The following is a 63,911-nucleotide window of genomic DNA, read 5'->3' on the forward strand; positions in this document are numbered from 1 at the left end:
ATTTTAGGAAATGTTTTTCCAGCATCTGTTGAGATTATCATGTGATTTTTTTTTTCCCATTTCATCTGCCTTTTTTTTTTTTTAAAGCACAGTAATAGATTTCCTAATGTATTGAGTTACATTAATAGATTATGCTCTGGTTGAACCCCACTTTGTCATGACACATACTCTCTTGGATTTAATTTGCTAATGTTTTTTCAATGGTTACATTTGCTCCTAAGTGAGATGGGTCTATAGTTACCTTTGATGGGCAACATTATGGAATAAGGGTTCTGCTAGCCTCAAAGACCAAATTGAGAGGTATTTCAGATTTCTGTATAATATGGAAGAGCTTAAAAAAAAATAGGAATTCTTCCTTAAATTTTCCTAAATTATTGTTTCATTTTAAATGTAAGCATTACAAGGACCTTGTCGTCTTTTATATCTGATTAGATTGTATTAACCAACTGCTATCCACTCATTAATTTCAAACTTACTGCATTGTGATAACAGGAAGGACCTTGCACGTAATGTCCTTATGGCCTGCTTCTGGTCATTTTTCATGGTATTTGAAAAGCAATACTCTGTAATTCTTAAAGTCTTTTAATTACATGGCTCAAAACCAGTGTCCTCAATTTTGAACTCTTCAGCCAGTAATTTCTGAAAGGGCTGTGTTCAAATACTTAGCTCTGATTGCAAATTTGCCAGTTTCTCATCAAGTTTTTCATTATAATTTGATACCATGCTGTTGTGCATAGTTTTGTGACAGTTAATTTCTGAACTCATGTTCTTGATATTCTAAAATGTCTCTATTGTGCCCTCTTTCTTAAAGCAACAGTTTAACTCAAGATCGAATTTTAAATTCAAAATAATTTTCCCAAGCAACTTTAAAAATAACAGGATCTTCTAGCATCCCAACGTACAGATGACAAATCTGAGACCAATGTGATTCTTTCCCCTTATAGGTAAATTGTTTCTCTTTAGAAATTTTGAGATTGTTTTCATTATCCTGGGATTACAGAAATTTTGTGAGGATATATTTTAAGTGCTTGTCTCCTTTTTCATTATTTTTCCTCAGGACTTCGGACTTTTAGTATGTGGTCAGTCTTTCATCAGAAGAAATTTTTTCCTATTATTTCTTTTCTATACCTTTTCTGTTCTCAACTTCTGTACCTCCTATGCAATATATACATATATTCATTGATTCAAAAATATTTACTGCGCATTTACAACGCACCCAGCACTGCGATAGATGTAGCAGTTCCAATGCTAAATTCTCTATACATATGGCTCCTAATCTCATGAAGTTTCATTTTATTTTATTTTTTTTTTAAGATTTTATTTATTTATTTGACAGAGAGATCACAAGCAGGCAGAGAGGCAGGCAGAGAGAGAGGAGGAAGCAGGCTCCCCGCTGAGCAGAGAGCCCGATGCGGGGCTCGATCCCAGGACTCCGAGATCATGACCCGAGCCGAAGGCAGCGGCCCAACCCACTGAACCACCCAGGCGCCCCATGAAGTTTCATTTTAAATGGATGGTGTTTACCTGGATCTTCTGTCTCAACTTTTCTCATAATTTCTATCTTCTGACCTTTTCTTATATGATTCTATAAGTACCCCTCAGTTTACAATTCTAGTTCAATAATTAAATTTTCAGCCATGTTTTATTCAACTACTTAGCCTAAAATATATTTTTATTTTAGCAACTATTTTTTTTAATTAATTAATTTATTTATTTGACAGAGAGAGATCACAAGTAGGCAGAGAGGCAGGCAGAGAGAGAGAGGGAAGCAGACTCCCTGCAGAGCAGAGAGCCCGATGCAGGGCTCGATCCCAGGACCCCGGGACCCAACCCAAGCCGAAGGCAGAGGCCCCAATCCACTGAGCCACCCAGGTGCCCCAGCAACTATTTTTTTTATTTCCAAGATATTTCTTATTTCAGTTTGCACTTTTTTAAATTAGTGCAATAACCTCTAAAATTCTTTGGAGATTATAATGATACACTATATCTAAGGATACATATAAGAATAGTATAATTATTGCTAATTATTATTACATAAAATACTAAACTTACTTTAGTATTTACTAAAATATTTTAAAGTTTAAGGGTTTTTGGTTTGTTTTGTTTTTTTTTTACCTGCATTATATCCCCAGGGTTATTTCTGCTTGTTAAGTTTACTGTTTATCTTTCATGTTGCTCTCTTCCTTAAATATTTGTTGCTTCTGAATTGAGTATTATCGGAAAATAAGAACCAAACTTAGGGGTCAGCAAACTTTTCCTGTAAAGGGGCGGTTAATGAGTATTGTAGGCTTTGGAAGCCACATTAGGTAGCTGTCACAGTTTCTTTGTTTTCCACAACCCTTTAAAAATTTAAAATCCAGGGGGCGCCTGGGTGGCTCAGTGGTTAAAGCCTCTGCCTTCCGCTCAGGTCATGATCTCAGGGTCCTGGGATCGAGTCCCGCATCGGGCTCTCTGCTCAGCAGGGAGCCTGCCTCCTCCTCCTGTCTCTCTCTGCCTGCCTCTCTGCCTACTTGTGATCTGTCAAATAAATAAAAAAAAATCTTAAAAAAAAATAAAATAAAAAATAAAATAAAATAAAAATTTAAAATCCATATGAAAACAGGCAGTGAGTGGGAGGCTTGCAGATGGTGGTTTGTAAAACTACTGGATTTTTGCCAAAAAGTATTATTACCTATAGTTTATTTTCTCAATTTAAGTGAAATTCCCTGGCAGATTTTGATTACAAAGAACCTGACATTTTAATTGTGTGAAAGAGGAAGGGGGTGGACTCAGTTGGAAAAATGGAAAATGGACAGCCACCAGGTTTTTCTGATTGCCTATTTTGTAAGTATAAGGACTCAAAGCCCCTTGTGGTATCCACGAAACACCTAAGGTATGACCACACTTCGATGGCTGCTATACATATATGCTCTGGGAGTCTACTACATTAGAAGTTTCACTCTAACTGGCAAACAGCAGGCTGTGTTATGGCTTTAAATTGGAGGAATATCATGGACCAAGATTCCTAAGCCAGGGACTAGTGTACTATTCAGTCCTTCAGTGACATGGCTTACCATACCAAAGCCACCCACTCTGACAGCCACCTCTAAAAATGGAGGTGTGAGGGGCGCCTTGGTGGCTCAGTGAGTTAAGCCTCTGCCTTCTGCTCAGGTTGTGATCTCAGGGTCCTGGAATTGAGCCTCGCATTGGGCTCTCTGCTCGGCGGGGAGCCTGCTTCCCCCTCTCTCTCTGCCTGCCTCTCTGCCTATTTGTGATCACTGTCAAGTAAATAAATAAAATCTTTAAAAAAATAATAAATTAATTAAAATAAAAATGGAGGTGCGGGCACTGGGTGGCTCATTTGTTTAAGCGTCCAAGTCTTGATTTAGCCTCTGGTCATGGTCTCAGGGTTTTAAGATCCCGGCCCCGAGTCAGGCTCCATGCCCAAGTTCCCTCTCTCCCTCTCCCTTTGCTCTCCCCCACTCTGGTCTCGCTCTCAAATAAATACATAAATAAATAAATAAAAAGAAAATGGAGGCACTTCCTTAATTTTCTCTCTATGTGGACTGTGCCTCTCTGTTTCACCAAGATCTGGTTCTCTGTTTTCTGTCTTCTAGCAATGCTTCAAAGCAACCAGTGTAGTTATGAATTTATTTTTATTACTGAAACTGTTTATCATTGTATAGTTTCTGTAACTTTAATAGAACTTCATAAGATGTCTTTAATACAGTATGTCATCTTGATCTCGACCTCTGCCAGATTCATAATGTCTATTCATCTAATAACTAAGCTGCTTATAGTTGTTCCCTTCTACATTCTCGGTCTCCAAGAAGGCCATCTCTTATAACCCCTACCTCAAACATAGTCTTTAAAAATTTTTTTAAACACAAACTAGGAAATCAGGAGAAGGGGAAGGGAAATGCAGGAAGAAACTAGCATAACTGCTTCCAAGGAGGCCAAATTGGTGGCAGCAGGGACTGAATTCACCACATCCAAGGGTCTACCCCTAAGCTTGCAAGCTCCCTGATTTTGTCTGCATTAACAGAGAACCAGCCAGCTTGGTAGGAAATATCAAATAAAGTCACACTGCTAATTTAAAATTCGTACTGTAACTGTCACATAGACTAAAACACTTCTGCCTGCATGACTACTCCATTTTCTGTCCATCAGCAGAACACCATGGATTCCAAATTGTAATCAAAAGTTTGTCATCAATGCTTCTGAAATGTATGCTCAAAATGGTAAAAGTGGTAAATTTTATGCTATGTGTATTTTACATATACATAAAGTTTGTATTCACAGCAAGGACAACTTGGTAGTCAAAGCAAATGTCAAATAATGTAAGTCTGATAATAAGATAATCTGATACCAACTACTTCTAAGTAAGAACAATCTTGCCAATAAAAGAATTCTCAAACACATTTTAGCATGCATTACCAACATTTGCTCTTATAGTTCTTTCTACATGTTCATGACTTTTGGTATACAAACTGCTGCAAATATTGCTATTTTCACCTCATTCTTAGAAAGGATTAATGGTTTTTTAGATGTTACATAATACGATACCATTATAAAATATTATATTATAAAATATATTTTAGTATATTTTAGTATAGTAATTTGGTATATTTAGTATAGTAATATAAAATATAATATCTAGATTTTGTAATATTGATTATAGTTAAATCTTGGCAACTCTAGGAACCATTCTGCCTCCTGAAGCATGTCATTTATTCAAATGTTTACAGGTACAGGCAGTTAATATAAATTGTTAAAGACTGATATACAAAGCTGGAGAAGCAGGCAAGGAACAGAACATACAGAACCACAGAGGCCGTATCACAAGAATCTGAATGTTTCACTAACATGTATAAAAAGCCAATAAAGGATTTAAAGTAGGGGAATAATATGAGAGCTTGTTTTATGGGAAAACTGTTAGATCTATTATTAGAACTTCAATTTGTAAGAATTACATAACCTAATGGGAGAAAAAACAAAAACAAGAACAAGGTCCAGTTTTCTGACTCCCAGAAATTTGTAACAAGTCATTCCGATGCTTTGTTAAAACATTATGAAAATTCCCCAAACCTGTGCCTGTTGACTGAAGAGCAGAAGCTCCTGCTTTGATACAGGACTTGCAGGCACTAGAAATCTGAGGCTGCTATAAGTGTTCTTGAAATGTAGTCACTGACCATTACCATCAGAATCACTTGGTATCTATTAAAATACATCATTTCCAAAGAATATGGTCTAGTAAATCTGGGGTACGGGTACCCCAAATCCTTACTTTTACAAAATTTTAAGAAATACTGTCCTCATGTTTCCTTAGAAAAGCCTCGTCTTAACATTTAAGGTGACCTAAAGGAGAAAGACTCCAAAAAAACTGAGAGGAATAGATTACAGAAAGTACAAAGGTCTGGATATAGGGAAGAGCTTCATTTAAAAACTAACAGAAGGCGGGGCGCCTGGGTGGCTCAGTGGGTTGGGCGCCTGGGTGGCTCAGTGGGTTGGGCCGCTGCCTTCGGCTCAGGTCATGATCTCAGGGCCCTGGGATCGAGTCCCGAGTCGGGCTCTCTGCTCAGCGGGGAGCCTGCTTTCCTCTCTCTCTCTCTCTGCCTGCCTCTCTGCCTACTTGTGATCTCTGTCTGTCAAATAAATAAATAAAATCTTTAAAAAAAAAAAAAAAACTAACAGAAGGCCATCATAGCCGGTGAGAACAGCATGATATAAAGCAGGAATGCTAGGCCAGGCCTGATTACCTTGAGTAAGTGTACAGATACAAAAAGAAGCAGGTAACTAGTATTATCTTAATTATATTTTTAGAAGATTATACTTTTGTGTGGAAAACTGAATCTAGCAGGGCAAAACTAGAAACAAGATTAGTCAATAAACTACTTTAAGAGTCCAGGAAAGAGCTGATGGGGACATGAACTGGGATTGGTAGCAACAGATGTGGAAGAGGGACAGATAAATTTTGGAAGTAGAAAACACAGACTTGGGCACCTGTGTGGCTCAGTGGGTTAAAGCCTCTGCCTTCAGCACAGGTCATGATCCCAGAGTCCTGGGATCCAGCCCCGAGTTGGGCTCTCTGCTTAGCAGGGAGCCTGCTTCCTCCTCTCTCTCTCTCTGCCTGCCTCTCTGCCTACTTGTGATCTCTGTCAAATAAATAAATAAATAAATAAAATCTTTAAAAAAAAAAAAAAGAAAACACAGATTTTCTGAAAGACTGGAGGTGGGAGGTGATAAAAAGGGAAGAATATAGGATGGTCGCTAGGCCATCAGCCTTAAATAACTGTGCTAGTTGTAAATAAATTTCTTTGGTTATTATAACTACACATTTAGATATATTTTTTTAAGGTTTTATTTATTTATTTATTTGTCGGGGGGGGGGGGCGGGTAGAGAGAGTGAGCGAGCACGCTCACAAGCAGGCAGAGTGGCAGGCAGAGGCTGAGAGAGAAGCAGGCTCCTTGCAAAGCAAGGAGCCCGATGTGGAACTTGATCCCAGGACCCTGGGATCATGACCTGAGCCAAAGGCTCAACCAACTGAACCACCCGGCGTCCCCACGTTTAGATTTTTAATAAACAATATTTGGATAACAAAAGTTGAAAGGTTATTAAAGATATCATATAAATTCTTATCATGAAAGTACTTTAAATATAAACTCTAAGGACCACAAAAATTAATCTGCCTGCAAATTAAACTGCCTATCTATAAATTACCTAATAGGATAATATAAATTTGAATTTCTAAAGTATAATAACAAAATACACTTTATTAATAATACCTTGCAAATGAGCTAATCTGAATGAAGGTTTTTACATGTTTCACACAAAAATTACTACTTAGATGTTCTTTATCTCTTACTCTAAAACATTTATGGGGCACATCGCTGGCCTACTCAGTGAAGCGTGAGACTCTTGATTTGGCAATTTTGAGTTCGAGCCCCATGCTAGGTATAGAGATTACTTAAAATCTTTCTAAAAATTAAATAAATAAAGTGTTTACTTAGAAATTTTGTTATACAGATTTTTGTTACAGGATTCATTCCAAAAGTTTCAAATTTCAAATTACTAAGGATATTTTTTTAAAAAAAAACACCCTACTTAGTACCAAAAGAACCCACTAATTATAATCCAAAGGGTTCTGTTCTCCTTTTACCTTACACTTACACAAATATTTTTAAATAATGGAGAAACTAAATAACTAAGAAACAAGACCATCGATCAAGTCCTATTATCCTTAAAATTTTAACTCCTGAGCACAAAGGCTTTCTAAATCCTATTTAAGTAAATACAGACTCTTAGCTAGGATCCAAATTTCTCCAGTCTTCAACTAACTTTCTCTTATTTGGCTCTAAATTCCTATAAGTGAATACAAAGGATTTAAAGCTTAAAGATAAGCAAATCTAGCCCACAACATGAACCCATATTGGCCCCCCAAAATGTATTTTTTTTTTAAAGATTTTATTTATTCATTTGACAGACAGAGATCACAAGTAGGCAGAGAGGCAGGCAGAGACAGAGAGGAGGAAGCAGGTTCCCTGCTGAGCAGAGAGCCCGATGAGGGGCTTGATCCCAGGACCCTGAGATCATGACCAGAGCCGAAGGCAGAGGCTTTAACCCACTGAGCCACCCAGGCGCCCCCCAAAATGTATTTTTAAAAGCTTTGTTGTATGCAAAAAGAGAAATTACCTGTGAAATTCTACAAATGCCTATACATTCATGAACTTAATGCTTTAGAATTACTTAATATTCCCATATACTCATCCATTCAATGCTTCAAAATTTGGAGGAACTAATTTATTTCACTGAGAGTCCCCCTCTCAAAAGAGGCCGAAGTGAAGAGTCAAAGAAATAAGAGCATTACTTTTCAGTGACATAGATGGTCATGCTTCATTGAAAATAGACTGTCAATCTCATCTTCTCTTTTTCAGTATGTAAGCCTACAAATTACAAAAAGTTAAAAAAAAAAAATTCAAGAGAGAAATACTTCTTTTTTAGAAAAGTGATATGGTTTGCTTCTTGGTTCTTCAGCTAAAAACGGACATGACAAAAGAACTAACACAATTATAAAAAATTATTTGTATCCAAATGTATTTTCAAGATTTCAAGATCTGACATAGGCACAAAGAAAAGGAAGGAATTGAAAAAAGTATAAACAAGTCAGTTATAGACTGACCTCAACTTGAAATAGGTTAAAAAATATTTTAGTAGTACTTTTAAAAAATGCTTGAAGTAAATATTTAATTCAACTCTTCTCAGTCATCTTGATGTATCTATGAGCTAAATGCCTACATTAAGGCAAAAACCTCATTTTAAATACTCATTTAATTGATGAATTGTTTCATTTAAAATTGCTAATCCAGGGAAAGTGTTTTTGTAAAAATCGTTTTATTGCTACAAAGGGAAACATGGTCACAAAAAGCCTTTAAGCGTATATTAACGCAAATTACTATTCAATGTCCAATGCCGTAAAAAAATACACAGAGCACAAAATACTTGCCCAATTTATCTCTTCTAGGGTAAGTATTCAAAACATTAATGCACACTTGAATATATATTCCCAACAGCAGCATTTAAGTTCAAATGATTAGAGTAGATATACTAACAATACACATCTGTTATCCTTAACACCAATAAAGTAATAAAAATTAAGCTTAAAAATTATACAAACAATTTATCTAATCTAAGTTTGATAGCTATAAAAACTAAACTAAAATAGTCTTACCTTCATCTTATTAAACAAATGCCAAACATTTAGAAATTATATAAAACAAATCTGAATGTGTGGAATGCATGCAACATGGGTGTTAATTCTCATATTTTAAACTATTAAAATTCTTACCCTTTTCCATATTAGGAGAGAAATTTAAAGCTTCTTTTAGATTTGACTAATACCTTATATTTAATTTTCTTCAGGTTGGTCAACAGGGAAGTCAACAGGCTCTTCCTTTGTTTCTTCCCCCACTGCCTCTCCTTCCCCCACTGCCTCTCCTTCCCCCACTGCCTCTCTCTCCCCCACTGCCTCTCCCTCCCCCACACCCTCTATTTCCCCTGCTTCCTCTGTGTCTCCCACTCCCTCTACTCCTCCTCCTTCTCCCACTTCCTCTGCTTCCTCCGCTTCTTCTACTTCCTCTGCTTCCCCCACTTCCTCCTCTTCTTCCTCCTCTTCCTCCTCTTCTTCAATAGGTTCATCAATCTTTTCTTCCTCTTCCTCATCTCCTTCTATTTGTTGATCTTGAGAATGATCTTGAATTTCAAAAGGATTCTCACCCTAAAAAGCATGAGGAAATAGCTTTTAAAATCAGTATATTCATTTTTGTTATCAGCGAAATTTTTATTTGCTGTAACATTAAAAATAAATATAATTTGAAGCTTTTTATTTTAACTCATGACAAATCCACTAGATATTTTGTTCAGTACCTACTTCATACCAATGTGGGTATATAAATTACTAAAGTCACTACTTTACATTCCATAAACTGGAATGCTTAAAGGCCACATTTTCCTAACTGAATTTCTAAAATCATATATCTATATATGATTACATATATGTAAAACCATATATATACAATCTAAATCTAAATATATATATTATATATATATATAAAATCTAAATCTAAGATCATATATATATGATTTTAGAACTTCAGTTAGGAATACACACACACACACACACACACACACACATACATATGGCAAAAGCAAATACGTGGGTTTTGGTAGAAATAAAGTATATAAAGCGAAGATATGTTCTACTAAATTACACCAGGATTCAATGTACTATGGTGGTAGGATCTCTTCAAAACACTCAAATGAAAATCAAGTCTTTTTAAAAATTCAAATGAATGAAAACCAGGTACCTACTAGATATACCTTACTTTTACGTTAAAAAAGTAGATAAATCTAATTTACTATGGGTTCAGTCAGTTAAGTGTTTGCCTTCGGCTCAGGTCATGATCTCCACATCGTGGGATTGAGCCCCACAATGGGCACCCTGCTCAGTGGAGAGTCTGCTTCTCCCACTCCCTCTGCTTGTGCCCTCTCTTAAATAAATAAATAAAATCTTTTTAAAAATCTATAATTCACTAACACTCACAGATACAACTTTATTATTTTAATTTATATAAATACTTGAATTATGTGTCTGGATTAAGTCTCATAAACTAGACCGTATGAGAAGTTAATATAGTAAGAAATAAATTGTAATGGTTATTAAATAACAAAGTATAAGCCTGGTGCTATACTTCAAGACCCATCAGGTGGGAAGGCACAGAATGAACTGAAATCGTAGGAGAAGAAATACTAATGAGTGGGTTACTCTACTAATCCAGGAGAGGAAGTGTAAAAGATGTAGCGGCACCATTAAAAGAATATGTAAATTAGGATGGGGAAAGTGGAAGAAGCAGATGTATGCTATATATAATTAGAATTTAAGATGTCTAAATGTCTAAGAGGCAGCTTTAAATTCACAACTCGAAAGAGAAGAGAGTTCGAAGTAAGACTTGTGAATTGTTTGCCAAGTGAATAGTGAGGTCAGGGAAATAAGTAGAATAAAAGGGTTAATGATAAAAACCCACTGAAAACATCTATACGTAGGGACAGAAGTTAAGAAAAAAAAAAAAAAACTCAGTGCAGGAGGAAACTCAGGATAGTAAAATATTATCCGGCAAAACAAAGTTTCAAGAATAAGTGACAGATTAACAGTATCAAATGATGCAAATAGGTAATATTAGAAAAGAATTGAAAAAGGTCACTAGAGTTGAAAATTATTAAAGTTGAATGAGGAATTTATTACACTATCCTCTTAACTTTCATATGTTTAAAATAGTAAATAAAAAATGTTAAAAAATTTATTTGAAAATTAAGGCACCAGTTATCTTGGAGCAGTTCCAAAAGTATGATGTAAGTGGAAGCTGGACAGCAATGACTGCCCAAGAATGAATCAGAATTTCCTCTAAGCTTTCAAAATCCACAGACCCGAGTTCCACACACTGAGACTTTAACGTAATCAAGTACTAGACCTCTTGCTAAAAACAGAAGTTCCCAAATCAATTTCAGACCTCTTGAATGAAAATTTTCCAGGGGTGAGATCTGGTAACCTGCATACTTCAGAAGCATTTCACGAGGTATTAATCAGAGAAGGTTGGGAAACTCTAATTCAGAAGGTTTTAAAGAAGGCCAAGGCAGCTTTTTGTTTGATTTCAGCCTCACAAGGAATTCTAATTACATATCTCCAATTGAGAACCACCAGTTTAAAGAGTAGAAGCAAAGAGTACAACGCAAGGCACAACTTGGTGCCCTTCTAAGTATGGTGATAAGAGAAAAGATAAGATGGGAAGGGGGAAGAGTAGGAAAAGTCAAGTCATTTTTAGTTTAGGGAACTTGTAAGCATATCTGTTTGTAGAAGAATAAAATAATAAACAGGGCACAAGTAAGATACAAGTAAGGAGTGAGAAAACTGATGAAACAATAATACAGGTGAAAGGCGAAAAGTGGGTATCTTTCTTCACAGATAACAATAAAAGTGAGAGTAAGTTACATAAATCTAACGCAGGAAGGAGAAAACTTACAGTTCACATCTAGTGGTCTCAATCTCTCTAAAGCAAGAGAAGTGATAAGAACATAGGAAGTAAAGGGCATAAGAATGAAATCTAGATATGTTAAGAGTGGAAAAGCTTTAAAATAGCCACTGTAGGAAGTACATTACATTGATTGGTAATAGGCAAAATTACCATGAACTGCAGTGAAAATCTAGCAAATACAGTACCGGTACAATTTGTACCGGTACAATGGTACCAGTACCATTACATTTGTAGCAAGATAGTTAATAAAGCTAACCATAAAGGTGCCTGGGTGGCTCAGTCGGTTTAAGTGTCTGCCTTGGGATCAGGTTACGATCTCTAGATCCTGAACTGAGCCCCTGCATCAGGCTCCCTGCTCAGTGGGGAGTCTACTTCTCCTTCTGCCTCTACCCCCCACCCACTTGTGCACTCTCTCTCAAGTAAATAAAATCTTAAAAAAAAAAATAAAAAAGCTAACCCTAGATGGTATAGTGCTGGGAACTGTTAAGTGGTAGAACAAGTAAGTGAGGAATTTTAGAATGGCAGTACTGCACTGTTATAAGGACTGACCATGAGTATCAAGGCCAGGGTGTGAAGGTAAAACAAGGTGATACAGTTGGAGAAATAGAGGAAATTGATGAACTGATTATTTTCATGGGGCAAAGATTAAAAAAGATAATTTTGTCAGACTGAGCACTTAAAGGTGAAAGAATTTTAAGTGATGACCAGAGCTGACCATGGGCAGAGGATGTTCCGGGGAGTAACAGCAGGGAACAGAGGAGATTAGGAAAGCTGAACAAAGGGTTATCACTGAATAATGTGACACCAGTGCTTCTTGAATTTTAACATGTCTATAAATCAAATGGGATCTTGTTCAAATGAAACTGCATTTCTAATGAACTCCCAGGAGATGCCAATATTGCTGGTCCATGGATCCCATTCATAGTAAAAAAATTCTAGAAGAGAACTCCTCAGTTCAGGTATTTTCTCCACAATATGCACATCAGCAAGACACTCCCCACCAGTGATGTCTCTCATTCAATGAAGTGACTCTCAAGTGTAGCTTGAGAAGTCTACATAGCAACTCACATTTGTATTCTTCTTTCATTAAATATTACTTTCATACATTAATAGAAACCATTATTAACTTCTCAAAAGTTTGTGATATAGCAAGGATAAAAATTTTTCCTCATTTAGCAATGATGCTCTTACCTTTTTGATGCCATATCTCCCAAAAAACTGAATTTCAATTAGGCCTGCAGTCACTATTTTTTTGTTGTTGCTGTTGGACTGCATTACTCTGTTACAATTTCTGCATTCACCTTTTAAAAATGGTGCCAAGAATGTAGTAAAAGTGATAAATATGACAAATCAGAAAATGGGACCCTCGGGAACAAGCTGAAAAAACTGAGATTTATCCAGCTTGTAAATCACTTGGTTGAGGTGTAAGTTAATGGTCATTAAAAAAATATAGAGATAAATATAGACAGATAGATAGATAGATAGATCAGGCTTCTTCACAGAGTACCTGTTAATCACTACAATAGCCAAAATAAATAATACTTCTCTAATCCATAAAATCAAGATTTAGTTACAAATGTAAATAACAGACTTACAAATTTTCAACATAATAGCTTTCTTCAGTGTAGGATGATTTTAAATGAGGCATTATTTTACAAAGACTCAAAAGCTAACCTCTAAAATATATTTCTGTTAATTTCTTGAATAACAGTAAATTCTTATTTGCACAGTTAAGTATATATAATACGTAAAGAATTTTATGTAAAGACTACCACAATAATATATGGCTAGCAGTGTGCCAGGTGTACCTAATTGTTCACATCTGCATTTACTAACATTCAGGGCAAAGCTCTTCTCCTGGCCTCCTGATTCCAGGAGAGAGCTTTTCCTGAAGCAGCATATCTGACCTCCCACTTTCCCATCCAAGCAAGAACAGCAACTTATCCAATTAGTATGCTTGGGAGAAGAAACTGGGCATGTACAAATTATTCCTTTCTGGGTCCTCTCTTTTGGGTCCTCCCAGCAACAGAAAAGGTACATTCTAGTCTATTGTAGGCCATGTGGTAAACTAGGGTAAGCTTATTGCTGTCTAGCTGAACCAGTAACAGAGGTCAAGGAGAGGTAAGTTTATCTAACTTAGAAGTGAAATACAACTATGGTGAGTGCTGTGAACTGTGTAAGAATGATGAATCACAGATCTGTACACAGAACTGTGTAAGAATGATGAATCACAGATCTGTATCCCTGAAGCAAACAGTGCATTATATGTTAATAAATAAATTTTTTAAATTATAATTAAAATTTTAAAAAAAGAAAGAAAGAGACTTTTAACTACAGAGAACAAACTGATGGTTACCAGAGGGGTGGTAGGCAGGGGCAATGGGGGAAATAGGTGATGGGGATGAAGGAGGCCACTTGTTGTGATGAGCACTGGGTATTGTACAGAAGTGCTGAATCATTGTATTGTGCACTTGAAACTAATATAACACTATATGTAAACTAACTGGGATTAATGCAAAACTTAAAAAAAAAAAAAGTGAAATACAAAGGTCCACAGTAACTATACACTTGTCATATCCCCCAAGTCATCCTTTCTTTAAAAATCAAGAATAGGGGTAACTGGGTGGCTCAGTCAGTTAAGCATCTTCCTTCTGCTCAGGTCATGAACCTGAGGTCCTGAGATTGGGCCCTTGTCAGGCTCCCTGCTCAGTGAGGAGTCTGCTTCTCCCTCTCTATCTGCCCCCCCCACGGGTGATCTCTCTCTCGCTCTCTACCTCAAAAAAATAAATAAAAATAAAATAAAATAATAAATAAATAAAAATCGAGAATAAAGCGGACATTCTGATCTTCAATCAGACTCCTGTGTTTCTCTCAAATGATCCAGAGTGAGAAAAGGATAAGAGAGGAATGGCTTATTGTTCCCTCACCCAACAAATCCCAACAATTAGGAAAAAAGATGTCTTACTTATAAGCAAGATACTAAGTAAAATTCTTCCTAATGTTGCACTATATATAGACATCATAGTTACTATGTCACTAGTTAATAATAAAGATACTATGATATAACCTAAAAAGGTTTTGCCCTAAAATCTTACCTTAACAAAACGTTCATATCGCGCCTTCACTATTGGATTATTTAAAATGCTTGTAGCAGTCAAGACACTTTCTCTTTTTATTTGCTCCTTATAAGCCTGTGAGAAATAGAACACACTGAGGTACTTGAAAACCATACCATAAAAATATTTCTATAATTAAAACAACACTGTATGCTCAAATTCTTAGATTTAAATGATTTACTTCCTGGCAAATTAAGCTATAAAGCAACAGCAGCTACTGGGATACAATCTAAATCATCCATGGATTAAAACAATGAAGATTCGGGACGCCTGGGTGGCTCAGTTGGTTAAGCGGCTGCCTTCGGCTCAGGTCATGATCCCAGAGTCCTGGGATCGAGTCCCACATCGGGCTCCTTGCTCGGCAGAGAGCCTGCTACTCCCTCTGCCTCTGCCTGCCACTCTATCTGCTTGTGCTCACTCTCGCTCTCTCTCTCTGACAAATAAATAAAATCTTAAAAAAAAAAAAAAAAATGAAGATTCAATAAGCCAATGAGACTCATTAAAAAACACCCAGTCACCAAATATGATACATCCAAATCTACTAAATAGCTGCTTTCTCTCCTTCCTACTCCACATGCACATCCCCCCACCCCAATTCTGCCAACTACTAATTTTCATGCCATTAAAAAAGAATAATTTTTCATACTGCTAGAGTAATTAGTCTTCCTCTGGACTGTAGTTAGCATAAGACTATATTATATAAAGGAGGAAAGGTAATAATATGGATTGTCTAGTTGCCAAAAAGGTGTCAAGGGAATATCAAAAGAGAAGAGAAAAGTACAAAGATTTTTAAAAGATTTTATGTGCTCAAAGTGGCTGATGGAGTCTGAGTTAAATGAGGATCACATCAATACAAAATATGAATTTAAGACTCAGGTACATTCTATTTAAAACTTAAGTCTTTGGGGGCGCCTGGATGGCTCAGTCTGTTTAGTGGCCAACTCCTGATTTTGGCTGAGGTCATGATCTCGGAGTCCTGGGACTGAGCCCGGGGTTGGGCTCCACACTCAGCAGAGTGTCTGCTTCAGGACTCTCTTTCCCTGCTCCTCCCCACTGCTTGCTTGTACGTGGGCGCGCACAGGCGCACACTCGCTCTTTCTCTAAAATAAATAAATAAATCTTAAAAAATAAATAAAACTTAAGTCTTTAATATTTGAATTTTTAAATTTGGTTCTCAAATGAGCTAGTTTCGCATACTATAAACACTATTTGAAATAAACTGGACTAAATAAAATCAACCAATATAAAAGCAGAAACATGCCAATCAAAAAGAAAACTACATTTTTCCTAGAATTTGAGTAAATTTACTCAGAAATGTAACAACAGATAACAGCTGATACTAGTTTATTTTTCCCAACAATCAGAAAAACGTATGTTACAATCAAATCTTTCCTTTCTTTTTTGATCTAAAACACACACACACACACACACACACGCTCTCTCCCTCTCTCTGTCCTCATAAAACTGTTTTGTACCAACTTTAAAAAAAGTGTTCATGAAAAGAACAATTCAACAGCTATGATTTACTGAAGGTTTACACTATGTAAGCTTATACTACGTAATGCTGATATCAGTCAGGCACCATTTTAAGTGTTTTTTATACTTTAACCAACTTAATCTTTAAACAGTTATGTAAGAATAGAATGATTATCCATCCCCATTTTACAGATAAAGCAGCTTAGGCAAAGAAAAGTTAATTTACTTGCTTACCACATATTATATACTGAACCAGAATTCAAACCCAGGAATTCTTGCTCCAGAGCTCAATCTTAACCACCACCAGGCTTAACTACTATGCTACACAGACCCTCTATGTTATCTTCATAGTTTTTTTTTTACACAGGAGAATAATAGGGCTGTATGCAAGCAGGTAGGTATGAAACAATGGCCTTTAAAGGATAATAAAGGATTAACAAATAATTCAATGACTTCATTAAGATAGATACCTGCTTCCCTTTGATATGATCAGGAGATTTTAAGTGCTGCTGCACTGAGCTGTGTAAAGCAGGGATATATACACTGCATGCACTGCAGTGAACAGTCTCTACTTTCATCATGTGATCATCTGCAGTAACACCTACAAAAGAAAGCCAGTTATAAATAAGAAAAGTAATGATTTACATATTCTTATTTCCAACAAAACAAGTTTTTATTGTTTCCACGGTTATTTATAACCCCTTCTTCCCAAAAAAGAATCAAAGTATGTAGATTATGTTAAGTTTTCTACCACACCTCACAAATCTGCATATACAGATTAAAAATCTGGATAATAGATAAAATTATAAAGTATAATAACATTGTATTTCCTAGTCATGTTATATAATCATGTTCTGAGGCTTAGAAGTCCATCTCCAAAATATATTATATAAGAGACATGTTGATTTTGTACTAAGAAAAAAATTACCGTAATAAATGTGGGTGGACAGGGATAGGAAAAAAAAAATGTCAAGACTGGATTCACAAGAAACAAATTTATTAGAGATAAAGGTATAAATATATGGAAGGGAAAGGTGTGAGAGAATATGGCACTTTATAGGAATTCCAAGTAATTCAGTATGGCTGGGGCACTGAGAATAAAGAAAAGACAAAACACCCTGGAGATCTTTGCATGCCAGACTAGGAATTTGAAATTTATCCTGTAGAGGATGGGGAACTAGCTAAAATTCTTGAAGTATTAGAAGTCATGCAGAATTAGAGATAAGAAAGAAAATAATAATTGCCAAGAGAACAGATGGAGATTTGAACAAATGTAATATTTAAAGAGGTAAAGAAGAGACCTGGAAGATATTTAAAAGACAGAAGTGATAAGGCGAGCCTGGGTGGCTCAGTCAGTTCAAGCCTCTGACTTCATCTCAGGTCATGATCTCAGGGTTATGGGATTGAGCCCCGCATCGGGCTCTCTGCTCAGTGGGGAGTCTGCTTCCCCCTTTCTCTCTCTGCCTGACTCTCTGCCTATTGGTGATCTCTGTCAAATAAATAAATAAAATCTTAAAAAAAAAAAAAAGACAGAAGTGATAAGATACAATGTTACAGATATAGTAAAGTAAAATTACATAGGACTACATACTTCTGGCTCTGATGATGAGGCCAACTTCCAAGGTAAATAAAAGACAGGTCAACAGGGTTTTTGTTTTGTTTTCTTTATGGGGTGGAGGATGCTCAAAGAGTACACAAATTTTTTGATACACAGATTTTGTGAGACCGCTAAAGAGAAAAGTCAGTAGGCAGTTGGATGTCCGAGACTCGGGTTCAGAGAGAAACCCGTGCTAGGCATATAATGTACCAGTAATCAACAGAGATGGGTTAATTTAAGCTCTGCAAATAGATGAATCATGAGGAAGGAATACAAAAAAAGAAGATAATGGAACAAAGGAAGAGCAGCAGGAAATGCCAACTTCTAGAAGCCTCACAGAGAAAGAGAAATACAGGTAAACAACAGCAAGGGAATAAAGAATATCAGGACAGTGATATACCACAGAATCCAGGGGAGGAGGCAGATGAACAAACATCAGTAAAAATGCTATAGAAGTAAGATAATAATTCAGAAGAATCTACTGAAGCTGATGTTAGAAATCTCTATCAGAGCAGTTTCAGGAGACCACTGGTAACAGAAAGTGGTCTACTGTGGGAAAGTAGTAATGGGCAGTGAATAAACACATCCGTGTGGACTATGCTTAAAGAAGCATGGTTGTTCAAGGGGAAAAGCAAGTTTTAGGGGAAATATTGTCTGTTTTTTTCTTTTCCTTTGTTTCTTTGAAGACTTTTTTTTTTTTTTTTAAAGATGAAAGCATAGGCTTCAGAAACAGAAAAAGAAAGACTAAAAAATTGAGTTCACTATTTGAGCAGATGTCCTTAAAGAGATGAGAAGGAATAAGACAGACAGAAGATATATGGAAGAATTCACTTCCATCTAGAGGAAAAGCTGATTTTTCTTGTAACTGAAGTGAAAGACGTTAACAGTAGATCATGATAAGCTTGTAAGCATGAGAAGAGGAAGTCAAAGGAATTCATCTCTAATAACCTACTCATGGCTACCACATTTGACTATGTACTTGATCACTCTAGTAGCCATCATTTATACTGAAATAGGGTATGGTATATAAAAAAACACATGTAAATTTCTAAAATAATTTGTTTAAATACTTACCTTCCATAACATCTTTTTCAATTATTTTAACTACTTCTGTTTGATTATTTGTCTGTTGCTTACGAATAGATGTTTTCTTGAATTTATTCACCATACATTCCTATAAAGCAAAATAGGAAGAAACCCAGAAAGTTTTCAGTGAGCACTTAGAATATGCTTAGCATCAAACTAACTCAGCCTATGGAAGATAATATCAGTTACATAAGAACTAGTATCTGTTTTCAAGGAGCTTACAATTCAGTTGAAAAGACTATCATAAAATACAAAGAAAGTATTAAGACACTTATAAAAAATATTTGCTTTCAAAATGTATTTTCTATCAACAATAGCCAAACTATGAAAGAGCCCAAATGTCCACTGATTGATGACTGGATACAGATGATGGTGTGTGTGTGTGTGTGTGTGTGTGTGTGTGTGTACATATATATAGAGAGAGATAGATAAAGATATATAGTGGAATATTACTCAGCCATCAAAAAGAATGAAATTATGCCATGTGCCATGTGCCATGATGCAGATGGAGCTAGAGTGTATTATGCTAAGCGAAATAAGTCAGTCAAAAAAGACAAATACCATGGGATTTCTTTCACTCATATGTGGAATTAAATTAAATTTAGAAACAAAACAGATGAATATAGAACAAGAAGGGGGGGTGGAGAGGGAAACAAACCAAGAAACTCAACGACAGAGAACAACCTGATGGTTGATGGAAGGAGGTGGGTGGGGGATGGGCTAGATGGGTGACGCATATTAAGGAGGGCACTTGTTATGATGAGTACTAAGTGTTGTATATAAGTGATGAATCACTGAATTCTACTCCTAAAACCAATATTGCACTGTATGTTAACTAACTAGAATTTAAATAAAAATTTGAAAAGAAAAAAATATATTTTAGGCATAAAGAACAAGAGAAATCAAAGACAGCTAGAAGAGTTAAGGGGTCTTCTCAAGGCAGGTGAGTACTTAAGTCCTAAATGATAACTAGGAACCAGTTAAGGAATGAAATTACAGAAAGAAATGTTTCTAAAGGTACACAATTCTGAAAGGATATGGAGGAATGCATGATCATTTTATTTCTAACCCCACAACAATTTCACGCTTTTGTCCAAATTAACTGTATGTACAATTAGCAGTCCAGCTCTAGTCCCTTCCTTAAGCATCCCTGGCCCCAACGATCTTCCCCTTCTCCAAAACCCTCTGCCTACACTCTCACTCCCAGCCCTTCAACTTAACTGTGCCATCTGTGGATATACAAGCACATTCTCTTTCCAACTACTGTTAGTTCACAGAGGGTGGTATCTGTGTCTTTGGTCCCTGCACAGCACCTTTGTTAAGTATTCAAGAAAAACTATTGAACTGGTAACCACACACCAATAATATAAAGGACACCAAACAGACACCCACTCTCTGGCTCTGAATTCAGACTGCCAACTAACTGATAGAGTTATTACACTGCTCTGAGTGTGATCTTTCATGATGAAAAGGAGTTGTGATGAGGCTCAAATGACACAATGAATGAAAGTACCCAGCATGGTACAAGGTGCAGAGTAGACTCTCAGTGAATGATAACTGATTCTGCATCAACAAACAGTTGCTAAAGGAATTCTTTTCCTGACACCTCTGCTAGAAACTAATGTGAAAAACATAAAATGTTCTCTCAAATTACAAATCTAAAATCTCTTACAGAGGAATTCAAGTTTAATTCCGGGCTTTTTTTTTTTTTTAAGAACTCTTTAAGTAAACAGTACACTAAATTTTCTAAATTTTTAGAAACAAAACGAGAGATGGGAAGCTGAAAAAGTAAAAAATTAAAGTATCAGATAAAGTGCTTCTCATTTTAAAAATAGCTACTTAGGGGCGCCTGGGTGGCTCAGGGGTTAGGCCTCTGCCTTCGGCTCAGGTCATGATCTCGGGGTCCTGGGATCGAGCCCCGCATCGGGCTCTCTGCTCAGTGGGGGCCTGCTTCCCCCCTTCTCTCTCTCTGCCTGCTTCTCTGCCTACTTGTGATCTCTGTCTCTGCCAAATAAATAAATAAAATCTTTAAAAAAAATAAAATAAAATAAAAATAAAAAATAAAAATAGCTACTTACATGCAAAAACTCCATAACTACTTTATCAAATTTGGTTTGTTTCTGAATATGATCTAGTGTTTCCTGGTGTGAAGAACTTTCCAGATGTAGTTCAATATCTTTTTCTTCAAACGTTCGGAATTTACAAAAGGAACATGTGAATGCCATTCTATAAAGAAAAAAAAAGTTTTCTTTAAATATTACCTTATTTACTTAGAGTTCATAAGACCATACTAATAAAACTAATTTTACCAGCATAAATGATTTCCTTTATTCCATTTTATGGTTGGTCTAAATTTAGCTGAAGTCAGAAAAATCAGTATTTCTTTAAATACCTATTTGGACAACACTGTTATTATACCATTTTACATTTCTGGCCCACCCTGGAACTCCTTGGTACAAACGATGGAAATCAGTGGATCTACTTAATCTGGTCCTAAGCTATCCACGTCAAGTCTAGACTAGTTAGAAAGCCAAAGCAAACTTCAAAAAATATCAAGTTCCAAAGTTTCATTACTTATTTTATTTTCTGTTCCACTCTTAAGCTCGCAACCCACCAACGTAGTTATCAACAAAGCCAGGTGGAATACCAGACAACCCTAATTCACTCCCCTGGAGCTCTTCGATGAGCAAAAGCCTGCCCTTTAGGGACTACTTCAGGATGACTGATAAGCCCGGACCAGACAAATTTAGAAGCTTAGCAGTCACTTCAATATGAACTTCCCCTTTTCCTCCCATAAAGTGTTCCCGTCTTATATATTCTTATTATTTCCTCTTCCTTGAATTATGACAAGTTTCTTAACTGGTTTCTTTGTCTCCAGTCTCCATTTTCCAATCAATTCTTTATACTGCTATTATATTTATTTTCCTGGTTAAAATTATGGGATCTGTAGCCTACTGCTGGGTTTATATCCTAGCCCTCTTGTGTGATGTTGGGCAAATTACTTAACTTCTCTGGGCCTTAGTTTTCTGATCTTAATGAGATAAGAACACTTAGAGAAGTACTGTGAGGATTAAAAAAAAAATAACATATAGAAAACCCTTAGGACAGTTCCTGGCACACAGTAATAACTCAATTAATAACTGTCACATCCTAAAGGAGGCAACAGCATTTCACTGCTCAAAAGGCTTACCAGCTTCATGGACTTAAGCCTCAAAAAACAAAGTCAAAACACTTTCAGCTGCCATTTAAGAAAGTTTTTAATCTCTCCTGTATTTTTTGGCTTTACCCACTAAATACTTTTAAAAGTATCTGGCACATGGTATGTCTTCATTGTTTAAATTACACTTTTCAACCCCCACTAGATTCATTTTCAATCTACACAGCTTTCCATTTCCTGAATATCAATGAAACATTCCTGTTTCTTTCTTTGTCCTCGAACCATGCCCTCTGTCTGGCCTGCCTAACAGCTCCTATTGCAATCCTACCCTCCCTCAGTCAGTTGAAATACCACCTCCAACCATCTCCCTGATTTTCCTGCACTCCTACTGAGAAGTTATCTCCTGTAAGACACTTTGTACTTCTCTTCTGGCACTCTTTCCCATATATTATTGTTTTTCTGTACCTCTCACACCCCTGTCCTCTTCCCCCCAGGCTCCCTTCTTCTTTATTTTATTGAAAGCATTCAAATATCCAAAAAGAACTATCATAAGAATAGTTATTCACTGTCAATCTCTTATCCTCCTAACTCAAAATAAAACTGTTCTGATGAACTAAAGTAATTTTTAACTATTTTTAATGATTCTTATCCTAAAATGACAATTTAATTGAACTGACATTTTTTGGCTTATATCCTCAGATTCATATTTAGGGTTGTGGAGAAAACAGCTAAATCAAAGTTCAGTTCTTCCATTTTCTCCAAATCACACATTTATTAACATAGATATATCCTATCCAAAGCTACAATTTTTAAAGGGGGAAGTATTCATAGGGTAAATAGAAAAATTATTCTTATAATGTAAAACACCTCCAGATTCCTACACACCTGAAACAGAATTCATTCCAATTTGTTTCCACCCCTGTCAAAAGAAGGAATTCTATCCACAGTGGCAGAGATACTCGTAAGGACCAAAACTAGCTGCCTTTTAAAAGCTAGAACTTCTTTTCATGAGTTAATCCTTAATAAGCTTAATCCTACTGTTTACAAATTATGAGTAACAAATCAGAAAGAACATAGGACAAGGTTATTGAAGCTAGACACAAAGATTATACAAGCACAGTTGACCCTTGAACAACAGCGGTTTGAAATGCACAGGTTCCTCGTATGCAGATTTTCTACAGCACAGTTCTGTAAATGTATTTTCTCTTCCTTAGGATTTTCTTAATCTTTTCTTTTCTCTAGCTTACTTTATTGTAATAGAGTATATAATACCTGTAACATACAAAATATGTGTTAAATCAACTGTTTATGTTATCAGCAAGACTTCTAGAAAACAGGTGGCTATTGGCAGTTTTGCAGGAGTCCAAAGTTACACATGGATATGTGACTGGATGGAGGTTAGTGCCCCAACCCCCATGCTGTTTATGGGCCAACTGTAATACCGAGCTCAATAAAATCAAAGACGGTCTAAGCAAACAAAAAAATCTGGGAATCCAGATGTCAGTGAATTTTCTTTTACTGCATTTTACATAAATAAAATCAACATATATATTAAAACCAAGTAGTAACAAAGAATATCCTATTTAATATGGAAGAAAACATAATTTAAAAAATATTTCCATAGAAAGGTCTTCAGATGCTGCTCTTAAAAATGTTATCTTCTTGGGGCACCTGGGTAGCTCAGTGGGTTAAGCCTCTGCCTTTGGCTCAGGTCATGATATCAGGGTCCTGGGATGGAGCCCCTAATCAGGCTCTCTGCTCAGCAGGGAGCCTGCTTCCCCCTCTCTCTCTGCCTGCCTCTCTGCCTACTTGTGATCTCTGTCAAATAAATAAATAAAATATTTTGAGAAAAAAAAATGTTATCATCTAAACTAACATAAAGTTTTAGACATCTAGAAAATTCACTAATGTGTAATAATTCATTCCCCTCATGCTACACAAAACAAATCAACTTTTAAAGAGCAAAACTAGGAGTGCCTGGGTGGCTGTTGGTTAAGCAACTGTCTTCAGCTCAGGTCATGATCCCAGGGTCCTGGGATAGAGTCCCCTGTTGGGTTCCTTGTTCAACGAAGAGCCTTCTTCTCCCTCTGCCCCTCCCCACTTCTTGCACGCATGTGTGTGTGCGTGCACGCGCACACACACACACACACATGCACACACAGAGTCTCTAACTTGCTATCTCAAATAAAAATCTTAAAAAAAAATAAAGAGCAAAACTATATTCTGAATAGAAAATACACTGAATTTACTTCTTACATTTTATAATCTTTAGCTTTCTAGCATAAGCAGTAATTTAAGAAAAAGATGATGGAAAAAATATCAATTACTGTCCTTTAAAAAATTTTTCTTTTAGGCTTTTTCATGCATATTTAACATGTTGTATAGATCACTTTTTCTATTTTGTCTGCGTTTTCTCTATGTTAATGCAGGCTTTGTAACTTTCATTTCCAACAATGGCCTAAGAGCCCATAAAGGGAGTGTCAAAACTTCCATATACTTGACCACTTGCTATCACTGATATTTGTTTCGTGTTTGGAGCTACTATAAACAATGTTGTAATGGGCATCTTTTTCGATTAAACTCTTTTATACTTTTATATTATTTTCTTGGAGAGACCACCAACTATAAAAAAATCCAAAACATTTTTAAAAACTGCTAAATTGGGGTCACCTGGGTGGCTCAGTCAGTTAAGCTTCGGACTCTTGTTTAGGCTCATGTCAGATCTCAGGGTTGTGAGATGGAGCCTGGCACTGGGTTCCACGCTAGGCGTGGAGCCTGCTTACGATTCTCTCTCCTTCTCCCTCTGCCTCTCCCCTCTCCCCCACTCTCAAAATAAATAAATAAATAAATAACCTGCTAAATTGCTTCCCAGTAATTATTAACCATACCATTTGGTTATCAGCAAATTATAATAGCGTACTTTAACTGTATCCTTGTTGGTAAACCAATGTTTCCTTTCTCCTCACTAATAAAATGCCATGCTATTATTTAAATTTTCAGTTTATCTTATAGTGAGTTTCAACATTTTCCTGAAAATTATTAACTAGCTGGTGTTCCTTCAGACAATCATGTACTGAGCATCTTGTTTTTTTCCTATGTAAAAGACAAAAAAGCAATGGTTGCGCATGCTTGGGTGGTTCAGTCAGTTAAGCATCCGATTCTGATTTCAGCTCAGGTCTGGATCTCAGGGTTGTGAGATCCAGCCCCACATGCAGCTCCCTGCTGAGCATGGAATCTGCTTAAGAGTCTTTCTTTTGCTCTGCCTCTGCCTCTGCCTCTGCCCACTCTTTCTCCAAAAAAAAAAAAAAAGAAAAGAAATACTGGTTGGGTGATATTTATCTTAGACACATTAATCATTTCTTGTGTTAATATTTTCCAAGTCTGTTTGCTTTCAAGTTTTAAATTTTTATTTAAACTAATGTGGTCATTATTTCCTTTGTAATTTATTCTATAACTTTTAAGCCTAGGAAAAAAACTTCTATAGTGATTATTTATAAATACGCTATTTTAGTTTCCTGTTATTCTCCATTTTGTAGGTTCTTTAATCCACCTGGATTTCATCTTCACTGGTATAAGAAGATGTAAACTATTTCTCTTCTTATTGTTCAGTTGTTCAAGCAACCCCTCTCCCCCTATTTTTAAGCAATTCCCCTTTTGTTTGCAACCTCTTCTTTATTAAATATTATATTCTTATTATAACACATGTATTTACAAGTTAATAATTCTATTACACTCAACATTTTTCTGGTACCACATATTTTTAACTATTACAACTTTATAATGTTTCAATTATCTCAAAAGCTAGATACGCTTCTTTTACAGAAACTTCTTTGGAATCGAGATTGACAACACCTATTATATTTCTAAATATTGTTTTCTTACCCAAGAATATCACCATGTCTCTCTGTACTCAAAGGTCAAGACTTTGTGGTTTTCTTCATGTTATGACATGTATTTCTTTTTAAGAATACTATATTACCAGGTATTTTTTACTTTTTGATTACCATTCTGAATGGAACTCTTTTTTTCTTCTATTTTCTAAGGAGTGACTGCACAGAAATACCAAAGATCTTTGATCAGACCTTTCATTTGACCCTCATGAATTTTTCACATTCCAATTGATGTATCTGCATTTTCTAGGAAACTGTTTTTAATAAGACCAATTTTCAGAATCTACTAAGCACAAACCTGTATCCATCTCCATATTTCTCACTGTTTTTTTCTCTTCTGCGTCTTTGTTTCTCTCGCCGAGCCTCAATTCGTCGCTTTTCTTCTTCCTCATTTTTAGGATCGGTTTTTGCTAGGATATCAGCAAAAGTCAAAACTAAAAATCATTTTTCCAATCTCCCTTTTTAGTTTCCACTTCATAGAGTATAGACATGCAAGTTCACCTGCTGACCACAATCTAAATTGAACTCACCAAAAAAATCAGTTTGAGATTAACCAGTATTTCTGCAACTTCATTCATATAAATACCATCATCATGAATTCAATGCTTTTAGATAATTTTTTCATGTTCATATGACGAACTACATGGTGATTACAACTGTAGAAGTTAGACCCATGAATCACCCACTATAGTACTAATCAGTCACGAACATCAAAATTACCCAAAGATACTTTTTAAAAATGCATATGCCCCGAGGTGCCTGGGTGGCTCAGTCAGTTAAGCCTCCAATTCTTGGTTTTGGCTTAGGTCAGGATCTCAGGGTTTTGATATAGAGCCTGATGCAGGCTCTGCGCTAAGGGAAGAGACTGCCTTAGATTTTTCTCCCCCTACACCCACCCCCACTCCTCCCCCCAGCCTGTACCTCTCTCTCTCTTAAATAAACAAACAACAAACAGATCTTTAAAAATTCACATGCCCTTGTCCACCTCACTTGCCTAAATCCTTGTTTAGGATGGAATCAGAACATCTGTATGTTTTAAAAGGCTTCTCACATGATTTTGATTCAGAGTTTTGTCTTGGGTGTTATATTTATTGTTGGGAGCTACTGCTGAAGATACAGTATTGTCCCATTACACAGAATCCCCTTCAGAGGACAAAGGGAAGAAATTTTTCATGGTGCCCGGTACCAGGAAAAAGTGTGCTTCTTCTGGAAGATTGCTTTGCTTTTAATCTGTGGACATGACAGCTCTTAGAGATAGTCACATTTCCAACTTTACATTGTTAAAAAAATCAAGAGCCAATCTGAAAATGAAATTAAGGAAACCATTTCATTCATGTTAGCATCAACAAGAGCATATACTCAGGAATAAATTTAACAAAAGAAGTATAGAACTTGTACCTCAAAAACTACAAAACATTGCTGAAAGAAGTTAAAGAAGATCTAAATAAATGGAAAAACTAAATAAAGGGTTCAGAGATCTGAAGACTTAAAACTGTTAAGGTGGTTTTACTCCCTAAACCGATGTATGGATTTAGCACAATCCCTGGCAGAATTCTGCCTGACTTCTTTGCAAAAATTGACAAGTTGATTCTAAAGTTCACAGGGAATTGCAACGCATTTAATAGTGGAAACAATATAGAATAGTGGCAGCAATCCTAAAAAGAAAAACAAAGTAGAAAGACTCACACTCATGATTTAAAAACTTGCTACAAAGGCACAGTTATCAAGACCTTATGGTACTGGCACGAGGACAGACATATAGATCAACAGAACAGACCTGAGAGTCCAGAAATAAATTCATAAAACTATGGTCAGCTGGTTTTTTGCAGGGATGCCAGAATTACTCAGTTGGTAGAGAACAGTCTTCTCAGCAAGTGGTGCTGGGCAACTGGATAGCCACATTCAAATGTGAAAGTGCAAGACCTAAGGGTAAGAACTATAACTATAAAACTCTTAGAAGAAAACATAGAAGTGTACCTTCATGACTCTGGAATTTGACAAGGAATTCTTAGAAAACCAAAATAACTGAGCAACAAAAGAAAAAAAAACAGATAAATTGGACGTTATTAAAATTAAAAACTTTTGTGCTTCGAAGGATACCATCAGAAGAGTAAAAAGGCAACTCAGAGTGGCAAATGACATTAACAAATCATACATCTGAAAAGGAAACTGCCTAGAATGTATAAAGAATTTCTACAACTCAATAAAAAGACAAATAGCCCACTGAAAAGTGAACAAAATCTCTAAACAGGCATTTTTCCAAGAAAGTTATACGAATAGCCAATAAACATAGTTTTTAAGCCAGGTTTTAGTGAAATAAAGATGTCTTTTAAGGTCTTTTCATGAGAAACCATCAATTAGGAACTCTGAAGAGGAGTTGTCATAGAGTTGTACAAGTGGTAATATTCTGACAAGCACATATGTTGTTTATGATCTCAAGTAATTTTGAATGGTACAAATAAAAAAATAGGTCCAGAAATAAATTCATAAAACTATGGTCAGCTGGTCAGAAAAAAATGCTCTGCCACTAGTTATCAGGGAATTGTAAATCAAGACCATAGTGAGATATTACTTCATATGACTTGCATGGCTAGAATCATAAAGACAGATAAGTCTTTAGTGAGGATACAGAGAAATCAGAGCTCTCATACACTGCTAGTGGGAATGTAAAATGGTGCAGCTGCTCTGGAAAACATGTTCCTCCTCAAATGATTACACAGTTACCATATGATTCAGCAATACTTCTCTTGGATATATATCTAGGATATACAAAATGAAAACAGGTGTTCACAAAAAAACTTATATACAGATATTTGTAGCAGCAGTATTCATTGTAGCTAAAAGGTAGAAGCAACCCAAATACTCATCAGTGAATGAATGGATAAAGAAAATGTGGTATATTCATATAGTGGAATATTTCCAGCCACAAAATGGAATGAAGTATTGTTACATGCTCTAACTTGGATGAACCTTGTAGGATTATGCTAAGTGAAGCCTGTTATAAAAGTCCACATTCTACATGACTTTTTTTCATATGAAAGTCCAGAATACAGAAATGGATAAAGATAGAACCTAAGTTAGTGGTTGCTCTGTGTGGGAGGCCACAGTAAGGCTTGAGACGAGAACCAAACCAGGCCCTGACTTGTGCCTCCTTTAAAGGCTTGAATAGCCGAATAAAAGGCTTAGGTCGATAAAGTCGAGTAGCACTGAGAAAGGGTCTGTGCTATGTGTTGTGGGCTCGCCTATGTGACTTCCCACACGTTTGCTAGTCAGAGATGATTTGGTCCGGGTCAGAAATTTCTTGGCTGGTCCTTGCTGTCCTTGCACGGGCTATAGACTACACCATTGCAAGACTGTGCTGTGCTTACATAAACTATGTCTTGAGTGGCCTTGAAGTCAGTACATCTGGCACTAGAGGGTCTGCTATTGGTGCTTGGCAAATAGGTAATGGGAAAGCTTGAAAGATTTTCTGTGCATGTTGCAAACTCTTTAGTAATCAGCTAAAAATAGGTACTTTCTTATGATTGTTTCTGTTAGCTATATAATGCCTTACTTACTGCCTTGAATAAAATTGGCACTATTGGACATCCTCCTTGGTGCTCCTCCTGCCCCCATCTCTTTGTCTCTTAATTTCTTTTCAGCATCCTCTTACCCTCTCGACCCTGGTCGATTTGTCGCGCCGGCCGCGACAGCTCTGGGCTGTGGTGTGAGTACCTGCCTAACAGGTACAGGTCTCTAAGAGGTGATGAAAATGTTTTGAAATTGATTATGGTGATATTTGCATATATCTGTGAATACACTAAAAACCAGTGGGTTGTTGCACACTTTAAATGGGTGAATTGTAGGGTATGTGAATCAGTAAAGTTTTTTTATAAAAAAAGTTCAGAGGCAGATTACTCTGTTACTTATCTATATTGTTGTATTTTATTTTTTCACTTGTAATGTACCTCAACATGAAATCAGGTACATCTGATCAAATTAGATGAAGGCAAGGATATACTAAATAAAAGCTAAAGGAAAGTCTTTTCAGCATTCTTTGTGAAAACATGTAGCAGCAAAATAATATATACCAAATATTTTGTCTATTTTTATTTGTACACTGAATTATTTTTCTTGTTTTTTTTCTTTTTGTATATTTATTTTTGCCTTGATGACTGAGAAGTGTTCAGTCTTTCCTAGTAAGGTGAAATGTGAGTCTTTCTACTTTGTTTTTCTTTTTAGGATTGCTGCCACTATTCTATATTGTTTCCACTATTAAATGCGTTGCAATTCCCTGTGAACTTTAGAATCAACTTGTCAATTTTTGCAAAGAAGTCAGGCAGAATTCTGCCAGGGATTGTGCTAAATCCATACATCGGTTTAGGGAGTAAAACCACCTTAACAGTTTTAAGTCTTCAGATCTCTGAACCCTTTATTTAGTTTTTCCATTTATTTAGATCTTCTTTAACTTCTTTCAGCAATGTTTTGTAGTTTTTGAGGTACAAGTTCTATACTTCTTTTGTTAAATTTATTCCTGAGTATATGCTCTTGTTGATGCTAACATGAATGAAATGGTTTCCTTAATTTCATTTTCAGATTGGCTCTTGATTTTTTTAACAATGTAAAGTTGGAAATGTGACTATCTCTAAGAGTTGTCATGTCCACAGATTAAAAGCAAAGCAATCTTCCAGAAGAAGCACACTTTTTCCTGGTACCGGGCACCATGAAAAATTTCTTCCCTTTGTCCTCTGAAGGGGATTCTGTGTAATGGGACAATACTGTATCTTCAGCAGTAGCTCCCAACAATAAATATAACACCCAAGACAAAACTCTGAATCAAAATCATGTGAGAAGCCTTTTAAAACATACAGATGTTCTGATTCCATCCTAAACAAGGATTTAGGCAAGAGAGGTGGAATGTGAATTTTTAAAATTTTTAGCTCTGGGTAATTTTGATGTTCATGATCGATTTATAACTACACTTGGTGATTCAGAAATCTACAATTTCTACGACTATTTCTATGATTATAATTACTACGCAGTTTGTCATATGAACATGAAAAAATTATCTAAAAGCACCAAATGTTTAAAAAATTGGAAGTACCTTAAGCAAAAGCAATTAGATTTTCTTACTTACTGGGTGATTTGCTGAGGCTCATCTTCTCCACAGGTTTTGCTAGCTTGGGTTTCTTGATAAAGGTTCCACCAGGCTTATTAAATGGTTGCATCATTTTTCTCTTTATTCCTCTTGCAGCGGCAACTGTCACATTGGTGGGTTTGTTTTGATAGTCAACAACAATTCCAGGTCTATGAATGCTTCCAAAATCACTCATATGCTGCAAATTTGTGAAATCAAGGAATATTAGCATAGTATCCAAAGGTAAAGTAGGAATTCACACAAAGTTTACATGTTATCTATCTAGTAATTTTCACCTGAAAATTCCCCAGAATGTACCTAATTTTACATGTCCACTCTGAATAAACACATTGAAAAGCTTTGTCAATTATAACATGAACTCAAATCCAGTGAATTAGTAGTTTTATTTCCAGTAGAACAAATATGGATATTTCCTACCTATTTTTTTATTTGTACCATTCAAAATTACTTGAGATCATAAACAACATATGTGCCTGTCAGAATATTACCACTTGTACAACTCTCTGACAACTCCTCTTCAGAGTTCCTAATTGATGTTTTCCCATGAAAATACCTTAAAAGACATCTTTATTTCACTAAAACCTGGCTTAAAAACTAAGATGCATAAAGAAGACCATATTTGAAGTCTGAAGTAAAAAAGATCCAGAAATCATTTAGGATTTCTCCCTGTTGAAAAAGGGAATGAGAAGGCGAGATGGAACATTAGTATGAAATAGGAGAGTTAAAGCATAACCATGCATCAACTTCCAGGACACACTTCAGATAAAGAATTACATCTGACGTTCCATTCACATCCTTACCTAGAGAAACATATTCTGACCCAGAAGCCCAAGAAGCGAAAGTTTACAGACGAAGAGTCATGCAACCAAACGACTCTTGTGTCCCTTCCTCTTCTCTTGTCATTAACAAAATCCACTACACCAAGAGGCCACATGTCCACAGAAATTTATTCTGCTAATCTTACTTTTACAAGATAAAGATTGAGGAGTAATCTGAAGAGAAGGATCCAATGGGAATTGTACAAGTGAAGATTAAAAAAGAAAGTCCTGTTGGTTCATCTACTTCATTAACAGGAGAAAGAAAGAAAAGTCCATTCAGACTAGAATGGTGAACACAAAGTACAGGAATGCCTGTTTTTCTATTGTGGAAAACAAAATTAATATATGAAGTCTCATTAAGAAAAAAAAATCATTTGCCTAAAGTAATACACAGCATGGAAAATGTTAAGTGTTTTTCAAATTTTTAAACTGGAATTGATTTTCAACTTCAAAATCCAAAGCCTATTACCCCAACAATTTTCAATTAACCTACAGTCACTAATTATGGTGGAAAAGCAACATATTAGTTGCTTACATTTATGTATTACGCTTAGGAATCCCTAGCTAACCTAGTAGATTTGAATAGATTAGTGTTACCAGCTAATTTATAGTCACATTAGAAATATCTTCATTAATTATCCATTAAAGGTGCAATGCATTTTACATAAGTAAAGGGTAACTGTTATAAATGCAAAATTTCTACACAAAAATGACAAACTACACTCATGTACCAAAGGCTAACAAACAGTTAAATACGTGTGCCCTACTACATTTTTTTTTATCAGAAGTACTTTACTCTGCAAAGAGAATATTAAGAGTAACTGATTTTAAAAAGACAAAAAAAAATTTCTTACATTAAAGTAAAAACACAATATCCTTCATATGACCAAACTACAAAACTCCACAATCTATGTACACTTACTAGGTAAAATTTCAGGTCAGTCAAGTTATCTAAGAACATAAATCATTATGTTTATACTATATCCTGAAATAAAACACTTGAAGACTAGTATATTTACTCATGCTAGCAATGATTTACAAAATATTACTTCCTAGGAAGGAGCCAGAGACATGTTTGTACAGGTAGGAACTCATTTCTCAATAGTAAAAACTAGTGACACAAGGGAAAACAGAACACCCAGCAATAGGACATTTTGCAAGAGAATGAGTTAGTAATTATAGTGACCACAAATCATTCTACAACCTATTAAACTTATCAACTTCTTCACCATGTAAACATGGCTAAGCTACCCTCATCTATCACCAACTTTTAGTCCCTTGTGTTTATTGTGAAATATGGAGCTCTGAAGAAATTCTATGTGCTAGAGTTAGCAGCAAAGTATAAACATTTTATCATACATTGCACCTTTAACCTACTCAAAAACTCCAAAGGGTTCAGTTACCTTTTACAATAATCCAAGAACTGTCCCACCAGCAAAACTGCTAGTGTTTACAAGGAAAAATGCAACTCCTTTTAACCCCTTTTAGACCAAAACCTAATATCCTCACCTTTTTAATAAAGGGAGATTTGGCAAAACTTATGAACAATCATCTCACACTGCCACTTAATTTTCTGAAGTGCTGAAAAAACTTTTACAGGCAACCTAAAAATTATGCTTATGATTGAGCTTTTGCTTCAAAATACACTGGGATGAACAGTGTTTATTCTAGATGAAAACCATGGTCTTGAAAGGGTTTAAAAGAGTGACTAGTGAAAAGAATCTGAAAAGATTCTGTTGTACTTACTCCTCGGCCTCGGCCTCTGCCTGTTGATGGTCCTCCAAAAGCATCATAGTTTCTGCTTCCAAACGTACTTTCAGGATAAGCAGGCGTTCCTCTCCCCCGAGAGCCTACAGGTGCAGGCTTCATATGGGGTGAAGAAAAACTGCTGTAGGAAGAGTAATTCTCTCTTCCTCTGTCCTCCATAAACCCAGGCCTCAATTTTGAACGGGAGTAAGGTGCTTCCCAGCTAGACCCGCCCTGGTTTCTACCTCCGAAAGAGTCAAGGCTATTCCGGTAGGAGCTCTCAAATCGACCACCATAACTACCTCCGAAGCGGCTTTGTTCGGGTTCATTAAAACCATAGCCAGATCTGTACAGATCTCGCCCACCCAGAGAAGACCTGGAGTCGTAAGACTCATAAGGTCCAAACCTGGAAAAGTTGCACAGTGAGGGAAAAAACAAAAGTAAGCTTACTAATGTTAGACAATTCAAAAGACAAATTATCAGATGACATTTATCAACTAAAATTCATTTATACCATACTGGTTTGCACAGTTCTACTTTTATTCACACCTGATTAGGGCTGGGCAGTTCAACATGAGACCAGATAGAAAGCTATCTGAGTCAATTTTTAAGTATGAATTGAGTTAAGTAAACCTTAGCTTAAAAATCTGCTTTGTAGCAGCTTTTCTATTTTATTAAAATGATTTGTCTGTCAGTATTTAAGCCCAGCCCTAGTCTTGGAAAAAGTCATTTACTAAAGTTCACAAGCTACTCAAACTTTCTTTGAATCCACCCCTAGTATTGGAAAATACCAAATATTTACAACATTTTGGCTTTCAATAGGGACAGAAATTGAAGACTACACCGATATAAGCCATTTGTGACACAAAAGAGATCCTTTTGCACCCCCAATAATCTATATCACAAAACTGCTTCATTGTGTCTATAGCAGTTAAAATTTGGAAAATTATCTCTGGTTATGAAATTTGATATCCTGCCCAACTTTGGGTAAGGTCAATAATCAATCCTCAGTCACTCTCCACTTGTAGAGACTAGCAAATCTAACAAATCTAGAAGGATTAGGACATAAAATAGAACATAAAAGTAAAAGACCACCAACATATACCCTCTGCACATAAATTATCAAGGCAGATGAGAAGAATACATTTTAAGTCTTCAATTATTTAAAAAATTCTTTCCTGGCAGGAAATTATCACATAAAACTACTCTAAAAAGGAGCACACAGTCTCCTCAAGGTTTTAATAGAGTCAACAGAAGAAACAAATCATCTTACTTCTCACAAATCCAAAGCATGGATTACAAAAGTTGCTTGATATCTTACAACATAATTTTATAAAGGCCCACAATAACACATGAGATAAACAATAACATCTACATAGTTTATGCACAACACATTTACAATGCAATATGGCAATAATGGATATATTAAAATATTTATTTAAATGTGTTACATTACTTCAATTATTTACAGATCACTAAGTAGAATTACTATTTACTTCTGAATCCTGGTAACCATATAAAAATTACTCCTCTTTCCAACTCTTTTTAAAACATCTATCACATATGCAAAATTGTTGTATCTGTTCATCTTTTTTATTTTCCACTACTATAAACCATAGTGGCATATTCGAAGCAGAAAGAAGGAAAGTAAAGCATCATTCAATCCATCCTTAAGGAATCCAGATCCTTCAACTTATGAAGAAGGAGGATAGTTTCAAATGTTACCTAACTAGTTGTATTTAGTAGAAATATCTGTGCCTGTACCCTCTTTGCCTGAAATGTGGTCAATGCTAAAGTCTATGCTAGTTCAACTAGTGTTGAGCTTTACACAGTTTCAACAGTGAAATATAAAAACAATCTGAACTCTAGTGCATTAAAATAAATGAAGGTATAGTATTCATGGCTTTGATACAATGCTCCTGGCTTAGAGCACGGTGTCTTTGGTATAAGTAGTATCTGCCAATAAATAACCTAGACATGAACTTAAAGAATGTTTTACTATTACAATATGCTCTTACAACTTAGTCTAAAATTAAAATTAAAAGAATAACTATCTTAAATGTTTCTCAGAAACTAAATGATGCTAGACTGGTTCAGTTAAACCCATTCCAGTCAAAAACTGATTTGCTGCTTTACAGAACACCCCACCTTAGAAAAGATACTTTTAAAACTCATAAATAAAATAACTTCACAAATAATATTTCCAATAACATTCTTATATCATTTGTTCAGAACATTCTGAATGATAAGGAGTTAAAAGTAAAAGAAGTTTAAAAAAAAAATTCACTAATGAAGACAGAAAATCTCACTCTATTGTACTGAAATAAAAATAGCTATTTAAAGTTTTCCTAAAATAATGTCTGTCAGTGGCCCTGAGATAATTTTTAGAACCATTAATTAACACCTTTAACATTTAAGGTGATTATTCAATACCAAATAGTGAAGTTCAAGTATCATAACATGCCTAAGGAATACTTAAAATATCCAGAATCTTATAGTCATCTAATTATTTGGCCAAGTGATTAAGCAATTTACCTGCTACCCCCACCACCACCACTGTGATTGTCCATGCCATATGACTGGTTTAGGTAGGAGTCCATGGATCTTTGACCCCCATAGGATCCATGGCCATAGTCACGGTCCATCCCTATAAGGAGTTTAAAAAGAAAAAAAAATTAAATGATGCTCACCTTTACTGGCACCCAAAAGAAGAATTTTTAGATAAATATCCTTGAATGTCAGACCTCCATAAGATCCGGGGCCATAATCACGATCCATTCCTAAAACAGAGTTAATAACAAAAGGTCAGTAAGATATACCATACTCTTTGGGAATCTTTGCATATCTTTGCATAAAACACAAGATATCTGAGATGTATCAGTTATCTGAGATAATTCATCAATAACATTTAAGCTAAAGTCACACTAGACATGGAAGAAAAAAACTCAGAGGATAAGCTACTGAAAAATCAGATTTGCTAAGAAAACTTAATTTTTCAAAAAAAATTATCAAAAAAATAGACAAAAAAAAATTATCAACTAAAAAGTTCTATGTTAGAATTATTTTCAGCTTAGCCAAAATTTAATTGATTAGCATATTCCTTTAAGGTTCTATCTTAGGAATGACATCATATGTAATCAATAATAAATAATTCCTACTCATAAGGAAAGTCAGCTTTTAATAATGCCAATAAGACAAATTTTTGTTTCAAGTATAGTTCTTGTATCTAACCTCAAAATGTCTAAAAATCCAGGAGCTGCCACATTTTCAACTAGCCTAATTTCAATTTGTTCATATACTAACTGAAACAGACATTTTAAAAAATAAAATCATGGAGTAGGGGGCCAATCTGTGGTACTAGGTCTGTAAATAATAATAACAAACATTTAAATTCTCAAATACTCTGAATAAAGGGAATGAACGTGAACTCTAGCAACGCAAAACACTAAAAAAATTTCTAATATATTAAGGGTACTGAGTGTATTTTATGACACTGCAATTCCACCTATATCCCAACCTCTAACATGAAAAATACAACAAGAGGTAATAAAATGAATTTACTACAATTATAAAAAGTGAAAAGTTTTTTAATCCATTTAGAATGTGTCATATAAAGTCCTTTAAAATCCTTTATTACCACCTTCCCCAAATTTTATGCACTAATAAATACAACAGAATATACAGAGCAAATACCTTCATTTATATTTTTTAAACACTAAATTTTAATTACAATCACTTAAATATTTCTGATCCTAACAACAACAACAATAATAATGACAACAGCAACAACTTCACAAAAATACCACTCAGAATCTTGCAACTTTAAAGCTGGAGGCAATCTAAAAGGATAAAATTCAATCTTATTTTATAGATTAGGGAGCTAAAATCCAAAAAGATGAAATGATTTTCCTGAAGTTCAGTAAGTATCCACCCTTCTAGCTTTATGCTGTAGCTTTTACGTGAAATGCTCTCCTCTAAAACCCCAAATATCTGCTTCTTGAAATCTCATCTTTTAAAGTCCATTTCAAACACTAACCCTTCCAGGAACACTTTTAATGATACTGTCTCAGTTGATTATCATCTCTTTCTTCTAAATAGCTACAAGTCTGTAGCTCTTATATGGTGCTTGTGATACTCTGCCTTACATTCTGCAACTTGTGGCCTCATCTTAAATGTACAACAGTCTTGTGGTCAGGGTCTGATTTTTATTAATTCTCTTATATATTCCAGAGCCACAGATATCAAGGAATAATCTGCTCACCATTGGGAGTTGCCAGCTACCTTTCAGGGATCCACAAGATTAAACTCCAGGACCCTTTTGGGATCCACAAGATCACACTATTTTCATAAAGAATACCACAACATCATTTGCCTTTTTCACAGGTTGACATTTGCACTGAAGAAGCGAAAGCACTGGTGGGTAAATCTGCTGGTGCCACAGCACAAATTAAGGCAGTGGCACCAAACTGTACTAGCAGCCACTGCAGTCCTCAACAATGCACACTTGCAGTAAAAAATAATAAAAAAAAGAAGTGCCATCTCCATTTACAAATGTTCCTGATGAACCAGTAAGAAATATCAATTTTATTAAATCGTCACCTTTGAGTACACTTTCTTTCCGATATTCTCTGTAGTGAGATAGGAAGTACACATCAAGAAAGCCAATTTGCTGCACACCAAAGTACCACAGTTTACTCCAGGAAAAGCCATCATGCAAGTGCCTGCTTAACTGAATTAGCCACCTTACAAGGAAGACTATTTTTATTAGATTGACAGACCAACACTCAAAAACGAAGGCTGTCAGACTTGAGCATTTGGCAGACATTTTCTCAAAAATGAACAAAGTAAAACTCAATTCAAGGAAAGCAAGTAACAGTACGTGCTGCCAAGAAAACGTGCGCTTTCAAGTGGAATTGAGAATTTTATAAAGCTTGCATGTACCAATATGCATAACAGAGCACAAGACATTCATCAGTACGCAAAAAGTACGGGTGAGCTCTTTTACATCATTCTTTTCACACTAAGACTGCCTACGATATATGTAATTTACATTGACGGCTCACCTCAATTCCAACTGTCTACACCGCAAGTGCTCAATGTGGCCAGTGGACCATTTTAGAACAAACAGTTCTAGACTAATAAAATAGTCAGTTATTTGTCTTTAGAGTTGGTAACTTATGTTCATACTATCTCAGATAGAGGGCAATTTTGAAATTAAAATAAAAATTTCAAAATTAAAAGCCTTTTTCTAAGCCTTATATTAAAAATAATCTTAAGGGGTGAGTCAGGTGGCACAGTAGGTTAAGCATCCAACTCTTGGTTTCACCTCAGGTCATGATCTCAAGATCATGAGACTGAGCACCACCTTGGGCTCTCCTCTCAGCACAGAGTCTGCTTGGGATTCTGTCTCTCTCTCACTCTCTCCCTGCCCCTACCACTGTTTGCATCCTCTCTCTCTAAACAAACAAATAAATAAATAAAAGCTTTAAAAAATAAATAATAAGAAGAATAATCTTAAGGGTTAGGTTCAGTTAGGTACATAAAGCAAAAAGTCTTATATTTTATTATTTCTGCTAGTTTCAATTTTGAGATCACAGAGGCTGCATTTGGATACTAAATCCTTGTTTTTTATTCTGTGTGTTTTTATTTCACTATGGAGTCATAAATTACTAATATTTACTGAACACCCACATTTTGCCAGGCATCATGGAGTACACAAAAATTAAGAGAGCTATCTTATTTACATAGCGATGACTTTGGCTTATTGTTCATAGTACTGTTATCATTCAGTTAATTAAAAAGAGAAGAAGGAAAAGTCTTTGTACTCTATGTAATCTATAAGATGACTGCTTATATATAAACAATATTCTTCCAGGTTGCCAAATGAACTTAAAAATCACTTTAAAACCAAAACTGTTAAGAACATAACATTGTGGGACGCCTGGGTGGCTCAGTTGGTTGGACGACTGCCTTCGGCTCAGGTCATGATCCCGGAGTCCAGGGATCGAGTCCCACATCGGGCTCCCAGCTCCATGGGGAGTCTGCTTCTCCCTCTGACCTTCTCCTTGCTCATGCTCTCTCTCACTGTCTCTCTCTCTCAAATAAATAAATAAAATCTTTAAAAAAAAAAAAAAAAGAACATAACATTGTATCTTTACTATTAATATTAAATGAAACTAATTCACTCAAAAATAAAACAGACCTAATGTTTTAAATTAAATCTATTCCACTGTGGGAACCTTGGTGGCTCAGTTGGTTAAGCCACTGCCTTCTGCTCAGGTCATGATCCTGAAGTCCCAGGATCTAGTCCCGCATCAGGCTCCCAGCTCCTCAGGGAGTCTGCTTCTCCCTCTGACCTTCTCCCCTCTCTCTCTCTTGCTCTCTCTCTCTCTCTCTCTCTCTCTCTCAAATAAATTAATAAATAAAATCTTTAAAAAAAATCTATTCCATTGTTTTGATCACTCTATCATACAAATAAGCTCAACAAATGTTACAACTCAGTTACAATTAAATCACAAGGAAGTCGCTGAGGAGCATAACGGGAAAAAATATCTGACTTAAAATCAAAAGACTTAGAGTTGTATGACACGAAGTCTTCAATGGGACCACTTTTCACCAAAATCCACATTACTGGCATCCTGCTACAGGCCACAAGCATCTCTCTTACATTACTGCAACAGTCTCCTAACTAGTTTTCCTACTTCCACTTTTCCTCCCTTTCTGTTTATTCTGAAGAAAATAGCCAAAATAATTCTGTTAAAGTCTAAGTTTAAATCATATTCAATGCTTAGTAACTTCCAGTGACTTCCCATCTCACTCAAAGTAAAAGCCAAGGCCTTAAATAATCTGTAAGGCCCTATACAGTGGCTCTGAACCAAGGACAATTTTGCCCTCCAGGGGACATCTGACAATACCTGAAAGCACTTTTGGTTGTCAAAACCGAAGGGTGGGTGCTGCTCACATCTAGTGCAAAAGCTAAGGATACAGCTAAACAGTCTAAAATGCACAAGACATCCCCCATAAACAGAGAATTATCTAGTCCAAAATGTCAATACTGCCGAAGTTGAGAAATCTTGCCCTATATAATCCAGCCCATAACTTCTTAACTTCATCATCTACTATTCCAAACCCTTACCACTCCACTCCAGGTATACTAGGCCCCTTGCTGTCCCTAGAAATAAAGTAAGTATACACCCATTTTGGCACCCCTGCCTGGAACGTTCTTCCTCTGTAACTGTACCTCTCAATCCCTCCATTCTTTCAAGTCTTTATTTCCTACTCTCTCTCTTAGATATAAACAAATTATCTTTGATTTTTCAATGCCTTTGGCTACAACTCTCACTACTCTAACCTTGTCTTAAGACTGTTCAGCAAGTATCATATGCTCTAGTCAAAACATTCTTTTTTTTTTTTTAAAGATTTTATTTATTTATTTGTTAGACAGAGATCACAAGTAGGCAGAGAGGCAGGCAGAGAGAGAGAGGAGGAAACAGGCTCCCTGCTGAGCAGAGAGCCCGATGTGGGGCTCGATCCCAGGACCCTGGGATCATGACCCGAGCTGAAAGCAGAGGCTTTAACCCACTGAGCCACCCAGGCGCTCCTAGTCAAAACATTCTTAAGTCTAGGGTAGGAGAGGCTGGGTGGCTCAGTTAGTTAAGCATCCAGGTCTTGATCTCAGGATCATGAGTTTAAGCCCCATGCTGGACTCCACACTGGGCATGGAGCCTACTTGGAAAAAAACAAAACAAAACAAAACAAAAAACCAAAAAACAAAAAAACTATTCTTCTCAAGTCTCTCTGAACCACAATGCACTCAACTCTACCTTTATTCCTGCTTTCCCTCTATCTGGAATGCTCTCTCTTTTTTGTCAGCTATTTATATAAGAAGTTATAATGAAGCAGGAAGGAAACATGGAAACACTGGAAATAAAACTTCCTTCTAAGAAATGATATGGAGGAAATTTGGAACTTGACATATTTTCCAGTACCTTTTACTTCATCTCAGTCACTGAAAAATACAATGCTAACAATTAATTGTATCGTTGCCTTCATTTGATAACTACACATCTTTTTTTTTTAAAGTCTACAGCATTCTCCCTCTAGACAGCCCCATGACTTGCATCTTCACCTCCTCAAATCTATGCTCAAATGTCACCTCCTTAATAAGTCCTTCCCCAACACACACACACACACACACACACACACACACAACCAAACCACCACCACTACCACCCCTCCCCTCTGTCATTTTTCTCCTAAACAATCATTACCATCTAACATACAACATATGTTACTTCTTTATCTTGTTTACTTTTCATTTCACCCAACTAGCATGCTCCCTCCGAGGGCAAGAATATGGGCTCCTAAAATAGTATCTGATACACAGCATTCACTCAAGAAATATTTGTTAAAGGAAGTCAAATTATGTCTCTGGAAATAAGTTCCTCATTTGTAAAATGTAGATAACCTAGACCTCAAAATAATGTCAAATAATGATCCTTAACCAGCACTGCATTCCAAAATCATTCAGAGTACTTTTTTATAACATGCATAACCAGGGACCACTTGTCCAAAATTAAGATTCAAGAGGACTAGGGTATGACCTGAACAGATATACTTTGAAAAATCTCTCCAGGGGAATCTAACAATCACAATGTTGGAACTTACATTAAGAGAAAAAAATGAAAATCATAACATTAGTAAGACATGAATCCAAAAAGATATATGTACCCCCATGTTCACTACAGCTTTATTTACAATAGCTAAGATATGGAAACAACCTAAGGCCCCCCTGAAGAATGACTAGATAAAGAAGATGGGTACAGATATACAATGACTAGGACTCAAGCCATAAAAAGGAATGGAATCTTACTATCTGCAACAACATTAATGAACCTTGAGGGCATTATGCTAAGTGAAATAAGTTACAAAGAAAAACAAAGACTGTATGATTTCACATGTATGTGGAATCTAAATTGATATAAAGAACAAACTGGTGGTTACTAAAGGGGAGGATGGATTGGGCAAAGGGAATCAAGAGGTACAAATATTCAGCTATAAAAAAGTAAGTCACGGGGATATTACATATAGCATGATGACTGTACATTAAGAGAACAAACTTCTGGCCTGGTATGATTCTGCATTTCAAAGTCCTACATTTAGACATTAAGTCCTACATTTAGACATTAAGTCCCAACTCTTTGGTAAACACTACTAGAAAATGAAGCCTTCTATCATTCCAAATATCTCTCTTTGGTAAAAGTATTAGTCCTACTCATTCCAGTTTAAAATCTTGGACCCATTTTATTCGTCCTTCTCAATTTTCTACTCACTACTAGTCAGCTTGCAAGTTCTACTAATTTTCTCTAGAAACATCTTAATATTTTAAAAAATTATTATTGTTGGGTGCCTTAACTGACTCTGTCAGTCAAGCATCTGCCTTTGGCTCAGGTCATTGTCCTGAGGTTCTGGGATCTAACCCCAAATCAGGCTCCCTGCTCAGCGGGGAGTCTGCTTCTCCCTCTCCTTCTGCCCCTCTCCCCCACTTGTGCTCTCTCCCTCAAGTAAATAAATAAAATCTTTAAATAAAAAATTAATTTTGTCATCTCCCAAGTTCAGGGTCTTTAAATCTTAACAACCAAATTTATGAAATGTTTTTTAGCTAATTTTCTGTTTTAGTTTTTTTTTTAAGGTTTTATTTTTAAGTAATCTCTACACCAAACGTGGGGCTTGAACCTACAACCCCATGAGCAAGAGTCACATGCTCTACTGACTGACTGAACCAGCCAGGCACTCCTAACTTTCCAGTTTTCAATCTACCTAAGTATGGATACAAATCAAACTTCCTTTGTTAATTTTATTATGTCACTCTCTTGTTCAAAACGGTATTCCTGGTACCTGGGTGGCTTAGTCGGCTAAGCATCTGCTTTCAACTTGAGTCCTGATCTCTGGGTCCTGGGATGGAGCCCTCCCCCCCCAAATCCACTGGGTCCCCAACTCAGTGGGGAGTCTGCTTCTCCCTCTCCTTTTACCTCTCCCCCCACTTGTGCATTCTCTCTCTCTCTCTCTAATGAATAAATAAAATCTTTAAAAAAACAAAAAACAAAGAAAGAAACTATATTCTTCAGGGGGGCCTGACTGGTTCAGTTGGTAGAGGGTGTAACTCCTGATCTCGGGGCTGTAGGTTCCAGTCCCAGGCTGGATGTAGAGATTACTTAAAAATAAAAGTTAAAAAACAAAACAAAACAAAACTATATTCTCCAACATTCAATATATCCTGACCCCTTCCCATATCTTGAGCCTTTCTAGCTCACATCAAGTACAAAGTTTCTCTAAAGTCTTAGAGATGATACAAAGAAATTAATTGGATAGTAATTATTTTCACAAAACGGCACAGCTTTATTTAGGAATACATTTGCTTCAGTTTTATTTTATGAATATATTATATTCTGTACAACAGTTGAATTTTCCATTTTCTGGCAATCAGGATATTTATTTCCACTCTCGGGTCCTTTTTTAACCTCACTGAATTGTTCCACATTCTTATATGTTATCATCCTGCCTGGCAGAGTCTTAACGTTAATAACTATCAAAATAACATCCAATTGTATTCTGCATACCTCTTCTGATTTTATCTAGTTCTGTAGTCACAATTCTAACGTCACACTCAAGTCAATAAATAATCAGGCTTCTTTATGTGCTCCTCTAGACAGCTCTTTATATACTAACACATTTTGACACATTAAAGCAATTGACCTCAAAAACAAGGTCAAAATGCATTACATTAGAAGGAATGTAAAACCAAGCCAATAATCCACTTAATCTACATTATTCAATACCAAAGCCTCTCCTTCGGCAAAAATAACTCAGCTAGTTTCTTCCTTTTGGAATAAATTAAAGAAATCATAATTCAAATAAAACAAAGAGTCAAACTAATCTGAATAGTCCTAACTTTTTCTGATCCCAAATTCCCTAATTCAAATACTATACATAGTATGACAACATTAACACAGAGCAGTGATACATCAAGAGACAACACAAAGACTGAAACAAGGTAGAACTGACTTTTTACATTGTTACTTTATGTGTGTGTAGAGAAAAACTGAAATGCATTCCCTTAACATATTTAAGAACAAACGAAAGAGGATACTCACCATTAAAGCCCTGATAAGTATTTCTGCAAGCAGAGTGTGTGTAATCTATGAAGACACATTTAACAGAAAGGAATTAGTACAATATTGGCAAAAATCTGAAATTACATACTCATCTATTCAGATCAAACACAATTTTTAAAAATCTCATTAACTCACTTATCTGTAAAAATGGGGTATAAATAATTACAAATATTTTATATGGGAAAACATAGATCTTTTCCTCTTCACTATCTCCCCAAGAGGCAGGTTTATCATCCAAATTACAATAATGTAAAAATTAGCTTATAAAACCTAATATATAATAACTGCCAAAAGAGGAATCCGGTACTGATATATACAGGGTAACAAAGGGAAGCCAGATAGATTAAATTATGTATCAACCATTGCAAAAAGGGCCACCTGAGAATTGATTCTATGTAACATATAATTTTTTCAAAGTTAATATAATTCTTTTACCTATTTGCTAAGGTTTTCAAGATCTTATTGCAGAATGCATATGCACATATGTACATCTGTGCCTATCTATCCAGGATGTGGCATCACCAAAAACCATATTGGCAATTTCCGTCAAAACTGACTTGATAATCGTTAAATTATTTAATTAATTTTACCAATAAATACTAAGAGAAAGGAAATTAATATAGTGATCACTTGGATACAACAGAATCCAGCTACACTACATAGGATTAGATTCAGATATACTGTTAGTCAAATTCCACTCCCAAATATAGCAGGATAGGCAAAGAGGAAGCAAGAGAGAGGGGGAGTATTTTCTCACTGACACTGTTTATAATTTTATTACTGACACTGTTTGAAATTGTAGGCACATGGTGACAATAAAAGCAAACACACTAAGTTTTATTGTTTTTCAATTCTCTACAGAAAATGGATTCTCCAGCGGGGGGGGGGGGGGGGGGGGGGGGATGGGGGGGGGAGACACCACTCCCATTGTTCCCTCCCCCCAACTAGGGGCTGCTGCTGTACCTTGGGTGTCATTAAACCTTGGCATGAAAACACAATTATGTTTTGTTTTGTTTTAAGTTTCATTCCTAGCTTTGGCACTCAAATATTCATAGTTTAAAGGTATCTATTATCAAAATCACTCAGTCCAACCAAAACAAACAAAAACATCAGTGCGCTACTCTTAAGAGCTGAACTTCCTATTTGAAAGTAATTTAAAAAGATTCAAAAAAGGGTTATTCTAGTATCCTTTCACATACTTAGATTTGGCAGCTTTAATTCTTTGTGGCATGAAATCAAATCAAAGATCCAAAGATCATCTAGTCAGACTCACATGCTGAGATCACACTAACTACAGTGTTAAAGAAGATTGGGTTTTGGCTGGGTATGTGACTTACAACTAGTTAGTCGATCTGGTTTATTAGAAACGTCTGGTTACTGAGGATTAAGTCCAGTTTAACCATTCAAACCCTTCTTCCCTCTCCCTAATGCTGACATTAGGGACGCATTCTGACACTGATTCCTATAAAAGTTAGGCAAGTTCCGAAGACAAGGTGAAGACCAAATTAATTTAACTTTGTGAGCCCGTGAAAATGGTTTACAGAACCAGCGTGAGAGACGACTGAAAGGCATTGCTGAAATATAGTTTATTAAACGGTAAGTCTAACCCAGGCGGCTGGGCACAGTACTGAATTTGAAGGGCATGTGAGGCTGTGCCAGAATTCTGACTAACTTAAGTCCCATCCATACACAATCCAGAAGAAAAATGCTTTGGTTCACAGAAGTATTTCAGATTAGGGATTAACGAACAGATAATTCTGGTGAATAAACAACCTAGCTTGCCAACGGGTAACAGCTTATTTCCATTCTGTACAGATATCTACCTGTACTTGTCACTTACAGACGCCCTTTAAACTCAGCTTAAACGAAGCCAAGAAACCTCACTGTGATCGGGCCTCTGAAAATTGCTAAGAAGCCACCGGGTAGAGGATTTACGAAACGGACGAGCTGGGTCGCCGCCCCGTGGGGCGGACGTGAGACGAGGAGGGGGAGGCCCCACTCTCCTCTCTGCCCGACACCGGGGAGCTGGAGGCGCCGGGGCAATTTCCACGCACCGCGGCCGGGGCCAGTCCGAGGCGCGAGTCCGGGCCCCACTCCCGAGGCCGTGGCGCTTTGGGCGCGCCCTTCCCCGCACCGAGGCCGGCACGGAACTCCCAGGTCTCCGGCGGCAGCGGGCGCCGGGCCGGCGCGACAGGGCGCGCGGGTCCCCACACAGGCCGATTCCGGGCACTGGGCCCGCGGCGGGCGGGCGGCCTCCGGGCCCGCAGAACAAAGCCCACACGGCCATCTTGAGACCGTAAACAGACCCCCGGGGCGGCCACCCGGCCTCCCGCCCGCCGCGGCGACCAGCCAGAAGCTCTGCTTACCGTCCTCGAAGTCCATGGCGGAGGCTCGGGGCTCACGGGCTCGGTGGCGCTGGGCAGAACTGTGGCAGGCGGCGAACACCCGAGACCCGCGGTTCCACACCACCAGTCCGCGCGACCGAAAGCGGCGCTACCGGCCCGGGAGCCGCAGGCCACAGTGAGGCGGAGGGGCGGGGCCGGCCGGCGCTGCCAGCCGCAGCAGCGCAGCCTGCGATTGGTTGACGCGGGCTGGTGGGCGGACTCTCGGGTGGGGGCGGGAAGCAGGTCGGCTGTCATGCTCCAGGGTGCTGACCCTCTCCGAGAGTCGGAGGAGGAAGGAAGGTGGAAAGAGAAGCGCTGAAGACTGGCTAGGGTCACGGAAAAGCGAACTGGGTGTTCGGGAAATTCTGGCTGCGGCCCGCCATGTTTGATCCTGGCAAGAGCGAAAGGATTGGATCGGAATGCCTTCCTCCTGCCCAAACTAATAAACCACGTGTCGACCTTTTGCTTTTTATTGGCTGGTGACGACTGTACAGAAAATGTTAAAGTACTTAACAGGTTTTTTGCCGTGGAGATGCATAAGTCCGGGACGATTTTTTAAAACTGTGTGAGCCGAGGAGAACAGATTGCTGAATAGGAAATAATTACGGGAATGATCCAAGACAAGTTATTACCAGTTTCTGAATTTTAAGGTGCAAAATAAAAAAGGGGCTGTAAAATTTCAAAGACAGGGAAGATTTGTGACAGAAGTCGCCAAGAGCTTGAAGAATGACCATGCACAAACCCTCACACATATTGATAACGTGTTACTGCCACTTTGGAAGTAGCGTTGGGGAAGTAGGCAAAATTATTCACCCCACAGGGCAATATGGAAAAAAAACAATTGTTCCTTCTGATCCTGCAGCAGCTTAACTCCAGGTTAATTTTTTTTCTTTCTTTTCTTTCTTTCCTTCTTCTTTTTTTTTTCTTTTTCTTTCTTTCTTTTTTTTTTTTTTTTAAGATTTTATTTATTTATTTGACAGAGAGGCAGCTGGAGGGGGAACACAAGCCAGCGAGTGAGAAAGGGAGAAGCAGATCTCCCATTGAAGATGGAGTCGGACGCGGGGTCTATCCCAGGCAGACGCCCAACGACCCAACCACCCAGGCGCCCCTTTCTTTTCTTTTCTTTCTTTCCTTTTTTTTTTTTTTTCTTTTGTAGTAGAGCAAATAGTGTCAACAACGGGTTGATCACAAGATGGGAAACCATGAATCAAAACCATTTTCTCTTCTTTAGGGTCCAATCAGTTGCTGGAACCAAGCTCCATAACAGCAGCCTGTGGAAATAGGACTGGAGAACAAAATTGCAGATACATTATGTGCATTACTATAGCCCCAGACCTTCACAGGGCATTGTTTCTTCCTCATCACTTCCCTTCTCCACCCCGATTGATCTACCCAGTTCTCCAACCTTATTCTCTCTCTCTCTTTTTTTTTTCCTCCCTCCTATACATGTTTTCTATTCACCTGAGCTGAACATGTTGAAAACTGAACCCATAATTCTCCTTCTCAAACCTGTTCATCCTCCTCTATTCTTTCATCTCTTTTAGTGGTGTCATGAGCAACCACCCACTAATCCTAGCCGGAAGCCTGCACGATTCATCTCGTCAAGACACAGGCTTCTCCCATCCTCCCTCCCCCATCCACACTGAAGTCTTTCATCTGCTTATTACCTCTTAAAATTTCTTAAACTTATTCCCTTCTCTCCATTCCCACAGCACTACCTACGGTACCTGCACAACTCTCATTCTCTCCCTCCCACACTATTGCTGTAGCTTCCTAAATCATTTTTCTGCCCATTGGCCTTGACCTTCTCAGGCTTCTCAGGGCTGCAGTGTTCTAAACACTAATCTGAACATGTCATCAAGGGTCTTGTTATGGATTAGGCCAAGGCCAAGCTCCGAAACCTAGAGCATGTGCAGCAGGATCTGGCCACTGCCTAAGCTGCCATCTTCCTCCATTTCTCCCTCCTCCTCTCCCATACTGTCTCCTTTTTGGTGAGCAATTTTAAGTCCCCAAACATCCCTACGTTTCTTCATGCCCCTAAACTTTTACTTACGCTTTTCTAGCTGCTTGTTATACCACCCAGTGAATCCTACTCGTTCTCAAAACATAGCTCAGGATTTACTTCCTCTAAGAAATGCTCCCACATCCCATCCCCACACACTAGGCCAGTACTTAAATGATTCACCTAGCAATCTCATTAAAACTCAGATTCACATTCAGTCAGTCTGGGTTGGAGCCAAAGAGTCTGCATTTCTCACAGGTTTCCCAGGAGATGCGGCTGCTGCTGCTGCTGGTCCAACCATACTGGCAGTAGCAAGGCCCTGAGCTAAGCACTGATAGAACACTATCTCCCTTGCATAAAATACTCTGTTTGGCTTTATGTTTATCCACATTAAAAGCCCTTTGAGCTTAGAACCAAGTCTTCTTTGTATCCTAAGAGCTGAGCACATATGTTTATCAAGCCCAAGTGAGCACTCTTGACGTTTTTTACTTTTTTTTTTTTTTTACATCATGGCAAAGGGATGGTTTCTAACCTGTGGTATTCGGGTCTTATCATGAGGGTAAGGAATAAATAATTGGGTCATTACTTGTATTTGTGTATTATTTGCATGTGCGTGCATGCACACATACACACACACGCACGCACTTCTTTCTTTTCTGAAAGAGAAAACTACTGGCCAAGGAACTCCTCACTCCAGAAGAAATCTGGCCTCAGAACAAATGCTTGGAGAGCCAGAATACACAGATATCTTCTCCCTGTCCTTCCTCTTTCCCAAACAGGAAGTTTCTGATAGAGGTGGCAATACCTGAGTTACCCCACAAGACCTGAGACACCTTGCAATACCTGACAGTCCATCAAGTCATCCCTTAATTTCTGCGTCGAACAAATATTGATTGAGCACCAACCATGTTCCAAACATCATTTTCTTCCTTCGTTGTTATCTCTTTCTTATTCTCCAGAAACTATCCAGGCTCCTGGGCCTGTTCCCACTTGCTTAGGCTTAGATTTTTATCCTGAGGGGCCAGTGTTTTGCACAAAGTCTTAGGCCTTTACATTTTCCATTCATTTCGCAACAGGCGGCAGGTTAGTCAACACCAGATCAGCAAAGCCTATTGAAAAAGAGAAGAGACTATGTTTTGTTTTGTTTTGTTTTGTTCTGTTTTGTTTTGTTTTGTTTAAGTGCAGAGGTTAAAAGAATATGTGGTGTGAGGTCAAGAGAAGCCTGCAGGGAGAAGGAGGCAATGGGGGGCTACCCCTAGACCTGATCCTGAGGGAACTGTCAGAGAAGCCCCACCACCTCCTTCCCTAGAACCTGAGAAGAACTGGGTAAGTGGACCCCCTGAGGAACCAGGGGCCTCTCTTCCTCATCTCCTAAGCCCCCACCCACACACCTTCTGCTCCAGCAACACGGAACCATCTGCTGCTCCCCAGACAAGCCATGCATTTTCACAAGCCCCTGCTCACCTTGTTCTCTCCACTTCTATTGCAGTCCCTCTCCTCCTCTGCCATTCTTCAAGGTTCAATAATCACGGGACCTCTTTTTAAACCCCTTCCTTCCATGTCACCTTAATAGCGATTAGCATAGTTGGATTCTTGTAGTGAGTTAGTTATAACCTTGTCTAACTCTTTATTCAGATTCTTTGGAGACCCTCCTTTGTACCCTTTTTAGGTGGCCTATAGGTAGCACATTGGCACTGTGTGTTAAGGAGAGACAACAAAATCACCACTGAAGAAAAGACCTAATGAGACTGAAATTAAATGCTCAGAGCTTCATCTGCAAAAAAAAAAAAAAAAAAGCACAGCATCTTATGATTTTATGATTTTGGAGAGTAAGTGACTATAGGGTGACAAAGTCACGATGCTTTCCTGATTTGCTCCAAATAACTCTTTCTTCCTCCCCATGTTCTTTAGGGAATTCATAAATACTCAGGGAAGTCAAGAACTGAAAATGACTATCTTAAAGTAAAACAGCCAAACTTAACATAAACAAAGTAATTCCTACTGTGGGATTTATCAAAGGAGAGCTGGTTACAGAGCCCATGGCAATAGAAAGCTGCTGAAAACAGCTGGTGTTGATAGCACTGAATGGTTGTGTTTTATACATAGGACAAGATGATGTCTCTTGATTTTAATATGCAACTTCGCAAAGATGCAGGTGTCTCTCAAAGCTAAAAGGAATAGCAATTAAAATAATAATTAGCTTTTATTAAACCCTATATATTAATAAATGTTTCAAAGCACTTTACATGTGTTAACTCATTTTATCTACCCAAAATGTAGGTAGTACTGTCACCCACTTTACTGATAAGGAAACTGAGACGAGAAAGGTAAAGTTACTTGCCCAAGGTCACACCACTGAGACAGAGAGTAGAGCCAAGATTCAAACGCAAGCAGCCTGGCTCCAGAGCCCACACATGCGTCTCGACCATGCTCTGCTGAGCAGCTATTATGTGCCAAATGTTTTGATGGAAGCTTTTACATGCCTTAGTTCTCCTCCTTAAAATAAGCTGGATTATATCCTTTCCAAATGAGGGAAGTTAAAGAGAAAAATTAAGTTACTTGTCCAAGACTGTACAATGAGCAATTGTTGGTTCTATATTCCTGACAAATATTATACAGTCATGCTTAGGTCTATTGTCATATGGAGCCAACCTTGTAGACCCAATGTCATCATCAAGGTGCTCAGGTAAAAAAGAAGAGAGATTTTGCCAATCTACAGATCATCTTGTGTAACAGTACCTAAGGCAGTCAAAGAAGGGATCATAACCACTTTAGAGATTCCCCACTTTGTCCTGTGCTTTAGACCTTCCTCAGATTAGAAGAACTCAATTAGTTTCATATGCATTTTCTTTTCCACAAAAGCAAAGTAAAATTCCAAAAGCAAAATTGTTTTCAAAATGTAGCAGTTTGGGGTGACTGGTGGCTCAGTCGGTTAAGGGACCCACTCTTGATTTGGGCTGAGGTCATGATCTCAGGGTCATGAGATCAAGCCCCATGTTGGGCTCCACTCTGGGCATAGAGCCTGCTTAAGATTCTTTCCCTCTCCCTCTACTCCTTTCCCCACCTCTCTTTTTCCCTCCATTAAAAGTAAAATAGAGGGGCACCTGGGTGGCTCAGTGGGTTAAAGCCTTTGCCTTCGACTCAGGTCATGATCCCAGGGTCCTGGAATCGATCCCCACATCGGGCTCTCTGCTCAGCAGGGAGCCTGCTTCCTCCTCTCTCTCTGCCTGCCTCTCTGCCTGCTTGTGATCCCTGTCTGTCAAATAAACAAATAAAATCTTAAAAAAAAAAAAACCTTCAAAATGTAAGCGTTACCTTTCTTCCTTAGGTATGTATTATATAAAATATACATTTCTATGAAAATTAGGTTTATTCCCTTCTAGGAGCTCAATTAAATATCTGAGTTATTGCCATTCATTTTATCTTCTTAATGTGTTTAGCCCACCACAAATTTTAATCTTCTGAGTAAATGTAAAGCAAGCTGTCTGTGTCATCTGTCAACTCCACTGATTGCCAGAATTGATTTGGTGGCTCTGCCCTGCTAGGAAGGTGTCCCCTTTCTTCCTGGTTCTGCTACATGTGTCTCTCCCAAAGCTGCGTGCTTCATTGAAGAGAGAGGAGAGCCAGGATCTACATGGAGTCAAGTTCTCCCATTGGACTGTCCAGGACTCAGTAAGTAGATTATCCCACCTGACTGTGACACTCCCACTAGATAATGAGCCACCTGAAGGTGAAGATCTCATCTTTGCGCTAGCACCATACCTGGCACATGGTAGACTTTAAAATGTTGTTGGATGAATAAGAAGGAAACAGATCCGCAGTCAGCTCCTGTATTTAAATAACTTAAATTCCATATTAGGGAAACAAATATAAATAAAAAATAAAAACAAACAAAATTCAGCCATGTACACATACAATCTAACCCTTTCCTTAGCCAACAGTTTATCAGCCAAAAAAAGGGCACAGTCCCAGGACACCCAGTAGAGGGCACCACACACCAAATATAGTCAAGGTTTGACAACAGAAACGGAGCACGTGTCTGTCTATCTAGTTCCTGTTGGTCTGAAGTGTTCTAAAGGGACATGGAGTAGAGAATATTCCTGAGAGCCTCTTTGAAAGTACCCGAATTTCTATTTTGGGTCAATTGTGGATATAAATTCCCCTGTTTGCCTCATTTCAGTAGATTTTGTTTTTAGAGATGATCTTTTAAAGCACAGAACAGTGGAAAATGCTTATAATGGCAAACTTGAAAAACAAGATGCAAAATTGTTTATGGAATCTGATAACAGCAACGCCAATAAATTTTTTAATTTTTTAAGATTTTATTTATTTATTTATTTGACAGAGATCACAAGTAAGTGGGGGGTGGAGCAGGCTCCCCGCCAAACAGAGAGCCCGACGTGGGGCTTGATCCCAGGACCCCAAGATCACCACCTGAGCCAAAGGCAGAGGCTTAACCCACTGAGCCACCCAGGCACCCCAGCAATGCCAATAATTTTTTAAAAGACAAAGCATAGAGATAAAACAGAAAGAAAAATGGTAAAACATGAACAGTGATTCTTTCTGTATTCAATTTTTACATACTTACTCTTCTATATTCTCCAAATTTCTTTAGCACTTTTTTAAAAAATCATTTATTTATTTATTTATTGAGGGGGAGGCAGAGGGGCAGAGGGAGAGGGAGAGACATTCTAAACAGACTCTGCACTGAGCACAGAGCGTAACGCATGGCTTGATCTCATAACCTTGAGATCACAACCTGAGCCAAAACCAAGAAACAAAACAAAACAAAACACTTACCAACTGAGTCACCTGGGTTCCCCTTTAGCACTTTTATAATGTAAAATATGTATTTGATATAATACAAGATGTAACATCTATTTCAATTAGTTCTCCTTAGCCAAATGTTGTATTTCATTTTCCTTGTAGATAAAATTATTGTTAGGGATAAGGGAAGGCACTTTGATTGGCCATTTAAGTCAGTGGTTCTCAAGCCTGGCTCTACTCTAGAATCATCCAGGGCACTTTTAATAAGTGCCAGTATTTAGGCTTCACTTTGGAGATTCTTATTTAATGATAAACCTAAAACCATTACCACTGTTGATTTTCAAGATACTTACAAGAGATGCTATTGGAATAAGTTCTCTTCTGTTTCCATAACTTGTACTTATTGAGAAGATGTCAAGTGTAGAAATGGAACTTTAGAGATTGAATAGCCACACATTAACCAATCGATCCATGTGTCAGAAATGGTGTAACAACTACCTCTGAATTGCGCTGGTACAGACACTTGTACATCTCAGAGCTCTAAAAGCTGGCTTGGTTCCAATATTCCCTATAACTACCCTGCAGCCCTTGGGAGGTAATTAACTAATGACGGTAAAGGGCTTTTCAACTGAAACATGTTGTATAAATGCTAAACACAGGAAACACAGAGGATTTCCACTGGCTGCCAATACTTTTCAACCAGAGGCAGTTGATGCATCTTAAAGCCAATTTCTCTCTCTCTTTTTTTAAATTTAAGATTATTTATTTATTTATTTGACAGAGAGAGATCACAAGCAGGCAGAGAGGGAGGAGGAAGCAGGTTCCCCGCTGAGCAGAGAGCCCGATGCGGGGCTCGATCCCAGGACCCTGAGATCATGACCCGAGCCGAAGGCAGCGGCTTAACCCGCTGAGCCACCCAGGCGCCCCAACCAATTTCTCTTTTGTTTTTTTGTGTTTTTTTTTTTTTTTTTAATTTGACAGATAGATCACAAGCAGGCAGAGAGGCAGGCAGAGAGAGAGGAGGAAGCAGGCTCCCTGCTGAGCAGAGAGCCCGATGCGGGGCTCGATCCCAGGACTCTGAGATCATGACCTGAGCCGAAGGCAGCGGCTTAACCCACTGAGCCACCCAGGCGCCCCCCAATTTCTCTTTTGCAACTGAAATCTTCCTAGTCTTTATTTCAAGGGAAACAAAAGGAGGTGTTTTGTTTTGTTGTTGTTTTTTAAGGTAATGCCTTTCCTACAAATCAAAGACCTAAGAAGATTACCCCTTTACTTTCTCAGAAGTAAGGTTCCTGCCACAACAAAACCATGGTAGCATGGTTTCTGTGAATGGCTGCTTGGTTTGGATGACCGAGGGTGGGTTAGCAAAAGGGGTCATACTAGGAGATCTAGTACAAGTCCCGGCACCCCCCTACACATCATCTCTGGTTTTAAAGCAAACGATTTGTGCACATGGCAAATGTAACAGTATAAAAGAACTTCCAATGAAAAGCAACAGCCTTTCCTCTTCTCCTTGCTTAGCTCGGGTCCCCTTTACAGGTGAAAACTCTGGTGTCATCTGGGGTAAGATCATGTGGCGTTTCCTTCCACTGTACTATTACCTCTCTTCTTACATTACCAACTTTAGTGAATAGCAATTGATTCCACAGTTTGAAAATAAGCGTGTATCTCACACTATCCTCTTCCAAATTTCAATAAAAATAATAGCTTTTATTTCCTCTATTAAAACTAAATTTTCATGTTTTCAAATGAGGACTCAAATTTCTATCTCTTTTAATAGAGTATCTGTGCGTTTCCTCTTCTATGAATGGAAGGTATTGTGCCCCTTCCCATGGCTCCACTTCTCTGCTTCTCATTGTTGTCAGTACCACTTTACCACCAGCAAAACTGTTAATATTTACCTTCTGTATTGCAACCACAAAATATTCTTTTTTACTTTGTCTACAGGTTGACTTTAGACGTTAAAAGCCTAGGGGTGCTTTGGTGGCTCAGTCAATTAAGTGTCTGTCTTCAGCTCAGGTCATGATCTGAGGTCCTGGGATTAAGCCCAGCATTGGGTTCCTTGCTCAGCGGGGAGGCCTGCTGCTCCTCCTGCTTGTGCTCTCTCTCTCTGTCAGATAAATAAATAAAATCTTTGGGGGGAAAAAAAAAGAAGTTAAAAGCCTATATACTTTCTTCCAAAGAGTACAGTGTGTATGGGGAGCAGGTAACTTTACACTGGAAAAACCTGGCAAACACAGCTACAGTCAGGTTATCAAGGTCAATAAGAGTGCTAAGTCAATAAGTCATGTTGATAGGGTGTGCTCTTGGTTTGATGTGACAAAAATGGCTGACTTTTGTGGCGTTCCCTGCAAAACCCACAACCCCAGTCTAATCATAAGGAAAACATTAGACAAATTCCAAATGAGGGACTTTCTACAGAATACCTGGCCAGTACTCCTCAGCCTATCGAGGTCATCAGAAACAAGGAGAGCCTTAAAAACTACTATAGCCAAATAGAGCCTGAAGAGACAGGATGACTAAATGCAATAGGAATAGAAGACACTGGGGAAAAACTAAAGAAATCTGATAAACATGAACTTTAGTAAATGACAATGTATCAATATTCATTCATTGATTAGAACAAATGGATAATACTTACATAAGATGCCAATAATAGGGGTGCCTGGGTGGCTCAGGGAGTTGAACCTCTGCCTTTGGCTCAGTTCATGATCTCGAGGTCCTGGAATCAAGCCCTTCGTCAGGCTCTCTGCTCGGCAGGGAGCCTGTTTCCCCCTCTCTCTCTGCCTGCTTCTCTGCCTACTTGTGATCTCTGTCTGTCAAATAAATCAATAAAAAAAAAAGCTTTAAGATGTTAATAATAGGGGAACTCTCTGCTAGCTTTACATCTTTCTGTAAATCTAAAACTGTTTTAAAAGGTAAAATTCATTAAAATATAAAATAATGGAAACAAGCCAATATCTGTATATATTTTATCATCAATGGGAACATTGTTCAACATTAATATACTAGGATGACATTTTCCATGAACCCAGTGTTATAACCCCTGGGTCTCTCAAATTAGGCTATTTCTAGCATCAAGGTCAAATGGATTGCCTTTTCTTACACTCTGTTAACTGCTTATATTCATGCCTAGATGTAGTTTGCTTCATGTGTGGCCTGTGACTTCATTGTTCAGAATTTGCTTTTTCTCAAGTTTCTAGTTGCCATTTTACCTTGTATATTCTAGCCTGTGGTACTTTCTGCCTAATCCGACCATAATCCTCCCCTTTCACTTTTTATCTTTCAGACATTTTTTTTTTTTTAAATCTCCGCTCCATTGGCTTCTAGCCTTTCCTCTCACACACTTTTCTCCATACCTGTTTATTTTTATTCCAGGGGAGTCTTAGCAGGGAGATAACGCACATAGGCTCACTCTCCTGTCTTGAAAGAGAAGCTTACTTCACCTTTTGTACAGTTCCATCCGCAGTCCTGATGAAGAATGAGCTAGCTGAGATCAGGCTTAAAGAAAGGAAAGTAGCTTCTTCACGGAGAAAACACCAAATGGATACACTGGTGTTGCCGGGGTGGGGGTGGGGTGAAGAGGCCAGGGCTACAGAGCTGGCAAAGTCAAGACTGAGGACAAGGAAAGGATCACTGTCACTGAGCTGGACCACCTAGTCAGGGACATGAAGATCAAGTTCCTAGAGGAGATCTACCTCTTCTTCTTCCTCATCAAGAAATTTGAGATCACTGACTTTTTTCCTGAGAGGATCCCTCGAGGACGGCGTTTTGAAGATGATGCTTGTGCGGAAGCAGCCTTGTGTGGGCCAGCAGACTGGGTTCAAGGCATTTGTTGCCATTGGAGATCACAAAAGATAGCTCGGGGTGTTAAGTTCTCTGAGGAGGTAGCCATTGCCATCCGTGGGGCCATCCGTCACCCCCATGCAGTGAGGCTGGGGGAACAAGGTCAACACTGTCCCACACATGGGGGGAACAAGGTTGGCAAGGCCCATACTGTCCCATACAAGGTGACCTGCTGCTATGGCTCTGTGCTCGTGGACCTTATCCCTGCCTCCAGCCCCTGTAACCAAGAATCTTCTGACAATGGCCAGTAGTGACAACTGCTACACCCCGGCCGGGGGCTGCATGGCCACCCTGGGCAACTTGGCTGAGGTCATTTTTATGCCAGTTCCAAGACCTACAGCTATCTCACTCCTGAACTCTGGAAAGAGACTGTATGCACCAAGTCTCCCTATCAGGAATTCACATACCATCTTGTATAGAACCACACCAGAGTCTGTGCAGAGGACCCTGGCTCCCACTGTGGCCACCACAGTTTTATACAGGAAAAATAAGGTGGGGTGCATGGGTGGCTCAGTCAGTTAAGCATCTGCCTTCGGTTCAGGTCAGGATTCCAGGACCCTGGGACTGAACCCTGCATCGGGCTCCCTACTCAGCGGGGAATCTGCTTGTCCCTCTATCCCTCCCCCCTGCTTGTGATATCTCTCTCTCTCTCTCTAATAAATAAACCTAAAAAAAAAAAAAGAGAGAGAGAGAGAAGAAAAGAAAAAGAAAGTGGATTAAAGCCTGTTTAAAAGAAAGGAAGGAGGGAAAGAAGGAAGGAAAAATATCTGGAGTCATACTCTGGCCAATATGTAGTCCTTAAGGAGAAAGCAAGAGTGCCTTTGATCAATCAATGACCTTCCTACCACCGGATATTCCTAGAAGCACATTATTCTGACCAATCAGTCCCCATACTTGTTTTTAAAGAAAACTATGAGTTAGAAAAGTGAGTTGTTTTAAAAGGAAAGTGCCTGGATCTTTTAAAACAGATCCCTACGAAAAGCACAAGCTGCTTTGCATTGTCTTGGATGAAGAAAGTTCAAGCTGTACCAAAGAGTTACAGAAGAGAGCCCCAGTTGTCAGGTCTTAAAAGGCATTCGAAGATCTTCTAGTTCTAATCCCAACCTTTGATTTTTCAGATGAGGACAAGGGGGTACTTCTCTAAGGTCACTTAACCAACAAGTGGAAGCAAGAAGACTAGAAAATGGGTAAGGTCAACCCAAGGAGATTTCTGACCCACATCTCATGCTGAGTGTTGAAGAGCTCTTTTCCACTCACTTCTCTACAATTTCCTCCCCTCCAACCACATCCTTGCAGGAACTCTAAAAAGAGGTATGGAGACAAGGGCAGGATGGAGTAGGAGGATAAGACAGCTGTAGCTGGGAAGGGGTCTGTACTGTTTTTTTCCAGGGATCTACTTGCCTGGCTGGGATCAGTGGACAAAATTACTAACTCTGGGAACTCACTCTTCTCCCTGTACTCCCTCTCTTCTCCAAAACTGCCTGGGAGAGGTAGGTTTGGCTCTAGTTTTTTGACAAAATATGTGCCCCAAACCTGGAAATGAATGATGCTCTTACAGAAGGTAGTAGATGTCCTCTGCACAGAATACCATTCTCCCCAAATTGTTTTATGACCTAAATATTCCCCCTGTTACAAATTATTAAGGGAAGAAAGGTCATGATTTTGTGATATTTAGTTCCGTAATTAATGTAAGACAGAGGAATTTTTTTCCAAACCCCTTAATTTTTGTGTTGTTTTTTGCTTCAGGAAACTGAAAAGGAGAAAGGAAAATGTTCATGGTACACTTGACTTTATTTAATTTTTAAAGCACAAAGGAACAAGGAAGAGGGACTACTGCATGTCCTACAGTTGTCTTCTGCAACTCTGCTTAGACATTTCCCCCCAGGACAACCATTAGAATATGTAACTGCAGAGCCTAATAACTGCCATATTCAATCAACAACGCTCATGGCGCTAACATGCTCTATCACCCCTCCCAGCCCCCTGTTGAAAATGCACCACCCCTTCCCAGAAATCAGCTCTGTGAGGCACAGAGACCTCATGACTACATGGCTCCACTAATTTGCATTATTTTTTTCTGAAAATGCAGAAGGACAGCTGTGACTCAGCAAAATTTCTTATTTATGAGAGACAGCCTTCGTCTCCCTTAGCAACTTCTTTCTCTCTAGCCTTCCAGAGTCTTGTTCTTTGAGCTCTACCTTGTCAGAGAGTTAGAAGGTTCAATACCAGAATCTTTGAATTTTTTACTTAAGAATAGTGGCAAGTGTGAGTTTAAAAATGAAGTCTCTACATTGGAAAAATTCATTTTGCAGTTGAAATGAAATATTCAAAAATCTCAAAAAGGTTCACCCTTAAAATCAAATGCCTAAATAAGGGTGAGGAGGCAGCCCTATAAATGCTATTTAAAAATAAAAATATATGGTTGAGAGGTAATGGCTAGTTATTATTGGCCTATAAATAGCATCAAACATGCTATTAATAGAGATTAAGTATTGGTGTTAAAATATATTGGGGGACATGTTGGGAGACTGGGGGAAATCAGAAAACAGATTGGGTAGTAAATAATCTTAGAATACAACAGTTGAGTTACACTGCTAAGTTACGATCAACACATAATGCATCTCTTTCAATGCACCAAAGAAAACTCATAGAATGAGTAAAGGGAGGGTGGTAATTAAAGCACATAGGCACAGGGGCACTGGGTGGTACAGTTAAGTTTCGGACTCTTGGTCTCAGCTCAGCTCCTGGTATCAAGGATGTGGGATCGACCCCCGAGTCAGGCTCTGTGCTCAGTGCAGAGTCTGCTTAAGCCTCTCTCTTCCACTGCCCCTCTCACCCTCTCTGAAATAAGTAAGTCATTAAGAAAAATAAAGCATAGGGGTGCCTGGGTGGCTCAGTCAGTTAAAAAAATAAAGCATATAGACATATCTATAGCTGGAGTTTAGATCCTAGCTCTCCGTTCAGTTCAGTGAACTTGAAAAGTTTCTTTATAAAGTGGAAATAACAGCAACAACAATAAAAGTGGAAATAAGAATGGTGACCCATTCTTAGGATCATTGTTGTAAGAACTAAATGAAAGAATCCATTTAGCACATACTGCCTGATAGTAGTAAGCACTTGATACAGGCTTTCATTATAACTCTTGACAGACTTTTCTAGAGTGCTCATTTAGGGAAAAGGTATTCTGGTATAAATGGTCAGCAGAGATCTGATGTATTCTTTTTTCTCTATATTTCCCAGTTAAGTTTCTTTAAAAGGGGGAAGGGGCTTAAGATGACTTTCAGAGTCACTGCATGAAGACACATAAGTATAGCGAATTCTGTTAGCCAAGGCAATAAAGAAAAGGGATGCTTTGTTTAATCCAATACTCTAATTAACACACAGTTGACAATTACCAAGGAATTAAAATATTTTATGCGCTTGGTACAAAAACTGCACTAAGCACTATTTAATCTCATTCTTTTTTGTGGGTATTTTTTTTTGACATTTCAAAAAATAATTCATGGACTTTATTAAAATTTCAATATTTTGCTCTTTGGAAAATACTATTAAGAAAAGAAAAAAAGCAAGTCACAGATTGGGAGAATATATTTGCAATGCACACATCTGACAAAGGAGATGTATCTAGAATATAACAGACTCTTATAATGCAGTAATAAGAAGACAACCTGATTTTTTTTTAAATGGGCAACATATTTCGACAGGTGCCTCCTAAAATAAGATATACAAATGGCCAAAAGCTTATGAAAAGATTCTCCATGCTATTCATCACTGGGAAAATAGAAATTAAAGTGATAATGGTGTACTATTATGCAGCCAATACAATGGCTCTACTTAGAAAGACGAACATGTCAAATATTGAGAAAAATGTAGAGTAGCTGGAACTTGGCCACACAGCTAGTAGGAATGTAATCTGGTGCAAAGTACTTTGGAAAACAGTCTGGTGGTTTCTTATAAAGTTCAAATACAACAGAAATAAAAATATATGTCTACACAAAGACTTCTACACAAATGTTCATAGCAACTCTATTCATAATGGCCCCAAACTGGATAGAATCCACATTTTCACCAGCAGTTGAATAGATAAATGGTGGTATACCCACACAATGGATTAGGACTCAGCAATACTCGGAAATGAACATGAACCACTGATGCAGGCAACTATGTGGATGAATTTCAAAAACATTATGTGAAGTGGAAGAAGACAGACTAAAGGAAGTAGACTCTATCTAATTCCACTTGCATGAAATTATAAAAAATGTAAACTACTCTATAGTAACAGAAAGCAGAACAACAGTTGCCTGGGGCCAGGAGAGGGGTAACTTCAAGGGGGCAGGAGGAAATTGTGGAGGTGATGGAAACACTGTATCCCTTAGCTGTGGTATGGGTTACATGGGTGGATACTTGTGTCAAAATTCATGGAAGTGTACACTTCTAATGAGTTTGCTTCATTGTATTAAACTATATTTCAATTAAGTTAACTTTAAAAAGAAGCACTAATACAGTTGATTTTTTAAAAGATTTTATTTATGTATTTATTTGACAGAAAGAGATCACAAGTAGGCAATCAGAGAGAAGGGTGGGGAAGCAGGCTCCCCGCTGAGCAGAGAGCCAAATGCAGGGCTTGATCCCAGGACCCCGAGATCATGACCCAAGCTGAAGGCAGAAGCTTAACCCACTGAGCCACCCAGGTGTCCCAATATAGTTGATCTTTAAAAAATGATCAGAGGTACAGTTGGTTAGGTACAGTTGGTTAGGCATCTGACTCCTGGTTTAGGCTCAGGTCGTGATCTCAGCATCATGAAATCGGGCCTGTGTCAGGGTCTACGTCCAGCATAGAGTCTACTTGAGATTCTCTCTCCCTCTCCCTCTGTCCCCCCTGCTTGCTCTCTCTCTCTCTAAAATAAATAAGTAAACATTTTTTAAAAATTAATCAAAGAACTGCTAAAATCTTATTGCAGAATTAGTTCTAATAGCAATGAATAGGGAGCAACCTAAGTATTCACTAACAGATACAGAGTAAAATCAATTATGATGGTGGGGTGCCTGGGTGGCTCAGTGGGTTAAGTGTCTACCTTGGGCTCAGGTCATGATCCCAGAATCCTGGGATCGAGTCCCACACAGGGCTCCCTGCTCACTGGGGGTTTGCTTCTCTCTCTTCCTTTATGCACTCACTCTCTCTCTCTCTCTCAAGTAAATAAAATCTTTAAAAATATCAATGATGATGAATCTGTACTACTTAATGCTGTGAAACCATTAAAAAGATTAAAGGGGTGCCTGGGTGGCTCAGTCAGTTTACCGTCCCACTCTTGATTTCAGTTCAGGTCACGATCTCAGGGTTGTGAGATCAAGCCCTACATCAGGTTCCGTGCTGGACATGGAGACTGCTTGGGATTCCCCTCCCTCCACTCTAAAAAAAAAAAATTGAAGTAGTTCTATATGTTTAATATAGTTGTTTATGACACATAAAATAAGAAGGTAGTTTACTCAACAGTATGCATAATACAATCTTATTTGCATAAATATATTCTATATACATGTGTATATTTATATGCATGAAAATTCTCAAGGGACCTATACTAGTCTATGGAGTGTTTACCTGGGGGATTAACTATGGGTGAGGCATTTACAAAGGGGTTTTCCACTTTTCTATTTTTCAATGTTGAATCTTTACAATAAGCCAGTTTTACATGCATAATCAGCAGAAACAGTAATGATATTTCCATCCAGAAAAATAAAAGGCAGCTGGAGATGGCCAGGAACCTTCCAGGCATCATTAGGAACACCAATCATTTTGTCCTCTCCCAGTGGGGAAATGCTGAATAATGGGGATTTCTAACTAGATAACAATAAGCATGGATTAACTGTATGTTGAGAAGGAAAACATTCTGTTCCATTCTTCCACCAACCAGCTAAAGAAAGTGTGTCATTGACTCTGTGGAAGGGAAAATATGATTACCAAATGCAGCAAGGTGGGAGGTTCCCATCCTAATTACTTGACCTATCTTTCCTAGAGTATCAGTCAACATCTTCCAGTCTGGGCAACAAACTAGAGCATCTGTCTCCACCACCCCTTATGACAATACTCTCTGAGGGTAAAACTGATAAAGATCAGAGCTCTACAGCACAGCTTTCTTCGCAGATCCTTGG

General features: G+C 37.8%; 1 protein-coding gene and 1 pseudogene across 5 annotated transcripts; one reads left to right on the forward strand and one right to left on the reverse strand.

Moving 5' to 3' along the window:
* Positions 1-8,057: 8,057 nt before the first annotated feature.
* Positions 8,058-47,299, reverse strand: ZNF326 (zinc finger protein 326). Of its 5 annotated transcripts, none has more exons than XM_047726335.1 (12): positions 47,129-47,299; positions 44,742-44,786; positions 36,333-36,368; positions 36,124-36,235; positions 33,589-33,994; positions 31,004-31,202; positions 26,186-26,321; positions 20,919-21,066; positions 18,829-18,928; positions 16,628-16,758; positions 14,661-14,756; positions 8,058-9,254 (listed from the first exon to the last, which is right to left on the reverse strand). In XM_047726335.1, the coding sequence occupies exons 1-12, from the start codon at positions 47,142-47,144 to the stop codon at positions 8,886-8,888; spliced, it is 1,794 nt and encodes a 597-aa protein (XP_047582291.1). In that variant the 5' UTR covers positions 47,145-47,299; the 3' UTR covers positions 8,058-8,885. The 5 variants fall into 5 exon arrangements, with proteins under 5 accessions (XP_047582291.1, XP_047582293.1, XP_047582292.1 ...); XM_047726337.1 differs by having other exon boundaries at positions 26,186-26,297; positions 33,589-33,730; positions 47,129-47,297; XM_047726336.1 differs by having other exon boundaries at positions 26,186-26,297; positions 47,129-47,297.
* A 6,510-nt stretch (positions 47,300-53,809) lies between these two features.
* Positions 53,810-58,252, forward strand: LOC125097364 (40S ribosomal protein S2-like; annotated as a pseudogene).
* The last annotated feature ends 5,659 nt before the right edge of the window (positions 58,253-63,911 follow it).

This window comes from Lutra lutra, chromosome 4 (genome assembly GCF_902655055.1).
Source record: "Lutra lutra chromosome 4, mLutLut1.2, whole genome shotgun sequence".
Classification (NCBI taxonomy): domain Eukaryota; kingdom Metazoa; phylum Chordata; class Mammalia; order Carnivora; family Mustelidae; genus Lutra; species Lutra lutra.

Excerpts from the sequence above, each read along its gene's own strand:
- ZNF326 (XM_047726335.1), bottom strand. Across the intron at positions 36,369-44,741 it reads TACTTATCAGGGCTTTAATG|GAATGGATCGTGATTATGGC; the intron begins GTGAGTATCCTC and ends ACTCTGTTTTAG. Across the intron at positions 31,203-33,588 it reads GCAGAGGCCGAGGCCGAGGA|CATATGAGTGATTTTGGAAG; the intron begins GTAAGTACAACA and ends ACAAATTTGCAG.